This window comes from Zea mays, chromosome 2, assembly GCF_902167145.1.
Source record: "Zea mays cultivar B73 chromosome 2, Zm-B73-REFERENCE-NAM-5.0, whole genome shotgun sequence".
NCBI lineage: Eukaryota > Viridiplantae > Streptophyta > Magnoliopsida > Poales > Poaceae > Zea > Zea mays.
Window position 1 is genome coordinate 235,489,876 of NC_050097.1, and position 72,089 is coordinate 235,561,964.

The window sequence follows — 72,089 nt, forward strand, 5'->3', positions numbered from 1 at the left end:
TGAGAGATTTTATGCTTAAAACTTAAGGTTTTTACGCTCCAACCTGGAGATGCGTTCACCAGTGAACAACATGGTAGATTTTTTTACGCAGTGTACCGAATTGCATAAATAACTACACTGTGTAGTATAATTAGTATAAGTATAAATCATAAACTAGTTCTAATGTATTTAGTTGCATGGTTGTTGGAGAGATACTATATTTATGAAGCAAATTAAACATTAAATACGATTTTTTTTCTATGCATGCAATTCATTTCCTTTCATTGCACATTATTTTCATCATAAATTCGTGCGCACGCAGCTGGTAACAGATTTTTACGCAGTATACCGAATTGCATAATTATCTACACAGTGTAGCATATTTAGTCTCAATATATATCATAAAATGGTCCTTACGTGTCTAGCTGCATGGCTGTTGCAGCGATCCTAAATTTATGGAGCAAATAAAGCATTTAAAAATAGAAACCACCACACATTTTTTTCCTAAATTTACGCGCATGCATTGGATCGTGTTTGACTCATGCATGCATTCTTTTTTTTTGCGCTAACAGACGTGGGGCAGGTGGCGCACCCGACAGGCTGGTTGGGCGCGCTGGGTTGTATATATATATATATATATATATATATATATATATATATATATATATATATATATATATATATATATATATATATATATATATATATATATATATATATATATATATATATATATATATATATATATATAAAGGCTATTGCGAGCCCTGGGCTTTCATAGCATACAGGAAGCCCCAACCAGCCAGCCATGCACCACCGTAGCGTGCCTGTCAGCCCACCTCCCGCATGGTCCATTCCTTACATGCGCGCAGTTTGTTTCCAATTGCATGCGCAGGAAATTAGAAAGTGTATTCGTTAACTGCTGCATGTATGAGATCTCAATAAATATCAATAACAATCATGCAGCTAGACCCATTGGAAATATTTTATAAAATATACTGCTACTAACTACGCTACATAGTGTAGTTATTTATGCAATGCGGTACACTGCGTAAAAAATTAGTTTCCTGCTGCATGTGCACAAATTTAGGATGACAATAATATGCGTTGAGAGGGAAATAGATTGACATGCATGGAAACAAAAAATCTTATTTTAATGCTTTATTTTGTCCATAAAAATATGATCTCTACAATAGCAATGATGTTAGGCTCATTGGAACCAATTTATGACGTATACTAATACTAATTATGCTACACTGTGTAGATATTTATGCAGTGTGATACACCACGTAAAAATATGTTTCCTACTGCATGCGCACAAATTTAGGATGACAAGAATGCGGGTTGAAAGGAAATAGATTGGTATACATGGAAACAAAAAATTTGATTTAAATATTTTATTTCGTCTATAAAAGTAAGATCTTGACAACAGCCATGCAGATAACATCGTTGGAACCGGTTTATGATATATACTGACACTAATTATGCTACACGATATAGATATTTATGCACTGCGGTACAACACAAAAAGATCTGTTTCCTACTGCATGCGCACAAATTTAGGATGACAACAATGTGTCTTGAAAGAAAATAGATTGACATGCATGGAAACAAAAAATCTGAATGAAATGCTTAATTTCCTCCATAAATATAGGATAGATCTCTCCAACAGCCATGCATCTAGGCTCGTTAGGACCAGTTTATGATATACGCTGAGACTAATTATTCTACACGTCGAAGGTATTTATGCAATGCGGTACACTGTGTACAAAATCTGTTTACTATTGCATGCACACAAATTTAGGATGACAAGAATGTGAGTTGAAAAGAAATGGATTGACATGCATAGAAATAAAAATCTGATTTTCAATGTTTTATTTCGTCCATAAATACATGATCTCTCCAACAACCATGCAGTTAGGCTCGTGAGAACCAGTTTAGGATATATACTGATATTAATTATGCTACATGTCGAAGGTATTTATGCATTACGGTACACTACGTAAAAATCAACAAACTTTTACATAAAATATGAATAGAAGTATCATAAAAACCTATTGACGTTGACATAAATATGTATACAAAATAGCATAAAAATAGGACCATCGATCCACCACCGCTCGCCGCCTAGGGAAGTTCGTCGTCGTCGCTCGCGCCTAGGGATTTGCCGCCGTGTGCGCTCCTCCAAGTTCCGCTGCCGCTGCTGCCGAAGCCTACCGCGCCTCGCGCAACCACCGTCACCGCTGGGCCTAGGGTGCATCGCCGCCGCTCGTTCGGTTCGGGAGCGCCGTCGGTGCTTGCCCGCCCACCATAGGAGTGTCGCCACCGGTCGCCTGCCTCGGCGCGCCACAACCGCTAGCTCTCGGGATCGCCGCCGCTTGCACGCTCGAGGAAACCGCCGTCGCCGTCGCTCGTCCGGTTCAGGAGCGCCGTCGGTGCTTGCCCGTCTGCCATAGGAGCATCGCCGCCGGTCGCCCGCCTCGGCGTGCCACAGCTGCTAGCCCCCGGGATCGCCGTCGCTCGCTCGCCAAAGAAACCACCGCCACCGCTCGCTCGCCCGAGGAAACCGCCACCCCGTTAAAACTTGATCTCTAACGGCCTGGAGGTCTTTTTATAGTCGTCTGCACTTGGTGTGGCTAAACCGGATGACACCGTTGGACCAAGACTTCCTCTAGTTACTAAAAGTATATATATATATATATTTGGATCCTAAGCTTTTCTAAATTATAGAAAGCCCTGACCACTCCACCCCGTCTACCGATTTGGTTCGAATCGCTTTTAGCTCAGCCAATATAAGAAGATCAGACGGCCAAACCCTGGACGGTCTAGCTAGTTCCACGCGACCCATCCCATCGTCCGCCGAGCCACCGATGCGACGCCAGGTCTTCGCGCGAGGCGCGAGCGTGACTAGCCTCCGAGTTCTGTCGCCCCGGGCTACGCCAATTTCCATCAGTTGGGGCGTGGGCTGGCGGCGAGCGGCGGCGTCGAGGCTCGCCTGGGCCTCCGTGCACTAGGGGCGGTTGGACGCAGTTCTCCACACGGCGGCCCGACGCGGCTTGGCCGCTCGTGCGGGTGGCCACCCGACGACCACAGGGGAGGTGGGGAAGGGGTGTCCTAGGCTCGCGCGGTGGGGGATTGCAACGGCTCGAGACCTCTCAGCCACATACGCATGCGGATTGCTCGACGATGGCGATGCATCTGAGGCATCAGCGCGTGGAGGGGTATTTACAATATCGGACGGGAATTTCCGAAATTTCCTTGATTTCGGTGGGGTCCGAAAAATATATGTTTTCGAAATCAACATTTTTTAATATAAATTATATCAATTTTTGTTTTTAAAGATAAATCTATTTGATTTTTGAACTAGAATTTCCGAAATTTTGGAAATTTTCTGCTTTTCGCTGGGTGCTGAATTTTTTCTATTATAAAACTGTAAACCCTTTATCCGCTGTTTGGTTGGCTTCTCTCGGTAGCCCGACTGCATGAGCCAGGCCGGCAGGAGCCTTGCTCTAGAGATGCGATCAATTTGCTCGCGCCTGGAGAGTCTGACCCAGAGTGCTTTAAGTATCATGCGAGTCTGACTCCACATCTGCACGTAGGTAACCAAACACACATCTCGCACGCGTAGAGCCTGGTTGACAACAACCAAACATCAGCTCATTACATCCCACGACACAAGCACAACAAATACAGGCAACCAAACACATGGTATATACAACCACCGTATTCCAGATCTGCAGATGCAAAAAGGTCTTCGTGAGGCCAGGTTGATGTCGCGCCGCCAGCACTTCTTGGTTAGCGAACGTTGTCCTCCCCTTCGTACTTGATTGGCAGTAATGTCTTCCAAGCTGATCCCATTGTGCCATTTGCTGATTTTATGCTAGTTTAGAACCTATGAGTCGTACGAACAATATTATATTGTACCGCTGTTCACGTATTGTATGTTTGGGCATTGCCCTCATCTAGAAACCTCATTGTATGCACTTTTTGCAGTATGCACTACCGGAATCGCGTTCTTTGTCGAGTGTCTAAGATACTCGGTAAAGGCTATTTTACACTCGGCAAAGAACACTCGTCAAAGATTTCATCGGAGTGCTTTTTTTCGGACACTCGGCAAAGACTTTGCCGAGTGTCAAAAAGCACTCGGCAAAGAAAAACACTCGGCAAATTAAGAATCGAAAAAATTTAAAAAAACAGCAAAACATTTTTTAAATTCTAGGAACAACTCTCCAACCCTACCCTAAATTACCTTACCCGTTGCCCTATCATTTTTCACTATTATTTTGAATCAAACTTATATGTTTTGTAAATGGTGAGATTCGAACTCGCAACCTCTCTCTCGCGCATACCCTCCTATACCACTACACTACTACACCAATTATGTTTATATTACGTTTTCATTCCCCATATACTATAACAAATCGAGAGTAATTTGATTATTTAAGGCACTAAATGAGTTCATTTGAAAATGTGACCAACTATAAAGTTGCATAACTTTTTGAGATCTAAAATTTTTATTTTAATAGTTTCTACATCCGAGACCGTTTATAAAATTTGAATTTTAAATTTAAAAACTTCACACGAAATTTTCAATGATAAGATGATTCCAAATCAAAAAGTTGTCAACTACAAAGTTTCATTACATTTCAAGACCTACAACTTTTATTTTGGTGGTTTTTCCATCCGAGACAGTTTGAAAAATTCAAATTTCAAAATTCAAACATAGTTTTGCATAACAAGATGATTTTAAACTAAAACATTGTCAACTACAAAGTTTCATAACTCTTCAATACCTACAACTTTCATGTTGGTGGTTTTTCCTTTCGAAGTCGTTTTCAAAATTCAAATTTTAAATTTTTTAAATTCAGACTTAGTTTTCGTTGACAATATGACTTTAAATGAAAAAGTTGTCAACTATAAACTTCTATAACTTCTCAAGATCTACAAAGTTTATTTTGGTTGTTTGGTAATTTGTTTATCTCAGATGATGGTTCTAACAATATGCATAAATTCTATACGTCTCTCTCGTAATTTCATAAACTACGAGAGAGATATAGGTTTTATGAACAAATTTATTTTTATTTTGTCATATGAAGAAATGTTCAATATATAAATTGTACATCATGATGAGTTATACAAATTTGTAGTTGAAAACTTTTTCATTTGAATTAATTTACTACTTTAAAATGTGATTTTTAAATTGTCTTTGCTAGTGTTGGAGAAAAACACTCGGCAAAGAGCTCTTTGCCGAGTGTCAAAAAAGACACTCGACAAAGAAACTCTTTGCCGAGTGTCAAAAATAAAACACTCGGCAAAGAGCTTCTTCGCCGAGTGTTTTCTTTTACCGAGGGTTTTTTGCGTGGTACTCGGCAAGTCCGAAATAAAACACTCGGCAAAGAATTTGGCACTCGATAAAGAGCCAAATTCCGGTAGTGATGTTCTAGCCTGATTTTGCTTATTAACCGCTGAATAAAAGCTACCCTAATTTTGTTTACTAACTGCTCAATTAATGAAAGCTATGACGAGTCTTGAAAATTATATTAGCATGTCAGACTTGGAAGATGTTGTGGCATTAACGAGAATATGTTTCATCTGAGCAATGAGCATCTTTCTACTATATGTTTTGCTTTTGATCTGTCACTGGTTTCTTGTATTAAACACAAATGTTTTTGCTTACCTCGTTTATTGGAGCCTTTCGGCACATTTGATACTAATTGGCAATTGTCTCATGATGCTTTACATATCATTGCGTGAGTTTGCATTACATTTAGAAGCTTTATGTTGCCTGCATCCACTGTCGACCAAGTGTTGAGCAGTTAGCTGCTCCAACGTCATAATTACAGTTATTCTCTTATGATTCCCAAAGTCTCGGATGATTTTGTATTTATATCCATGTGTGCCATATATCGAACTGCATTATACAAAATGAAACCATGATTATCACTGTTATTTTCCAAAATTTCAAGTATTTATTAATTGAGTCTCATAGCACTGATTATCCTATATGTGGCAGCTTGAGACAAAATAAATCTCCTTGTGCATGTCTTCAATTTTATGGCTATTTCTACTCAAGCTGGATCATGGGAGGAAAAGAACCTCAACTCATGGACCAACGGTAGGAAAAGAACTTCAATTCATGGGAGGAAAAGATCATTTTTACGCACTAAATAGAAGCATTTTATGCTAGTTTAGACATAATGTCTAAGCCTCCTTTAGATGGTTAGACTTATATTTTGGCATAATGTGAACTAAACAAGTGCCTCTATTATAATCGTGATTTATGCATTTTCAAATAAAATTTATGATACTTATTTTTGTGTTTTAAGCTTCTACTAAAAAGCACATCATGCGCATCTGTAACGACACTGCCAATTGGCGAAAAAACTTGCATAGATTATCGTGATTTATGCATATCCAATAGCTAATTTATCTTGTTGCATTTTACTATGTTTTATAACACTATTTATGTTCAATCCCAAAGATTTTTGTTATAATGAATACAACTCATCAGAGTTACCAATGTCTCATTTTGGCTCGGTATTTACGTTCAAAACTGAGGATTTTTACACACAAAACTGAAGGTTTTTATGCTCGAACCTTAGATGTGTCCACCATTGTACTACATGCCGGATTTTTATGTTTACCATAATTTTCAGACCTAAAACAAATGAACAAAATGTACCTGCATAAAACCATCCCTGACATAAAATCAGCTCCCGCATGAGCGCCTGATCAAAGCACCCCTAATTTTTGCCACAAAATCGTGCGTGCCATAAAACCGCCCATTTTTTGCAGGGCTATTGGGTGGGCTCATATTAGAACTTTTTCATCGATTATGACGCACGGTGTAGGTATTTATGCAACTTTCTGTAAGGATTTATACTTTGCGGGATACCAACCATCCAATTTTTGCGCGCATACAATGGAAACGAAAACAAATATCATCCAAAAGTTGTGCACATGCAATGGAAAGTCCTAGGATCTGCCATAACTATTGGATCTACCATAAAACTAGGAACTGCATGCATGCGAATGGCGTGGAACGTGGTCCAGTGGCCGCCTGGGGTTTTATGCTATCTTTATGAACTAGTTACGCTATTTCTATTAACTATTTACGTAAAAAATCAGAACCACAATTTATGGCGTGCATATCACGCGCACGGGGGGGGGGGGGGATGTTGGACGAGGGCTTGGACTGATGCAAGATGGGAGATTTGACCTAGTGCACTGATCGACTAGGGCTTCTTGTAACTATTTGGAAGCACATGGAACCTACGGGCCCTCGGGGTCCGAGGAAGATGACGAGCCCGACTTCTGTTGGGATTTCTCCGGACTTGGTAACCCCAGTGCCATGCGGGACTTCATAACCGCATGCGACTACTGCCTTTCCGACTGTTCTGACGGTAGCCGCAGCCTCGGCGACGAGGACTGCGGCCCAAGTCGTGAATGTTTCCACGTCGATCTAAGGGGTCCCTCCGAAGGCAACCATCTTGGTATGCCGGAGAACGGTGATCTCCCTAGGCCTGTGCCTCGCGTTGACATCCTACGGGAGCTAGCTGTGGTCCCCGTTCCGGCGGGGGGTCATGACCCACAGCTCGAGCAAATCCGCGGGGTGCAGGCCAGGCTCGACGAGGTAGCAGGAACACTTGAGCCGATCCGCCGGGACGTCGGGCAGGAATGGGCGGGCCAACCTCCGGCCGGAGAAGTGCGTCATCTACCCCAGGGTATCCAGCACCGCATTGTCGGCGATGTCAGGGTGAGGCCGCCACCCACTTCCAGTGGAGTCGGCCAGAACCTGGCTGCAGCGGCAATGCTTCTCCGCGTGATGCCGGAGCCGTCAACCACCGAGGGGCGGCGAATTCAGGGAGATCTCAAGAATCTCCTGGAGGACGCCGCGGTCCGACGGGTCGAAAGCTCCGCCTCCCGAAGGCAGGGGTACCCCTCGGAACACCGCGCCGCGACTTCCCGATTCATGCGGGAAGCCTCGGTCCACACCGGGCGCACGCGCAACACAGCGCCTGCGGCCCCCGGCTCGCCTCGGCAATGAGCACCATCACCGCGACCGTCGGGCCCACCTCGACGAGAGGGTGCACCGAGGCTACCACCCCAGGCGTGGGGGACGCTACGACAACGGGGAAGATCGGAGTCCCTCGCCCGAACCACCCGGTCCACAGGCTTTCAGCCGCGCCATACGACGGGCGCCGTTCCCGACCCGGTTTCGAACCCCGACTACTATCACAAAGTACTCGGGGGAGACGAGACCGGAACTGTGGCTCGCAGACTACCGGCTGGCCTGCCAACTGGGTGGAACGGACGATGACAACCTCATCATCCGTAACCTCCCCCTGTTCCTCTCCGACACCGCTCGCGCCTGGTTGGAGCACCTGCCTCCGGGGCAGATCTCCAACTGGGACGACCTGGTCCAAGCCTTCGTGGGCAATTTCCAGGGCACGTACGTGCGCCCTAGAAACTCCTGGGACCTCCGAAGCTGCCGACAGCAGCCGGGAGAGTCTCTCCGGGACTACATCCGGCGATTCTCGAAGTAGCGCACCGAGCTGCCCAACATCACCGATTCAGATGTCATCGGCGCGTTCCTCGCCGGCTCCACTTGCCGCGACCTGGTGAGCAAGCTGGGTCGCAAGACCCCCACCAGGGCGAGTGAGCTGATGGACATCGCCACCAAGTCCGCCTCTGGCCAGGAGGCGGTTGGGGCTATCTTCCGGAAGGACAAGCAGCCCCAGGGCCGCCCACCGGAAGATGCCCCCGAGGCGTCAACTCAGCGCGGCACCAAGAAGAAAGGCAAGAAGAAGTCGCAAGCGAAACGCGACGCTGCCGACGCGGACCTTGTCGCCGCCGCCGAGTACAAGAACCCTCGGAAACCTCCCGGAGGTGCCAACCTCTTCGACAAGATGCTCAAGGAGCCGTGCCCCTATCATCAGGGGCCCGTCAAGCACACCCTTGAGGAGTGCGCCATGCTTCGGCGCCACTTTCACAAGGCCAGGCCACCCGCGGAGGGTGGCAGGGCTCGCGACGACGATAAGAAGGAAGATCACCAGGCAGGAAAGTTCCCCGAGGTCCGCGACTGCTTCATGATCTACGGTGGGCAAGCGGCGAACACCTCGGCTCGGCACTGCAAGCAAGGGCGTCGGGAGGTCTGTTCGGTAAAGGTGGCGGCGCCAGTCTACCTAGACTGGTCCGACAAGCCCATCACCTTCGACCAAGCCGACCACCCCGACCGCGTGCCGAGCCCAGGGAAATACCCGCTCGTTGTCGACCCCGTCATCGACGACGTCAGGCTCACCAAGGTCCTCATGGACGGAGGCAGTAGCCTCAACATCATCTACGCCGAGACCCTCGGGCTCCTGCGCGTCGATCTGTCCTCGGTCCGGGCAGGCGCTGCGCCTTTCCACGGGATCATCCCCGGGAAGCGCGTCCAGCCCCTCGGACAACTCGATCTACCCGTCTGCTTTGGGACACCCTCCAACTTCCAAAGGGAGACCCTCACGTTCGAGGTGGTCGGGTTCCGAGGAACCTACCACGCAGTACTTTGGAGGCCATGCTACGCGAAGTTCATGGCCGTCCCCAACTACACCTACCTCAAGCTCAAGATGTCGGGCCCCAACAGGGTCATCACCGTCAGCCCCACGTACCGACACGCGTTCGAATGCGACGTGGAGTGCGTGGAGTACGCCGAGGCCCTCGCCGAATCCGAGGCCCTCATCGCCGACCTGGAGAGCCTCTCTAAGGAGGTGCCATACATGAAGCGCCACGCCGGCAACTTCGAGCCAGCGGAGACGGTTAAGTCCATCCCCCTGGACACAAGCAGCGACGCTTCCAAGCAGATCCGGATCGGCTCCGAGCTCGATCCCAAATAGGAAGCAGTGCTCGTCGACTTTCTCCGCGCGAACGCAGACGTTTTCGCGTGGAGTCCCTCGGACATGCCCGGCATACCGAGGGATGTTGCCGAGCACTCGCTGGATATCCGAGCCGGAGCCCGACCCGTCAAGCAGCCTCTGCGCCGATTCGACGAAGAAAAGCGCAGAGCCATAGGCGAGGAGATCCACAAGCTAATGGCGGCAGGGTTCATCAAAGAGGTATTCCATCCCGAATGGCTTGCCAACCCTGTGCTTGTGAGAAAGAAAGGAGGGAAATGACGGATGTGTGTAGACTACACCGGTCTAAACAAAGCATGTCCGAAGGTTCCCTACCCTCTGCCTCGCATCGACCAAATCGTGGATTCCACTGCTGGGTGCGAAACCCTGTCTTTCCTCGATGCCTACTCGGGGTATCACCAAATCAGGATGAAAGAGTCCGACCAGCTCGCAACCTCTTTCATCACACCCTTCGGCATGTACTGCTATGTCACCATGCCGTTCGGCTTGAGGAATGCGGGTGCGACGTACCAGCGGTGCATGAACCATGTGTTCGGCGAACACATTGGCCAGACGGTCGAGGCCTACGTCGATGACATTGTAGTCAAGACGAGGAAAGCCTCCGACCTCCTTTCCGACCTTGAAGTGACATTCTGATGTCTCAAGGCGAAAGGGATGAAGCTTAATCCCGAGAAGTGTGTCTTCGGGGTTCCTCGAGGCATGCTCTTGGGGTTCATCGTCTCCGAGCGGGGCATCGAGGCCAACCCGGAGAAGATCGCGGCCATCACCAGCATGGGGCCCATCAAGGACTTGAAAGGCGTACAGAGAGTCATGGGATGCCTTGCGCCTCTGAGCCGCTTCATCTCACGCCTCGGCGAAAGAGGCCTGGCTCTGTACCGCCTCTTAAGGAAGGCCGAGTGCTTCACTTGGATCCCTGAGGCCGAGGAAGCCCTCGGGAACCTGAAGGCGCTCCTTACAAACGCGCCCATCTTGGTGCCCCCCGCTGCCGGAGAAGCCCTCTTGATCTACGTCGCCTCAACCACTCAGGTAGTTAGCGCCGCGATTGTGGTTGAGAGACGTGAAGAGGGGCATGCATTGCTCGTCCAGAGGCCAGTCTACTTCATCAGCGAGGTACTGTCCGAAACCAAGATCCGCTACCCACAAATTCAGAAGCTGCTGTACGCGGTGATCCTAACGCGACGGAAGTTGCGACACTACTTCGAGTCTCATCCGGTAACTGTGGTCTCATCCTTCCTCCTGGGGGAGATCATCCAGTGCCGAGAGGCCTCAGGTAGAATTGCAAAGTGGGCGGTGGAAATCATGGGCGAAGCGATCTCGTTCGCCCCTCGGAAGGCCATCAAGTCCTAGGTCTTGGCGGACTTCGTGGCTGAATGGGTCGACACCCAGCTCCCCACGGCTCCGATCCAACCGGAACTTTGCACCATGTTCTTCGACAGGTCGCTGATGAAGACAGGAGCCGGCGCAGGCCTGCTCTTCATCTCGCCCCTCGGAAAGCACCTACGCTACGTGCTACGCCTTCACTTCCCGGCGTCCAACAATGTGGATGAGTACGAGGCTCTGGTCAACGGGTTGCGCATCGCCATCGAGCTAGGGGTCCGATGCCTCGACGCTCGCGGTGACTCGCAACTCGTCATCGACCAAGTCATGAAGAACTCCCACTGCCGCGACCCGAAGATGGAAGCCTACTGCGATGAGGTTCGGCGCCTGGAAGACAAGTTCTACGGGCTCGAGCTCAACCACATTGCCCGACGCTACAACGAGACTGCGGACGAGCTGGCTAAAATAGCCTCGGGGCGAACAACGGTTCCCCCGGACGTCTTTTCCCGAGACCTGCATCAACCCTCCGTCAAGACCGACGACACGCCCGAGCACGAGAAGGCCTCGGCCGAGCCTGAGGCACCCTCGGCTCAGTCCGAGGCACCCTCGGCCCAGCCCGAGGCACCCTCGGTTCGGCCCGAGGTACCCTCGGCCCCCGAGGGCGAGACACTGCGCATCGAGGAGGAGCGAAGCGGGGTCACGCCTAATCGAAACTGGCAGACCCCGTACCTGCAATATCTCCACCGAGGAGAGCTACCCCTCGACCGAGCCGAAGCTCGGCGGTTGGCGCGGCACGCCAAGTCGTTCGTCTTGCTGGGAGATGGGAAGGAGCTCTACCACCGCAGCCCCTCAGGCATCCTCCAGCGATGCATTTCCATCGCCGAAGGTCAGGAGCTCCTATAAGAGATACACTCGGGGCTTGCGGCCATCACGCAGCACCTCGAGCCCTTGTTGGAAACGCCTTCCGGCAAGGTTTCTACTGGCCGACGGCGGTGGCCGACGCCACTAGAAATGTCCGCACCTGCGAAGGGTGTCAGTTCTACGCAAGACAGACCCACCTGCCCGCTCAGGCCCTGCAGACGATACCCATCACCTGGCCTTTTGCTGTGTGGGGTCTAGACCTTGTCGGCCCCTTGCAAAAGGCACCTGGGGGCTATACGCACCTGTTGGTCGCTATCGATAAATTCTCCAAGTGGATCGAGGTTCGACCCCTAAACAGCATCAGGTCCGAACAGGCGGTGGCGTTCTTCACCAACATCATCCATCGCTTTGGGGTTCCGAACTGCATCATCACCGACAACGGCACCCAGTTCACCGGCAGAAAGTTCCTGGACTTCTGCGAGGATCACCACATCCAGGTGGACTGGGCCGCCGTGGCTCACTCCATGACGAATGGGCAAGTAGAGCGTGCCAACGACATGATTCTACAAGGACTCAAGCCTCGGATCTACAACGACCTCAACAAGTTCGGCAAGCGATGGATGAAGGAACTCCCCTCGGTGATCTGGAGTCTGAGGACAACGCCGAGCCGAGCCACGGGCTTCACGCCGTTCTTTCTAGTCTATGGGGCCGAGGCCGTCTTGCCCACAGACTTAGGGTGTGTTTGGCATGGCTCTGCTCCACCCCAGAGCAGCTCTACTCTAAAACTCTGGGTGGAGCAGCTCTGCTCCAGAGTTTAGATTGTTTCTCATAACCAGTGGCAATGGCGGGTAAATAACTCAAAACTCCATTACTAGGTTGCTTTTTTGGAGTTTTCAGAGCAGCAAAAGAGGTACTCCAAAAAATTGTACCGCAGCTCCAAAAACTCCATAGAGTTTACAACTCTGGAGTTAGGGTGTTTGGTATGCTCTGACCAGCTCCTCCTTGGAGTTTTGCTCTGGAGCCATGCCAAACAGGCCCTTAGAATGCGGTTCCCCGAGGACGAGGGCCTACGCCGACCGAAGCAACCAAGCTAATCGAGAAGACTCGCTGGACCAGCTGGAAGAGGCTCGGGACACGGCCTTACTGCACTCGGCGCGGTACAAGCAGTCCCTACGACGCTACCACGCCCGAGGGGTCCGGTCCCGAGACCTCCAGGTGGGCGACCTGGTGCTTCGGCTACGACAAGACGCCCGAGGGCGACACAAGCTCACACCTCCCTAGGAAGGGCCGTTCGTCATCGCCAAAGTTCTGAAGCCCAGAACGTACAAGCTGGCCAACAGTCAAGGCGAGGTCTACAGCAACGCTTGGAACATCCAACAGCTACGTCGCTTCTACCCTTAAGATGCTTTCAAGTTGTTCATATATCTCGTTCCCACGCAAAGTTTAGTCATCAAGGAAGGGTCAGCCTTGCCTCGGCAAAGCTCGACCCTCCCTCGGGGGCTAAAAGGGGGAACCCCCTCTGCGTCGAAATTTTTCTCGAAAAAAGATCCTTTCTGCCAGAATGTCTTTCGTGCTTTTCGACTACTTCAAAAGTGGATCCTGAAAACGGCGGAGTACGCGTAAGCAGCCAAGGCTGATCGAGCCGAGGGACTCCTACGCCTCCGGGATACGGATACCTCACTCATCACCTTCTACGATAAGTAACTCGCGTTCGGATAAGTGATTCCGCGGACCGAACAAGTCTTCACGCTCGAAAGCTCCTCTGCCGAAGCGATTCTTCGGGCCTTCTCGACTGTGTCGGTGACAGAACCTTATGGACGGGCAAGAGTGCGCGTAAGCAGCAAGGCCGACCGAGCCGAGGAATTCCTACGCCTCCGAGATACGGATACCTCACTCATCACCTTCCGTGAAAAGCAACTCTCGCTCGCACAGACAATTCTGTTACCGACGGAAAAGTCCAGATACTCGAAACAAGAGGAAAAGAAGCGCAACTTTACAACACGACGATGGTGTGTTTGGGCCTCGGCGGCCGCAGAAAACACACGCTACAAGACAATCCGATCCTGCAGGCTCGGATCTCGATAGTTGAAGGGAGCAGCAGCACCCTCGGCGTCGACTACACCTTCGGCGAGGTCCGACCTAGCCTCAGACGGCGACGTGGTCCGAGGATCTCCACTCTGAAGGACGACGTCATCATCACGCCTGGGCCATCGCCGCTAGGGTCTTCTCCAAGAATCCGGCTCGAGCAGGCGGCTCGGCTGGTCACCTCGAGGCCTCGGCCAGCTGTCCCCCGAAGACATCAGCCCGGCCCGAGGCCTCGGCAGATCAACTTCGGCGTCAGTCCCGCTAACGGACGACCCAGCCAGGCTCCGGCCGACCAAGTCTTCTTTTCGAGCCAACTCTGCCTCTGTCCGTGCTGACACCGCTACCCCTGGCTTCGGCTCATCGAAGAGCGGCCAAGGGGTTCCTTTAACTAAGCAAGAGAAGCCTCGGACAGCAAGGCCGATCGAGCCGAGGGACTCCTACGCCTCCGGGATACGGATACCTCACTCGTCACCTTTGCACGGGGTGACTCACGCTTGGTGAAGCGGTTCAAATAACCAACAGGCGAGTCTTAGTGCTCGAAAATGAGGAAAAAACACGGCTCCGCGCCAAAAATACATACACGTTCAGGCCCCGACAGCCACAATGAACAAAAGACCGGCATTCAAGGTGCCATTACAAACGGAACTCCGGTTCCACCTCCGCAGGTACGAACAACCCCACACGATTGGGGGGCCTGCGGAGCAACAGAAGACCGACGAACGGCTCGCCGTCGCCCGCTCTAGCAGCGGCGACGACGACTTCTGCTCTGGGGGGCCGAACAGCAGCAGCGATGACCTCAGGGCGGATGCTGCTGCCATGAGGCCCTCGCCCGTGCCCTCACTCGTGAGGCAAGGACGGGCAGAAGGCCGTAGAGTTGGAGGTCGGTCCATGGGCGGTTCCGGCTATATCGTCGGCGGAAGAACCTCTTCCAGCTGCCGTGGCGGAAGGCGGCGCCGAGAGCGGCTCCGAAGCCACTCGGGTCAGAGAGCCAGGCACGCGGCAGCTGCCAGCGCCACGAATGGCGAACGCCCTTCCCCCCGATCACTGGGGGAAGGAGCGGGCCACCGCCCGCGCAGGGGCCGACCCCAACTCGACACACTCCCCTCCCCAGCACTGATGATGAAAATCCTTGAGGCTGAGGGAGGGGCAGAGGCCGCAGCCCGGCTTGCTTTCCCTCGCCATCGAACTGGAGGTCACCGTCTTGGGTGACCGCCGGCGGAGGGGTGCAGCCGGGCTGCATGATGAAAATCCTTGAAGCCGAACGATGGCTGAAAGGTACCAACTCCCACAGAGTTGCGTCCCTCCAACGACAAGGCGGAAGGATTGCGGGTGTCCCCCATCCGGGGGCTCGGAAGGTGGAAAGTCACGATGCATAAGGGAGCGCGAAGACATGGTCGCCTTTCAAGGGGGTCACCCTCCTTTTAAAGGCGACTCTCCCTACTTGCGTCCCCAGCCGTCGTGGGCTGAGTCTTCTCCAACACGCTCCAAGTTCCTCCCCCTATGGCGCGGGGGCTGGGTCCCACGCGTCATGCAAGCTGGCCCAGAGCAGAAGAAGCCAAACCGCCGCGCGTGGTGCATGCAACCGCCCAGCGGTTACGAGCATTCCTCCACTTTCGCCTAGACCAGCGGGCGAAAGGGCGGGCAGTCATGCAGGCGGCATGCAACCGCGCCAAGTGGGCACGCCCCTCCGACTTCCAACGCACCCAGCATGGGGGCCCACGCCCACGCGTCATGCAACCGGCGCGCCGGTCGCTACGTGCAAGCAACTGCACCGCCACTCGCACCACTACCACGCCTCCTCGACTGTGGAACCAGTACCGCGACTCGAGGCGACCCTGCGTACGACCCAGCAGTGCCAGCCTGGCGCGACGGTCAATACGACCAAAAATTGGCCGGCAGTAATGGCGGTGGCAGGCGGGCAGGAGCAGCGGTCACGTCGTCAGCCAAGCTTACGTCCCATCCAGGGACAGTGAGAGGAACCTCTCTCACGGCGTGAAGAAGGCGCGCCCGTGTTCCGTTCCTCGAACGGCTCGCGCACGCGCAACGGCCGCCCCGCGAACCACTCGCCCCGTCGCATTAACTCCGCGGCGGGACAGGCGGTGCCTCTGGCAGGGGAAGCGAGCGACGCTTCGCCTTCTCCATAATGACCGCGTCAAAAAAGGTACGCCACGTCATTCGATTTCGTATCCTTTTCCTTTTCCTCTTTCTCTCTCTTACAACAGGGACCGGGAAAGGGGGATACCCCGAAAAGGATCCTTCTCCGTGAAGGAAACAGGCTCCGAGCCTCCCTACTGATAAGAGGTTCAAAGGCTGGCCCCTCGGAGGGGTTTAACAGCCGCCTCAGAGCGCGTGGGCTCCACACCCACTACTGGTCAGAGGTTCGAAGGCCGGCCCCTCGGAAGGGTTCGACGGCTGCCTCAGGCCACTCGGGCTCCGCGCCCACTACTAATCAGGGGTTCATAGGCTGGCCCTCGAAGGGTTCACAGCCGCCTCAGACATAGAGCGAGGGATGACCCTGGGTACGTTGGATACATAACCAAGGCTCGGGCTACGCTCCCGAGGTACCCTAGGACATTTCCGAGACCAGCGGGAACGATCTTGTAACGGAATCCCATCAGAGGGAGGCATCGAGCCCTCGAACCCCGTCGACAGGGGACCGGGTCCGGCAGATCACCCGCAGGTACTTTTGAGCGCGCCTCCGGGCCTCTAGCTGACCCCTAACAAATGGGGCACGGGCGCCCACTCGGATTACCCGCCAGCAGCTCACCGGAGACACCATGTTCGTCGCCCTCCGAGGGCAACATGGCGCTTTCCCCCCTCCTCCTTGCGGAAAGGCGACGCAGGGGCGTATGTAAAAAAGTCGAGTCTGTCCTTGACCGTCCTCTCGCCCTGTGCAGAGGCTCGGGGGCTGCTCTCGCAAACCCGGCTCTGGCCAAACCGTTGACAGCGTCAACATACCAGCCCGAGAACTTGGGACCCGACTGTGCACCCGGGCTACGGCCAGCTCGCATGAGGGAACGACCAGACCAGCTGAAGCATTGCGCGAGGCATTAAGACCTCGGAGGAGTCAAACCACCCCTCCAAGGCCTCGGGGGCTACACCCGGCGGGTGCACTCGCGCGCACCCACCGGAACAAAACGCAACCGAGAAAGGCTGGTCCCCTTGCAAAAAAGTGCGACAAAAGCCTCCAAGCGAGTGTTAACACTCCCTTCGAGGCTCGGGGGCTACTGTCGGGGACCATAATTAGGGGTACCCTCAAGACTCCTAATTCTCAGCTGGTAACCCCCATCAGCACAAAGTTGCAAAGGCCTGATGGGTGCGACTAAGTCAGGGATCGGTCCATTCGAGGGACTCAATCACGCCTTGCCCGAGCCCAGCCTCGGGCAAGGGCAGCCGACCCCGGAGGATCTACGTCTCGCCCGAGGCCCCCCTCCAGCGACGAACATACTTCCGGCTCGCCCGAGGCCCAGTCTTCGCCAAGAAGCAACCCTGGCCAAATCACCACGCCAACCGACCAAATCACAGGGGCATTTAATGCAAAGGTGGCCTGACACCTTTATCCTGACACACGTCCTCCAGTCGACAGAGCCGAAGTGACCGCAGTCACTTCGCCGCTCCACTGACCGACCTGACAGAAGGACAACGCCGCCTACGCCGCTCCGACTGCTGTGCCACTCGACAGAGTGAGGCTGACAGGCAGCCAGGCCCGGCCTCAGGCACCATAGGAAACTCCGCTTCGCCCGACCCAGGGCTCGGACTCGGGCTCAGCCTCGGAAGACGGCGAACTCCGCTCCGCCCGACCCAGGGCTCGGACTCGGGCTCAGCCCTGGAAGACGGCAAACTCCGCTCCGCCCGACCCAGGGCTCGGACTCGGGCTCAGCCCCGGAAGACGGCGAACTCCGCTCCGCCCGACCCAGGGCTCGAACTCGGGCTCAGCCCCGGAAGAAGGCGAACTCCGCTCCGCCCGACCCAGGGCTCGGACTCGGGCTTAGCCCCGGAAGACGGCGAACTCCGCTCCGCCCGACCCAGGGCTCGGACTCGGGCTCAGCCCTGGAAGATGACGAACTCCGTTCCGCCCGACCCCAGGGCTCGAACTCAGCCCTGGCCTCAGTCGATGGTCTCCGCCTCGCCCGACCCAGGGGCTCGGACTCGACCTCGGCCTCAGAAGACAGACTCGACCTCGACCTCGGGGGAGCCTCCACATCGCTCAACCTAGGGCACCACGGACCGACCACGTCAACAGGAGGCGCGATCATTACCCTACCCCAAGCTGACTCAGGCTACGGGGAACAAGACCGGCGTCCCATCTGGCTCGCTCCGCCAGACAAGTAATGATGGCGCCCCGCACGCTCTATGACGACGGCGGCTCTCAGCCCCCTTACGGAAGCAAGAGGACGTCAGCAAGGACTCGACCGCCCCGACAACTGTCCTTCCGCCAGGCTCCAGCGCTCCTCCGACGGCCACGACACCACACGAACCGGGTGCCAAGACCTCTCCGGCTGCCACGATGGCATGTACTTAGGGAGCTAGCTCTCCTTCGCTAGACACGTTAGCACACTGCTACACCCCCATTGTACACCTGGATCCTCTCCTTGCGCCTATAAAAGGAAGGACCAGGGCCCTCTTATAGAAGGTTGGCTGCGCGGGGAAGAGGACGGGACAGGCGCTCGCGTGAGGCCGCTCGCTCCCTCCCGCGTGGACGCTTGCAACCCCCTACTGCAAGCGCACCCGACCTGGGCACGGGACAAACACGAAGGCCGCGGGATTTCCACCTCTCACGCCCGTCTCCTCCCCCCTTCGCGCTCCGTCTCGCGCCGACCCATCTGGGCTGGGGCACGCGGCGACATTTCACTCGTCGGTCCAGGGACCCCCCGGTCTCGAAACGCCGACAATATTTAAAAAAATGTAATTAAGGTAGTCAAATAACAAATAAATAAATACAAAAATTGCATTTCATGTGGAAGTTATTGTATTGTTGCACTTTTTAAAAATAGAAATAGAAAAGAAAAGAGAAGAAAAGGAAAAGAATATATACTATAAAAAATAATATATATATATATATATATATATAAATAATAGGCGGAATCTTCATCTTAGGATTTTTTATGGATAACTTAAGTTCAAACAAAATTTAAATTTGAAATTGGGACCAAATTGAATATTGGAAATGAAATAAGAAAAATAAAGAAGAATATGGGGCTCCTAACCGCGCTTGGGCCGAATCTCACGGCCAGGCCCAAAACCCCACTCCACCTGCCAGTCGGCCCATAGCGCCATCCCTCACACGCCACTAACACGTAGGGCCGCGTCGTCAGCTCTTTCCTCTTCTCTCGCGCGCTTGCCTCCTATCACCGCCAGGCGGGCCCCACTTTCCGGGGTCACCCAGCTTCGGACCGTGGACTGGCGCTCCTGCGACGACGACTGACTGATGGGACCCGCGACCCGCTCGCCCCTGCCTCCGCAGACTGGTGGGAATCACGCTGACGACTGGGGCCCATCTATCATTGTCTCGCGGGCACTGCTCATCTTCTCCAACAGCCGTCTGCAGCGTTGCTCCGGGATTGGCTCAACGAATCCCCGCCGGAACCCGAGATCCGCGCTGTTCTTGCCCCTAGCTGGGATATAAATGTGGAAGCCGCAACCTGCCTTCATCCACTAAACCAAAGCCAGCGTAGCCTGGGGGGATGTTCAAGACCCGCGACAAACCTTGTCGACCCTCATCGAACACCGCCAGTGCCGTGGACTGAGGATTTGTGCTAGGGATAGCCATTGAGAGATGCTCTAGAATGTTCGCCTGGCTGTCACACCTGGTTTTGGAAGGCAAACCGAATGGGAGCCATGTACGTGACAGGATCAGAAATTCACGTACACAATGATTACATAAATGACTCATCATAGCACAATGCTTCGAATAATAATAAAAAGTAAGTATTAATATGAAAGACTAGAGTCATTTACATAATATAATCAAAGTACACAGAATAGAAACGTAGCCAACGTAAATTAACCCACCACAGGCAGCTAACTGGGGGAGGTCGCTAGCCTAATTCTCGAACTCGTCGAAGTCCTGAAACTCCTGGAGATCCACCTCGACGTCTTTCTCCTTCTTTTTTACCTGAGCATAGATTGCACCAAAGGCAACCTGGTGTTTTGTGAAAGCAAGGGTGAGTACACATCAACGTACTCAGCAAATGTCCCGTTTGGCTGAAGTGGACTAGCTTTATGTGGGGTTAAGCTCAAGCAGTTGCTTTTAGTTGGTCAGATATTTATTATTAGTGGAAGCCAAGTTTTAGTAATAGCCAACCCATGAACCATTTCCTCATCGAGGAAACATCATTATTATCGTCGTACCAAAACCATTAATAGAACCATTGTAACTCAGATCATCTGTATCTCTAATCAAAGAGGATCCCAAGGTCGCTCATGATATATCAGTTTCATTCCCTCTGCAGAGGTCGCACACTTTACCCACGAGTCATGATTCCCTTTTTGCCCGGAGAGAGCTACTCTCCATTGACCACTACCTAGGTGGCCTAGCAGGGTATCACTACGTAGCCTTTACAAAGACTCCCCTGGTGCATAGCTGCTCGTTAGGTTTCGCCAGTCGTACAAACGCAGTACACCTCCCCAAGGTGGGTGACTAACAAAACCAAATCGAATGAACCTCTGCACCCCCCTTGGCAGAGCGAGCACTACGCCCCGACCCCCATTGACGGCCCTCCGGCAAAGCCAACTACACCACAGGTTCATCTAATTAATCAGCTAAGGGCGTCCCATTCCACCCTCATGGCTGCACTGTTATCCCGGGTGGTCACTCCACGAACAGGTCCTTACGGAGAGGTACTCAGGAAAAGGCCTGAGCCCCCTAAGGTATCACAAGATTATCCACATAATCAGGATAACAGTATCGTATCATAAATGTTCACATCATGTTTATTGATTAAGTTAAGGCAATAGCAACATGCTAACCATGATAACCCAAAAGGTAAACAAGGGTAAGGTAAATACAGACTAGTCAATCCTTAGGTTTCATAAAGTAATGCGGGACAGTGAATCATAAAGTATGTAGGACATAATAGGTTAGAGGACACTTGCCTTCACCAAACAGATGCTTAGGATCTTCGATCTTGTGGAACCCGAAGAGCTAGATCACTTGGTCGCCAACACTTGATCTTTGATTCCTCGAAGCTTGGAAACGAATCACGATCTATTCGCGACGCAAAGCGAATACAAACAGGAACAAACAAACATATATATACACATAAGAACATTACACCATACAAGATAAAATGTTATAAAAACACGCAGGATAAAAAGGAGCTCGCTTCTACGGTCACGCGAGGGAAAGAAACGCGTCGGTCGGACGGTCGACAAGTCATCGCGTTTACTCTAAAAATATTAGTTAGAACATTTGATTCGATGTTATAAAATATAAATTATATCTAATATTTAGTTTCGCTTAACCTGTTACACTAGCAGTTGTTAGTTAAACTAGTAATTTAATTAAAGCGAGAGATTATAGGCGATGCGAATTTACAACACATGAAACAACACGACAGCGTGCAGAACGACGCACGGACACGCACGACCACACACGATTTAGCGCACGGACGACGCCTGAAACAGTGCGTGCGACCAGCGTGAATATCGTGCGAATCAGCACGCGACCACGTGCGGAACAGCACGCGCGACAGGCGAGAAAATACTAAATAGAGAACGTGCTTATACTAGACAAATGTTAAATAAATAGAAAGTAGTTAGTTAATATTAGCCAAGCAAACCTTAAGTTAACTATCTAAAATATGCGACCGGACGAATTAATGTTATTAACATGAATGTCTATAAGCGAAAGCAATTTATTATCACGCGCCGACGGCTCGCGACACACATGATTGTCACACGACGACGCACGCACATAACGTGCGACAACGCGTGGGAATGGCACGCGCGACATCCACAAAACAACGTGCACGACCGTGCGCGACACGCACGAGTCAACGTGACTATGCGCGCGAACAGCACGTTGAATACCATCCATCTTCGTTGAATAGGCCCTCGTGATGAAACTCCCTGTGCTGGGGCCTTCGGTCTTGTTCATCTTGAGCAAGATGACGCATTTCTTTAGTAGTTTCGTCGATCTTCCTTTGAAGATCAGCGAACCGAGCCATCTTCTCTTTCTTCCTTTGCACTTGTTGATGGATGATTTCCATGTCCCTGATCTCTTGGTCCAACTCCTCCTCCTGGAATGTTGGACTGGTGGCTTTCCTCTTCTGGCTTCGAGCCTCTCAGAGAGAGAGAATCTCCTGATTTGGGTCCAGTGGCTGCAGTGCAGCAGCCCCTGGCGCGGTTGTCTTCTTCGGCGGCATGATGAAGGTCAATGCTTGCCAAAGGTGGTCGAATGAGTTCACCGGAGGTGGGCGCCAATATTGGGGACTTATTCTCAAATGCTATGAATTAAGAACAAGGCAACACAAAAGGGGTTAAAGGTTAATGCTCTTCGTCCTTCGAAGCATTATTTCCCCTAAGGATATAACGATCTTCGGACGAAGGTCATGAAGGGCATACCTTCATCATCACAACATGTATTAATGAAAGACGAAACATATAAAAATGAGAAATAACATAGATAATTATATGACATCATCAATATCTATTTTATTATATAATCATTAATGAATAAGAACAACATTGAATTACATTTGTACCTTCGGCTTGACAAAAGGCAAAGGTACAAGCGTGATGCACGAGCGAGTACAAGTCAGCGTGAACAGTACAGGGGTACTGTTCATCTATTTATAGGCACAGGGTGCAGCCTGTGTAAAATTACATTCATGCCCTTTATATTTACTATTGACTTATGGACAACCCAACGAGGACTAGATAGCCTTTTCCCCTTTAAGTCGGTTCCTTTTTCCGCCATCGAGCCGAAGCTCCTTTGTGCGTAGATTCGGAGCAATATCAGCCTTCGTCTTGACCTTGCTTTTCACATCAAGTACGGTTTTAACCCAAGTCCGAAGGTACCTGTTCATATGTCACACTTGGAAGACATTGTTAAATCATGTTTTTGAGGACCTTCGGAAGACAAAGGCCCCCAATAGTAGCCCCTCGCAGTATTAATTTGTTAGGATAACGAATTCAGACTGCGATATGGACGAAGGTCTTAAGCCGAAGGTCCGAAAAACACCTTCCCTTTGCTAGAATAGCAACAGTCAATGACGGACGGCCCCCCCAATTTGGATCGTGCTGAGCGTATAAATAAGAACTCACACCAGCTATATGTGGTACGCTGCTTGTGCCTTGCTTTATTTTCTCAATTTCATAGCTCTTGCTCACTAGCGCTTGCTAGTTTTTCAAGCTCTCTAAGCTTTGGTTTTAAAAAACGCATTTTTGTCATTTTTGAAGAAGAAATGTCTCAAGACAAGAAGGTTGCTGCTGATACGAAGCTGACTGAAGAGGAAAAGGCTTTTGAGGAGAAGAAGACTGTGGATTCTTATATTGCTGGATTTGTTGAGTCGATGGCAAGAACAAATACGGAGAAGATTACTAAAGAGATACTGGAGGGCTTGTCCGAAGATACTGATGACAGTGATAGCTATGACGTAGAAAGTGGGGACGAAGATTCTAAGGATCATCCCTGAAGGCCAAGTCATTCAATCTTCGGAAAATCGACCATCAAATAGAGTCACCTCGAAAACATGAGGGGAAGGTACTTTCGGGATATATCTATTATGAGAGCTGGCAGAGACAACAACGTTCCTGCCCCTGAGGAGAACGAAGTTGTGATCTTTCGAAGCTTCCTCAAGGCTAGGGTTCGGTTCCCTTTGAGTAAGTTTGTAGTTGAAGTGCTGATGATGTTCCAAATCTTTCTTCATCAGATCACCCCCGAAGCCATAATAAGGATGGGGATTTTTGTTTGGGCAGTAAGGAGCCAAGGGTTAGAACCAAGCGCAAAGTGCTTCTGCAATATACATGAATTGCTATATGAGACGAAGGCCATGGTAAAGAACAATACCACAATAACTTCGGTTGTTATGGATTTATCGCCCGTTCCAACGCATGCCACCCTATACCAACCTTTCGGAAGAGGTGGCCCGGAGCTTGGATGGAAGAATGGTTTTATGTGAAAAATGATCTGAAAGCAAGGGAAGATATTGAGGAAGTCATTATGCGTCCCATTTGGTCCTGCTTCGGCCTCCGAAAGCCGAAGGTAGAAATTGATGATGCCGCCGAAGCGTGTCAGAAGGCCTACAATACAGTCCGCTCCTTCATTGGTACAAGAGATTTAATTCAAGAGCATATAACATTCAGAGTATGGCCGCTTGTAGAAAGCTGGGAAATGCCGAAGGAAACCATCACCAAGTCTAGCGAAGGTGACCTGGTCCGGCTGAAGTATACATTTAGGTTTGGGGATAAGTTCGATGGACCAAACAACGACTGGCTGAAATGTATCGAAGCTACAAGTGATGAACTGCTTGGAGCTTATACCAAGACATAAGATAATGGGTTATCTGCAGCCTTCGGAGGTCGGGGAAAAAAATGAATGAACAGAGTTTTTGACGCCATAGGCTTCGTCTACCCCGATTACCGCTACCCGCTGCGGGGACAGGGGAAGAAGAGAAAAGCTGCTGCTTTGGCCGCCCTAGCTGAACCTGTTCCGAAGGCTGTGGGCAAAAAGATGAAGGTTCTTACCCACCGACCACGTTATATTGAACCGGCCGTGGTGCTTGAGTTTAGCGGGGAGGCCTCTTCAGTTGCTGAAACAAGAGTGACTGCTCCAATTGCGCAGAGCACTGAAGAGCCAGTTGTAATGCCGAAGTTATCTTCTGTTAAGTTGGTTGAGACGAAGACTGATAAGGATAAGGCTGAAGGGTTGAAAGTTGAAAAAATGCCAGAGATTTTGAGCCCGTCAACAGAGATAACAGTGCCGAAAGCACAAAATGGTTCTGCCGCCACTCCTAAGAGGAGAAGAATGGCAAATGTGTTAGATGTTGTGCTAGAAACAACAAAATCCTTGAGTCCTGCTCCTTCAGGAAAAATTGCCAAAGCTGAAACGAAGCAAGCAGAAGCCGAAGCTGCAAAAATTCAAGTTGAAACCGAAGCTAGGCCTTCAGAGCCCGCTGAGACAGAGCCCGCCGCAGTTGAAGAAGAAGCGGTAGAACAAATTGCGTCTGAAAAGGTTGAAGCTGATGCTACTGAAGCTTTAAAAGAAAGCATTGATTACGTCATTTGTCATGCTTCGGGGAAGAAACTTTCTCAAGAAGAGAAGCTAGAAGCGCTACACTATGCCCAAAAATTAAAATACCCGAAGGGGGCATTAGTGTTTAATGGCAGCGGGGAAGAAGATTTTTTGTACTGTCTCCCGGATAATAAAGAGATATCTGTCTGCCGGGAGATAGGTAGAAGCATCGGATTCCCGAAGCTAGAGGATGGCCTTTCAATATTATCAAAGGATGACCTTGCTGATAGTTTGGCATAAAATAGCATAAAGGTATGAAAGCTAATTTTGTATTTTGAAACAACATATTTTATTTGTTTATACTTAATTCTATCCTCCTCTTGCAGGGCCTAATTCTTAGCAATGCCCTTAGAGCACAAAAAAACATTGAAGATGAGGGATACACAATGACTCTGAACAACCTTTGTTCAGAGGTAATCGAATTAAGGAACGAAGGCCTTGAAAAAGATAAAATCTTGATTTCATTGGTAAACAAAGTGAAAGAAGATGACACTAGTTTTAAGGCTCAAGCCGAAATCCAAAAGAACGAAATCGAAGATCTTTGGAAGCAGTTGGCCGAAGCCAAAGAAAAATGCGGTCTCGCGGAAGCTAACCGAGATATCAGTGAATATTGGAAAAACTATTTAGAAAAAATAGTTGAAGAACTTCGCACATCCAAAGAAAGATGTTTTGAAAAATCCTTGGGCTGCGTGAAAAAAATAAAGGCTAGCTTCGCCAACGTGAGCGCCTATTCTAACGAAGATAACTTCATACGAGGCGACCCTGAAGGTGTTATCGAATGGATAAGTGGAGAAGCTGAAGCTTTCGAAGAAATTTTAAGTGATTGTGGGGATGTCTACGCGTTTTCCGGCGCAAGAGGAATTTCAGCCATCCTGGAGAAGGCGGGGTGCAACCATGTCAAGACCCTCGCCCAGGCCGAAGCTGCCTTCTCCGTGGATGATACAAAGGATCCTTCAGCTGAAGCAAGTTTAATGGGCAGAAAATTTTACAATGACATCTGGATAAATGGTGGCTGAGAAATGGCTCATGAAATTATGAATAAAAGTGAGAAAGATATTCATGACGCCCGAGTGGAAGCGAAACAATCTGAGGAAGCTGCAGAATGTGAAAGACGTTTAGGTATTGTTTCGTGGCCTTTAGCTTCTGTATTTGTTTTTATGGCTTCGAACTGATTAACTTTTTCTACTGCAGCTGAATTATCTCCGCCACAGGAACCGTTTGATCCCCTGGACGATCTAGAGACGAAGGAAGCACTGGAGATTATTAATATAGCCAAATCTGTTGTTGACGAGGTCGTTAACAAATTGCTAAATGAAGTTGCGGAGAAGGTCCTGAAGGAAGACTAGTAGTTACTGTAAAAACATTTTTATACGATCAATGTAACTTTGCTGTAATAAGACTATAATTTTTTATATGTATAGTTTTGAATCTAATATGTAAATTATTTGTAATTCACTTCTTTGCGATGCATGAAGCTCTTATATACATACCGTTTTTGAGCCTTCGGCGAAAAAACACCTTCCCTTCTTTTCATGCTTCGTAAAGAAAAAGATCCATGCTTTGTGAAAATATCCGTACTTCGTAAGAACATCCAAGCTTCGTGGAAACATCCATGCTTCGTAGAAACATCCATGCTTCGTAAACAAGGGATCCCTTCTTTTGCAATAAAGCTGATGAAATTGTATTTCTTAGCTTACTTTGTTCCTTAGCACATTTTCATTTTTATAAAGAAATCTCCGAAGATCGACTTCGTATTCAATTTGTGTCATTGGTGCGATATAATGTATGATGTGATGCTATCCGGCATGATGTGATGATATGATGCGAAGAATGATGCTAATGCCGAAGACACACACCCACACACCCATACCGAAACACACAATCTCTGCGTCCCCTTAGGAACGATTGGAACCTCTTTGCCATTTATTTTTCGGCTTCACTGCTTATTTTTAGGTGTAAGTTCTGCATCCCCTTAGGAACGTCTTTTGAACTTCTTCGCCTTATATTTCAGCAGTATTTGGCTCTGCATTCCCTTTGGAACGACTTTTGAGCAGAAAACTTACACTGTGCTTCCTTAGGAACGACTTTTTGTAGCTTCGACAAAACTTACATTGCGCTCCCTTAGGAACGACTTTTGAGCTTCGGTAGTTTTTTAGCTTCGTAAGTCTGTGAAGAAGATATATTTCATTCTGATAGGAGCGAAACTGTTACAAGGAATTAAAACTAGATTTATATTGATTGTTCCTTATTGAGAAACAAAATGTCATAGAACATAAAAGTATTTCGGGGGTAGGATATCGCTCAATAAATATACTTTGATTCTGGCACAGTACTGTTGACTATGCGTGCTTCGGATTCCTCCCTGAAGTCCCGCTGTTGTTGGGTGTGTTGGCGCCCTTCTGGCTACTGGCTTCGGGAATAGGTTGGTTGTAGTGGTGGTGGGGGTGGGAGTTGTGGCCAGGAAGCATGTGACTGGCTAGCCGAAGCAACAGAAGCTGCGGGATGATTGCCCACATATTCTGGTATGTAGGGAGAGTGGCACGAAGCAGTGTGCAAGACCTGCTTTGGCTGATTCTGCCGAGCTTCGGCTTCCGCGATTTCCTTCTGCTTTTGAATGGTGATTTGGCACATTCTTGTAGTATGGCCTTTGTCCTCACCGAAGAATAAGCAATAAATCTTCCTAGGCTGATCCCTGTATCTTCCTCCGAAGCCCCTGGCGCCTCTGCCTCTTGGGGCTGGCGGCCTGAAAGAGCTTTGTTGTTGCCCCGAAGATTGTGAGGTGTACTGTGGCCTTTGAAGCTGATTTCCTTTGTCGTCATCTGAGTGGAGTTATGGATTGACCTGACATGCCTCGGGTGGATTCTTCCTCCGAAGCCCCTGGTCATTTCCGAGAATCTGTAAGCTTGCTCCCTTCTTTGGCGGAAATCATTGTCAGCCCGGATGTACTCATCCATCTTCTGAAGCAGCTTCTCCAGAGTTTGTGGGGGTTTCCTGGCAAAGTACTGAGCCATAGGTCCTGGTCGAAGGCCCTTAATCATGGCCTCGATGACAATTTCATTGGGCACTGTGGGCGCTTGTGCCCTCAATCGCAAGAACCTTCAGACATACGTCTAGAGATATTCCTCATGGTCTTGTGTGCATTGAAACAGGGCCTGAGCTATGACTAGCTTCGTCTGAAAGCCTTGGAAACTGGTCATCAGCATGTCCTTGAGCTTCTGCCATGACGTAATTGTCCCTGGCCGAAGGGAAGAATACCATGTCTAGGCCACGTTCCGGACTACCATGACGAAGGATTTAGCCATGACAACTGCATTGCCTCCGTATGAGGATATTATTGCCTCATAGCTCATCAGAAATTGTTTTGGGTCTGAGTGCCCATCATACATTGGTAGCTGAGGTGGCTTGTAAGATTATGGCCATGGGATAGCCTGCAGTTCTGCTGCCAAGGGAGAAGTATCATCAAAAGTAAAGGTATCATGATTAAAATCATCATACCATCCATCTTCGTTGAATAGGCCCTCGTGACGAAACTCCCTGTGCTGGGGCCTCCGGTCTTGTTCATCTTGAGCAAGATGACATACTTCTTCAGTAGTTTCGTCGATCTTCCTTTGAAGATCAGCGAGTCGAGCCATCTTTTCTTTCTTCCTTTGCACTTGTTGATGGATGATTTCTGTCCCTAATCTCTTGGTCCAACTCCTCCTCCTGGAATGTTGGACTAGTGGCTTTCCTCTTCTGGCTTTGAGCCTCTCAAAGAGAGAGAATCTTCTGATTTGGGTCCAGTGGCTGCAGTGCAGCAGCCCCTGGCGCGGTTGTCTTCTTTGGCGACATGATGAAGGTCAATGCTTGCCGAAGGTGGTCGAATGAGTTCACCGGAGGTGGGCGCCAATGTTGGGGACTTGTTCTAAGAAACAGATTAAGGAAATGTTGGAAGGTGGAATTATCCAGCAGAGTTCCAGTCCCTTCGCTTCACCAGTGTTGTTAGTAAAGAAGAAGGATGGAGAGTGGAGGTTATGCATGGACTATAGGAAACTCAATGCTTATATGGTGAAGAATAGGTTTCCCATGCTAGTTTTTGATGAGATTGCAGATGAGCTGAGTGGAGCCACTGTATTCACAAAGTTGGACCATAGGGCTGGTTACCATCAAATCAGGATTAAAGAGGGAGAGGAGTATAAAACAACCTTCCTTACGCATAATGGACACTATGAATATAAGGTCATGTCGTTCGGTCTGACAGGAGCACTGGCTACCTTTCAAGATTTTATGAATCACATCTTATCTCCCCTTTTGAGAAAGTGTGTTGTGGTATTCTTGGATGATATTTTGGTTTATAGTACTACTTTAGAAGATCACGTTGGACATTTGGAACAGGTTTTTGGTATTCTTACCCAGAATCAGTTGAAACTAAAACAGTCCAAGTGTAAGTTTGCCCAAGACAAATTGGAATTTTTGGGCCATGTAATCAGTGCTGCTGGTATTTCTACTGAACCAGCCAAGGTGGAAGTGATAAAAAATTGGCCAATTCCGAAATCTGTCAAGGAGGTGAGAAGTTTTTTGTGTATGGCGGGGTATTACCGACGTTTTGTGGCAGGGTTTGGCATCATAAGTAAACCTCTGACCAACCTGCTGAAGACAGACCAAATGTTTGTTTGGACTGACACCACACAAAAATCTTTTGTGGCATTGAAAGATGCTCTGGTCAAGGCACCAGTTCTGGTAATTCTAGATTTTGCTAAAACCTTTGTGATTGAAACTGATGCTAGTGGGGTACGCATTGGAGCTGTATTACAGCAAGATGGACATCCTATCGCTTATATTAGTAAAGCTCTGGGTCCTAGGAATGCTGCTTTGTCAACATATGAGAAGGAGTGCTTGGCGATACTTTTTGCAGTTGATCATTGGAGACCTTATTTGCAACATGCTCAGTTTCTCATTAAAACCGACCAGCAAAGTTTGACTCACCTGGATGATCAAAGGGTCACAACACCTTGGCAACAAAAGGCTTTGACTAAATTAATGGGCCTTAATTTTCAAATTATCTACAAGAAGGAGGTAGAGAACAAGGTAGCTGATGCCTTATCCAGAAGGGCAGATTTACAATCCGATGACACTACCCTGCAGCTGCATGTCCTGGGTAGTTCCTCTATGATCCCTAGTTGGCTAATTGAGGTCACGAAAGGATATGAAAATGATGAAGTTGCTCAAAAAATTCTTAGTGCTTTATCAACAGGTCATCCATTGGAGCATTACACGTTGGTGGCCGGGGTGATCAAGCATAAAGGCAGGGTGTGACTGGGTCATAACCAAGAATTGCAGTCCAAGGTTATGTCTTCACTGCATGACAGTGCCATAGGGGGACACTCAGGTTTTCCGGTAACGTACAGAAGAATTAAAGCATTATTTAGTTGGCCTAGGATGAAAAATCAGATTCGTGAGTTTGTTGGCACTTGCTCAATCTGTTAGCAGGCCAAGCTGGATAGGAGCAAATATCCTGGACTTATGTTACCCCTACCCATCCCAGATCATGCTTGGCAAGTCGTGACGATGGACTTTATTTCTAGGCTGCCTGTGTCCCACAAGTACAATTGTATCATGGTTGTGGTGGATAAGTTTTCTAAGTATGCACATTTCCTACCACTAGCTCATCCGTTCATAGCTCTAACTATAGCTAAGCTTTATCTGTCAGCCATATATAAGTTGCATGGACTGCCATCGTCGATTGTGTCTGATCGGGATCCCATATTCACTAGCAAGTTATGGCAAGAATTGTTCAGATTGGCTGGGACAAAGCTATGCATGAGTAGTGCCTATCATCCACAGTCTGATAGTCAGACGGAAAGGGTTAATCAATGTTTGGAAGCTTATCTGAGATGCTTCGTTCATTCTTGCCCAAAACAGTGGTACTCTTGGCTCTCGCTGGCTGAATTTTGGTATAGCACTTGCTATCATACCACTCTGGGTAAATCTCCTTTCGAAGTGTTATACGGTCATGCTCCTTCTCAGCTTGGATTAGACACAGTTGATTAGTGTTCGGTTCCTGATTTACAAACTTGGTTGCTTGGTCACCAACAAATGTTGAAGCAAGTCAAGTTCCATCTTCAGCGTGCTCACGACAGAATGAAGAAACAGGCTAATAAGGGTAGAGTGGAATGAACTTTTACTGTGGGCGATCACGTTTTTCTGAAACTTCAGCCCTTCTGTCAACGATCAGTGGCTGACAGACCAGTTTCTAAACTGACATTTCGATTTTTTGGTCCCTTTGAGGTGATTAAGCAGATCAATCCTGTGGCCTATGAACTAGCGTTACCATCTAGGAGTGCTATTCACCCGGTCTTTCATGTATCGCAGTTAAAATCAGCCAACGGCGTGCGGGTTCCTAGCACTGACTCTCTTCCAGATATCTTTACTGGGTTGCAGGTGCTGATGGAAGTTTTGGAGTCCAGGCTTCTTCGTAAAGGGGGTAAGGTGATTCGCAGTTGCTCATTAAGTGGTCCAATTGTCCAGTGTCACTGTCAACCTGGGAGGATGGAGAGTCCATTAAGCAGAAATTTCCACAAGCACCAGCTTGGGTCAAGCTATTGTTAAAGAAGGGGAAATGTCAGCAGAGCAGATCACATGGACCAGCCAGAGGACCGGACTCAAGCAGTGCAACAGAAGGCACAGACAGAGGGAGTCAAGGAAGGCAGTCAGAGCCGGCGCAACCATCGCGTACCAAAGCCAAATACTAAGTACATCGGTGAAGAGTGGCACGTATAGGTATATGGAGTTATACGTATTGATGAGGGCAGGTGTGCTGGGTATAAATAATATTGTAATCGTTTCTAAACTCAGTCTTGGACATGTTATTGCCGAGTCGGCAAGAAAGGAATAGATACTTGAGAATATCCTGGCGTGAACCACGAGTGTTGTTCACACTCCGCCTACCACGACAATCACACGAACCCTGCGTATGCGCTCCAGGCTTCGACTAGGGCGGCAAATTGCGGCAGCGGCGGACGCTCTTTCACGACCCGAACCCTCTCCTCTCGCCTCGGTGCTCAAGTGGTGAACGCGAACGAGGAGGGGGTGCTTGGCTTCTTTTTGTAGTCGAACCAAGACAACTACTCGGTCAGCTGGCGCCCACGAGGATTGCGGCGACTCTATTACGTATTTACGCCAGCCGGAGTTCATCGCGGAAGAGAAGGAAGGTGCACGACTCTAGGTCCACTACTCAGCGAGTGCAGCCGGCGTGTGGGCGGGACCGGGCTAGCGAGTGGGACCACATTGACGGCGCAAGGATCCTACGGCCAGGGCACGCGCAAGGGGAGACCGAGTAGTGGGACCCGCCTGGCGGTGACCCTAGGTGGGCTAGCACGGATGCTACTGAAGGCTGGTTGGGCCGGCTTGAAGCAGAATGGGCCCCGTGCCATGGCGAGGTCTTTTTCATCGTTTTGTAATTTTTGTTTTATTTCTTTCTTTCTCTTTTTTCTTGTCTTTCTTTCTTTGTTTTATTTCTATGGCTTCATCTCTAATTTGAATTCATTTCAAATCCCAATTTCACAAACTCTTGCGCAACAATAAAAATCCAACATGTAATGCATCCCTTTCTTTTAAATAATTGTTAATGATATATCTTGATCCCATTATTTGGATATGCAAGAAGGAGAAAAGAGACAAGTAATCACATGGTCTTTTATATTTCCAAAACTTTATACATTTTATCCCAAAATTTGGGAATTACATTCGCCATCTCTCTGGTGGCCACCTATGTTGAGGCGAGATCGCAGTTGTCACGCTCGCACGTGTAGGCGACCTTGAAGGAAGAGCTCGTCATGATGATCCCATGGGGGCCGGGCATCTTCATCTTTAGGTAGGTGTAGTTGGGGATGGCCATGAACTTGACGTAGAATGGCCTCCTGAGGATGGCATTGCTGGACCCCGGGAAGTCCACCACCTCGAAACACAACCGCTCAGTGTGGAAGTTGGAGGTGTCGCTAAAGGTGACGGGTAGTGTGGTCCATCCAAGGGGTAGGCCTGGTGGCCTGGAATGATGTCGTGGAAGGGCACCAGGCTGGGGCATAGTTCAGAGCACATGATCCCCAGTCGGTTCAAAGTCTCAACATACATGCTGTTGAGGTTGCTTCCCCCGTCCATGAGCACCTTCATAAGACGCTTCGAGCCCAAAATTGGCTTGACGACGAGTGGGTAGGTTCCCAGATGTGGGATTATCTCTAGGTGATCGTGACTATCAAAGACGATTGGAAATTCTAACCATCGAAGATACTTACGAACGGCGGGGTCCACCGCGTGCACCTCACAGTGCATTATCTTGAGACAGTGTTTGTCGCTATAGGCTTCGGGTCCACCGAACATCATGAGGCATCATGTGGTTTCAGGAAATTGTCCTTCGGTGGCATCCTATTCCGCTGATTTTACTGCTTCATCAGGCTTTGCCTTCTTGCTTGGAGGCTTGGTGATGTAGCACTTCAAGAGCTCACACTCTCGGAGCTTGTGACAGATGATTCTATCATGGGGTGTCCATTAGCTTTTGGAAATGTTCGCCACCGTTCTTCGCCGGTGGCATGGGTCCGCGATCGGCGGTGGCAACCTTGTTGTCATCACGCCGGGGGCGGTTGTCCCTCCGCCGTTTGTCGGGGTGCTCCCGATGGTCTTTCTTCACGCTGCTTGTGTTGCCGGTGTTGTGCGGGGCCTTCCCTTTGTGGAAAATGTCCTCCACCACGTTTTCTATGTCAGCGAACTTGGTCGTAATGTCGAGAAGTTTGGCGCTGGTCCATGGTATCCCGCGCCCATGCTCATGGACGAGCGCCTCGTTTGTGGAGCCACTCTACTATGTCTGATCTACTATCGCTGCTATTTTGAATTCAGCCCTACCATTGGTTTATTGCTTTGTCACTACTTGCTGCTGTCACTTGAGTCGTTAACTTCTCTGTGTTCTGGAATCTGGACTGTTTTCTGTTAACGTGAGTTACATGCTAGCTGCTTTCTGATTAATTAGCGAGATCAAACAGAAAACATATGGGACTATTTTCTATGTGCTGCTTTCTGCTATAAAATATCTTGTTACCCATGTGTGTTGTAATCTAGTAACGTGAGTTATTAAATCATTAGTACAATTTATCTATACCACTATATAACCTACTAGTTTAAACTTTGCAAAACCCACCCAACAAAATCACCCCCACATCCATAACCTCTACTAAATCCACCAAACAAATTGCATCCAAACTTAACACACCATTAAAATAAACGGTTCAGATCGCTAGATAACCCCCTTACCCTTACTTCACTCAAATCTAATAGACAATATTATTAAGATCATCCCTTATCCCTCATTTCTCTCCATCCCCTCCCCTGCGACCACACCGCCCCTAGCCTCCCCCACAGTATTCCCGCTGCTGCTGCTGCTGCCATAAAACCTCCCCTCGCACCACTACCGCCATTGCCATCGACCCCACCGCTCTACGGGATTGTAGCTTTAGCACGAGCTATATACTAGTATGAATAAAGAATCTTTTAGCCATAAATTTTGTGGGGGTTAAAACTCTAGCAACGAGCTACATTTCCGGTCTTATTTTGTGCTAGTATTTGCACTTCTAAGCCCAGATAGTCCATATTTCAGTGTTCAATTTAATTTTGTCATATGTGTGAACTAGTTCATTAGGACTTGCGTAGTAAGTTTGGGATAATCACAAGGAAAATGACTCGACAAGAGGTTAACGGTTCTAGTTTGTGGTTACTAAATTCTCAATAATTTTCTTGTAGATGGTTTGTCGTAGATTTAAGGACAAATCCAGATGCATCTCAAATGTGTGCTAGGATCAAGTATCATACATATGATGACTCATGGTACAGAAATCAATGTCACCTCTTTATTATATAATAGAAGTTCTATACAAAATAACTATATAAATACGTCATAAAACGACTACGATCCTCCACAACCACAGCTGACTAGGAGACGACGACCTAAACCCCTCCGAACTCATCGTAGCATCCTTCATACTCATCATCTTGTGGTACCTGTTCTTGACATGGTGTGATTATAGCAAGGGTGAGCTCTCATATGGTCATCACTCAGCAAGTGTGGGGAAAAGTACACTGTAAGGCTTACCAAGGAAAATGATTAAGGCTGAGCATTGCTTTTAATTTTGTTGGTCAAAATTTTATTAGCAAATACTAAGTATAAGTGAATACCAACCCAATTAAATAATTGATCAGAAATAAATACCCAAAGTACATGGAGTTGTATTTTGAGAAAATCATGGAGATATGATTACCTTCTTGCACTATTAGTATATCACATTGCAGATGTATGTATTTTATTTTTTTATCTAGATCTTTCCATGTGAAGGGCAAGCCTGGTGCGTTGGTGACAGCTGTCCCACTTAGTCGCCAAGTTGTAAGTTATTGACCATTTCCTTATTTATTATTAGGGTCTCAGATTTATTTGTTCTTAAACCGTAAACCGGTAATCGCTGTCTATTTTAGTTGTCCCACTTCATTTTTATTTTTATCCAAGTGAGGGGCGGCACATGTCAGCGTCAACCAGTAATTGCTGTCTATTTCAAGGTGGCTCGATGGTAGGTCATCCACCAATGAATAATGTTAGCTAGCGACAACACTAGGAGAGTGGAGGTAACCAATTTTGGGTTGCCCGGTGACTCTGCTACCTCGGGCAGGTACTGACTGATCTCATTACTCGCATGTCTGGACGATATCCGATGACTCTAGCTAAAAATATACAAACGTTTGCATGTCTGCCACACTACACTTAAATCTCTGGTCTCCCGGCAAAAACGAAGATCAAACTAGCAATTAGAAATTGTGCGTTCACAACCATTAAAATCACCCGTAGCCCGTGAAGTTCTCTTCTCCCCATAGTTTATTTACTTGTCTTCTATATATAAAGGGCTAATGAAAAGTTGAGCAAAGTCATCTCGTGCCATTCTAAATAGAAGCACTACTGATGGCCCAAAACAAGATGATTGTGGTGGTTCTCCTCCTTGCCACCTTTCTTGTGGTGGCAAGATCGTTGTGGGTTCCAGAAGAACCCTCAAATGCGGATGACATAAGAGGTGCTTGCATCGAGGAGTGCACCAAAGAAAATAAGGCTCCTGGCGACAAGAAGACATGCGAAGTGTTGTGCACCAAGCTCACAAAAAAGCCTAGCGAAGAAGGCAAACATGATTGATGAAGTAGCACTCCGATAATATATACCCTAGTGGATCAGTGGTCATCTTTGTAGCCATGTCTGCCACACGATGGCCTTGACTATATTGTCTTATTGTTTTGTTTTTGGTTTCCACTAGTATCCTAATTCCTTGTTCATATAACCTAATTTCACTCAAAGCATTTTATATGCTTCACTTAATTAAATAAATACAAAGGCAATGGCATGTTCTGTTTTGATCTAATTGGAATATCATAGGGCAAACCGATCTATAAAAAGAATGGTAATGAATCTTATATATAGATATGTTCAATGTGCAAGTATGATCAAATACTGAAAAAGTTGATACGAATAATAGTTGTTGTTGAGCCTCTCACAACATTTTGAGTAAATCTCTTGAAAAGCAAAACGTGAACGATATGGTAGAACCCCACCATTATATATCATGGTGCATCAATGGTCTTTATGTAGCCATGTCTATCACAAAATGGCCTTGATTAAATTATCTTATTGTTTGTGTTTTGGTTCCACAAGTATCCTAACTTCTTATTCATGTACCCTAATGTCACTCAATGCATTTTCTATGACTTACTTAACTAAATAAATACGAAGGCAATGGCCTGATTTTTATGATCTAATTGAAATATCGTAGGTTGGTATACATCCCAAAATTTCTAATTTTATGTTGCAAATATAAAACAATAAAAAAACAATTTTAATCTTTGTATACAACTTTTCAAGATTAGATTATAGGTGCACATGTTTAGGTATAATAAACTATTTTTTTGTTTCAAACGATAATAACATGTAAAAACATGATAATAGCATGAAAACTGCGAATGATGCATTATGTCCATCATAGTAGCCTCTCCGTAGCTCCGTGTTTTTCCAATGTTAATGATCATCCACACGCTCACTTATATGTTGTTGTAATCCACCTTGATGAGCAATGTGATACTGTCACACTCGGATTTAAGGACAAATCCAAATGCATCTCAAATGTGTGCTAGGATCAAGTATCATACATATGATGACTAATGGTTCAGAAATCAATGTCACATCTTTATTATATAATAGAAGTTCTATACAAAATAACTATATAAATACATCATAAGACGACGACGATCTTCCACAACTATAGCTGACTAGGAGACGACGACCTAGACCTCTCCGAACTCATCTTAGCATCCTTCATGCTCCTCATCTTGCGGTATATGTTCTTGACCTGGTGTGATTATAGCAAGGGTGAGCTCCCATATGGTCATTACACAACAAGTGTGGGGAAAAGTATAGTGTAAGGCTTACCAAGGAAAATGGTTAAGGATGAGCATTGCTTTTAATTTTGTTGGTCCAAATTTTATTAGCAATTACTAAGTATAAGTGAATACCAACCTAATTAAATAATTGATCAGAAATAAATACCCACAATGTATGGCGTTGTATTTTGAGAAGATCATGGAGATATGATTACCTTCTTGCACTACTAGTATATCAAATTGCAGATGTATGTATATTATTTTTGTATCTAGATCTTTCCATGTGAAGGGCAAGCCTAGTGCGTTGGTGACAGCTGTCCCACTTAGTCGCCAAGTTGTAACTTATTGACCATTTCCTTATTTAATATTATGGTCTTAGATTTATTTGTTCTTAAGTTGTATTTGTTTCAAGCCTTGAACTAGTCACATCCATTGTAACCTCAAGTTTATAACACCGTTAATTTACAAGACATATGGATAATATTATGCAAGTTGTTGCTTCTCCAGCAAGTCTGATGCGTGTGGCTTTGGCATGTTGCTGATTTAGTTTCCATATTTAGCAATTTAGGGACTAAAGTGGAATAAAATGGACGGACTAAAAATTAGTCCCTAGAAACCAAACACCCCCTAAGTTATCTGGTTTATCATGAATGTAGCGCCAAAAACTACTAAACTTCATTTTTTTTATCTAAGTGAGGGGCAGCACATGTCAGCGTCAACCGGTAATCACTGTCTATTTCAAGGTGGCTCGATGGTAGATCATCCACCAATGAATAATGTTAGCTAACGACAACACTAGGAGAGTGGAGGTGACCAATTTTGGGTTGCCCGGTGACTCTGCTAACTCGGGCAGGTACTGACTGGTCTCATTACTCGCATGTCTGGACGATATCCGATGACTCTAGCTAAAAATATACAAACGTTTGCATGTCTTCCACACGACACTTAAATCTCTGGTCTCCCGGCAAAAATGAAGATCAAACTAGCAATTAGAAATTGTACGTTCACAACAATTAACATCACCCGTAGCCCGTGAAGTTCTCTTCTCCCCATAGTTTATTTACTTGTCTTCTATATAAAGGGCTATAAAAAGTTGAGCAAAGTCATCCCGTGCCATTCTAACTAGAAGCAATACTGATGGCCCAAAACAAGATGATTGTGATGGTTCTCCTCCTTTCCACCTTTCTTGTGGTGGCAAGATCGTTGTGGGTTCCAGAAGAACCCTCAAATGCGGATGACATAAGAGGTGCTTGCATCGAGGAGTGCACCAAAGAAAATAAGGCTCCTGGCGACAAGAAGACATGCGAAGTGTTGTGCACCAAGCTCACAAAAAAGCCTAGCGAAGAAGGCAAACATGATTGATGAAGTAGAACTCCGATAATATATACACTAGTGGATCAGTGGTCATCTTTGTAGCCATGTCTACCACACGATGGCCTTGATTATATTGTCTTATTGTTTTGTTTTTGGTTTCCAATAGTATCCTAATTCCTTGTTCATGTAACCTAATGTCACTCAAAGCATTTTATATGCCTCACTTAATTAAATAAATACAAAGGCAAAGGCATGTTATGTTTTGATCTAATTGGAATATCATAGGTCAAACCGATCTATAAAAAGAATGGCAAAGAATCTTATATATAGATATGTTCAATGTGCAAATATGATCAAATACTGAAAAAGTTGATACCAATATTAGTTGTTGTTGAGTTTCTCACAACATTTTGAGTAAATCTCTTGAAAAGCAAAACGTGAACGATATGGTAGAACCCCACCGTAATATATCGTGGTGTATCAATGGTCTTTATGTAGCCATGTCTATCACAAAATGGCCTTGATTAAATTATCTTATTGTTTGTGTTTTGGTTCCACAAGTATCCTAACTTCTTATTCATGTACCCTAATGTCACTCAATGCATTTTCTATGACTTACTTAACTAAATAAATACGAAGGCAATGGCCTAATTTTTACGATATAATTGAAATATCATAGGTTGGTATACATCCCAAAATTTCTAATTTTATGTTGCAAATATAAAACAATAAAAACAATTTTAATCTTTTTATACAACTTTTCAAGATTAGATTATAGGTGCACATGTTTAGGTATAATAAACTATTTTTTTGTTTCAAACGATAATAACATGTAAAAACGTGATAATAGTACGAAAACTGCGAATGGTGCATTTTGACCATCATAGTAGCCTCTCTGTAGCTCTGTGTTTTTCCAATGTTAATGATCATGCACACACCCACTTATATGTTGGTTGTTATCCACCTAGATGAGCAATGTGATACTGTCACACTCGGATTTAAGGACAAATCCAGATGCATCTCAAATGTGTGCTAGGATCAAGTACCATACATATGATGACTCATGGTACATAAATCAATGTCACATCTTTATTATATAATAGAAGTTCTATACAAAATAACTATATAAATACATCATAAGATGACTAAGATCTTCCACAACTATAGCTGATTGGGAGACGATGACCTGGACCCCTCCGAACTCATCTTAGCATCTTTCGGGCTCCTCATCTTGTGGTACCTGTTCTTGACCTGGTGTGATTATAGCAAGGGTGAGCTCCATATGGTCATCACATAGCAAGTGTGGGGAAAAGTATAGTGTAAGGCTTACCAAAGAAAATGGTTAAGGATGAGCATTGCTTTTAATTTTGTTGGTCCAAATTTTATTAGCAATTACTAAGTATAAGTGAATACCAACCCAATTAAATAATTGATAAGAAATAAATACCCACAATGCATGGAGTTGTATTTTGAGAAAACCAAGGAGATATGATTACCTTCTTGCACTACTAGTATATCAAATTGCAGATGTATGTATATTATTTTTGTATCTAGATCTTTCCATGTGAAGGGCAAGCCTAGTGCGTTGGTGACAGCTGTCCCACTTAGTCGCCAAGTTGTAAGTTATTGACCATTTCCTTATTTAATATTATGATCTTAGATTTATTTGTTCTTAAACTGTATTTGTTTCAAGCCTTGAACTGGTCACATCCATTGTAACCTCAAGTTTATAACACCGTTAATTTACAAGACATATGGATAATATTATGCAAGTTGTTGCTTCTCCAGCAAGTCTGATGCGTGTGGCTTTGGCATGTTGCTGATTTAGTTTCCATATTTAGCAATTTAGGGACTAAAGTGGAATAAAATGGACGGACTAAAAATTAGTCCCTAGAAACCAAACACCCCCTAAGTTATCTGGTTTATCATGAATGTAGCGCCAAAAACTACTAAACTTCATTTTTTATCTAAGTGAGGGGCAGCACATGTCAGCGTCAACCGGTAATCACTGTCTATTTCAAGGTGGCTCGATGGTAGATCATCCACCAATGAATAATGTTAGCTAGCGACAACACTAGGAGAGTGGAGGTGACCAATTTTGGGTTGCCCGGTGACTCTGCTAACTCGGGCAGGTACTGACTGGTCTCATTACTCGCATGTCTGGACGATATCCGATGACTCTAGCTAAAAATATACAAATGTTTGCATGTCTGCCACACGACACTTAAATCTCTGGTCTCCCGGCAAAAAATGAAGATCAAACTAGCAATTAGAAATTGTACGTTCACAACAATTAACATCACCCGTAGCCCGTGAAGTTCTCTTCTCCCCATAGTTTATTTACTTGTCTTCTATATAAAGGGCTATAAAAAGTTGAGCAAAGTCATCCCGTGCCATTCTAACTAGAAGCAATACTGATGGCCCAAAACAAGATGATTGTGATGGTTCTCCTCCTTTCCACCTTTCTTGTGGTGGCAAGATCGTTGTGGGTTCCAGAAGAACCCTCAAATGCGGATGACATAAGAGGTGCTTGCATCGAGGAGTGCACCAAAGAAAATAAGGCTCCTGGCGACAAGAAGACATGCGAAGTGTTGTGCACCAAGCTCACAAAAAAGCCTAGCGAAGAAGGCAAACATGATTGATGAAGTAGAACTCCGATAATATATACACTAGTGGATCAGTGGTCATCTTTGTAGCCATGTCTACCACACGATGGCCTTGATTATATTGTCTTATTGTTTTGTTTTTGGTTTCCAATAGTATCCTAATTCCTTGTTCATGTAACCTAATGTCACTCAAAGCATTTTATATGCCTCACTTAATTAAATAAATACAAAGGCAAAGGCATGTTCTGTTTTGATCTAATTGGAATATCATAGGTCAAACCGATCTATAAAAAGAATGGCAAAGAATCTTATATATAGATATGTTCAATGTGCAAATATGATCAAATACTGAAAAAGTTGATACCAATATTAGTTATTGTTGAGTTTCTCACAACATTTTGAGTAAATCTCTTGAAAAGCAAAACGTGAACGATATGGTAGAACCCCACCGTTATATATCGTGGTGTATCAATGGTCTTTATGTAGCCATGTCTATCACAAAATGGCCTTGATTAAATTATCTTATTGTTTTTGTTTTGGTTCCACAAGTATCCTAACTTCTTATTCATGTACCCTAATGTCACTCATTGCATTTTCTATGACTTACTTAACTAAATAAATACGAAGGCAATGGCCTAATTTTTACGATATAATTGAAATATCATAGGTTGGTATACATCCCAAAATTTCTAATTTTGTGTTGCAAATATAAAACAATAAAAACAATTTTAATCTTTTTATACAACTTTTCAAGATTAGATTATAGGTGCACATGTTTAGGTATAATAAACTATTTTTTTTTGTTTCAAACGATAATAACATGTAAAAACGTGATAATAGCACGAAAACTGCGAACAGTGCATTATGTCCATCATAGTAGCCTCTCTGTAGCTCCGTGTTTTTCCAATGTTAATGATCATGCACATGCCCACTTATATGTTGGTTGTAATCCACCTATATGAGCATTGTGATACTGTCACACTCGGATTTAAGGACAAATTCAGATGCATCTCAAATGTGTGCTTGGATCAAGTATCATACATATGATGACTAATAGTACAGAAATCAATGTCACATCTTTATTATATAATAGAAGTTCTATACAAAATAACTATATAAATACATCATAAGACGACTACGATCTTCCACAACTATAGTTGACTGGGAGACGATAACCTAGACCCCTCTGAACTCATCTTAGCATCCTTCATGCTCTTCAGTTTGCGATACCTGTTCTTGACCTGGTGTGGTTATAGCAAGGGTGAGCTCCCATATGGTCATCACACAACAAGTGTGGGGAAAAGTATAATGTAAGGCTTACCAAGGAAAATGGTTAAGGATGAGCATTGCTTTTAATTTTGTAGGTCCAAATTTTATTAGCAATTTCAAATATAAGTGAATACCAACCCAATTAAATAATTGATCAGAAATAAATACCCACAATGCATGGAGTTGTATTTTGAGAAAATCATGGAGATATGATTACCTTCTTGCACTACTAGTATATCAAATTGCAGATGTATGTATATTATTTTTGTATCGAGATCTTTCCATGTGAAGGGCAAGCCTAGTGCGTTGGTGACAGCTGTCCCACTTAGTCGCCAAGTTGTAATTTATTGACCATTTCCATATTTAATATTATGGTCTTAGATTTATTTGTTCTTAAACTGTATTTGTTTCAAGCCTTGAACTGGTCACATCCATTGTAACCTCAAGTTCATAACACAATTAATTTACAAGACATATGGATAATATTATGCAAGTTGTTGCTTCTCCATCAAGTCTGATTCGTGTGGCTTTGGCATGTTGCTGATTTAGTTTCCATATTTAGCAATTTAGGGACTAAAGTGGAATAAAATGGAGGGACTAAAAATTAGTCTCTAGGATCCAAACACCCCATAAGTTATCTGGTTTATCATGAATGTAGCGCCAAAAAGTACTAAACTTCATTTTTATTTTTATCTAGGTGAGGGGCAGCGCATGTCAGCATCAACAGGTAATCGCTGTCTATTTCAAGGTGGTTTGATGGTAGATCATCCACCAATGAATAATGTTAGCTAGCGGCAACTCTAGGAGAACGGAGGTGACCAATTTTGGGTTGCCCGGTGACTCTGCTACCTCAGGCAGGTACTGACTGGTCTCATTACTCGCATGTCTGGACGATATCCGATGACTCTAGCTAAAAATATACAAATGTTTGCATGTGTGCCACACGACACTCAAATCTCTGGTCTCCCGGCAAAAACGAAGATCAAACTAGCAATTAGAAATTGTACGTTCACAACAATTAACATCACCCGTAGCCCGTGAAGTTCTCTTCTCCCCATAGTTTATTTACTTTTCTTCTATGTAAAGGGCTAATGAAAAGTTGAGCAAAGTCATCCCATGACATTCTAAATAGAAGCACTACTGATGGCCCAAAACAAGATGATTGTGGTGGTTCTCCTCCTTGCCACCTTTCTTGTGGTGGCAAGATCGTTGTGGGTTCCAGAAGAACCCTCAAATGCGGATGACATAAGAGGTGCTTGCATCGAGGAGTGCACCAAAGAAAATAAGGCTCCTGGCGACAAGAAGACATGCGAAGTGTTGTGCACCAAGCTCACAAAAAAGCCTAGCGAAGAAGGCAAACATGATTGATGAAGTAGCACTCCGATAATATATACCCTAGTGGATGAGTGGTCATCTTTGTAGCCATGTCTGCCACACGATGGCCTTGATTATATTGTCTTATTGTTTTGTTTTTGGTTTCCACTAGTATCCTAATTCCTTGTTCATGTAACCTAATGTCACTCAAAGCATTTTATATGCTTCACTTAATTAAATAAATACAAAGGCAAAGGCATGTTCTGTTTTGGTCTAATTGGAATATCATAGGTCAAACCGATCTATAAAAAGAATGGTAAATATTCTTATATATAGATATGTTCAATGTGCGAATATGATCAAATACTGAAAAAGTTGATACCAATAATAGTTGTTGTTTAGCCTCTCACAACATTTTGAGTAAATCTCTTGAAAAGCAAAACGTGAACGATATGGTAGAACCCCGCTGTTATATATCGTGGTGCATCAATGGTCTTTATGTAGCCATGTCTATCACGAAATGGCCTTGATTAAATCATCTTATTGTTTGTGTTTTGGTTCCACAAGTATCCTAACTTCTTATTCATGTACCCTAATGTCACTCAATGCAATTTCTATGATTTACTTAACTAAATAAATACGAAGGCAATGGCCTGATTTTTACGATCTAATTGAAATATCGTAGGTTGGTATACATCTCAAAATTTATATTTCTGTTTTGCGAATAGAAAACAATAAAAAATAATTTTAATATTTGTATAAAACTTTTCAAGATTAGATTATAGGTGCACATGTTTAGGTATAATAAACTATTTTTTTTGTTTCAAACGATAATAACATGTAAAAACGTGATAATAGCACGAAAACTGCGAATGGTGCATTATGTCCATCATAGTAGCCTCTCCGTAGCTCTGTGTTTTGCAATATTAATGATCATGCACACGCCCACTTATATGTTGGTTCTAATGTACCAAGATGAGCAATGTGATACTGTCACACGCGGATTTAAGGACAAATCCAGATGCATCTCAAATGTGTGATACGATAAAGTATCACACATATGATGGCTCATGGTACAGAAATCAATGTCACATCTTTATTATATAATATAAGTTCTATACAAAATAACTATATAAATACATCATAAGATGACTCTGCTCCTCCACAACCATAGTTGACTGGGAGACGACGGCCTAGACCCCTCCAAACTCATCGTAGCATCGTTCATGCTCCTCTTCTTGCGTACTTGTTCTTGACCTGGTGTGATTATAGCAAGGGTGAGCTCCCATATGGCCATCACTAAGAAAGTGTGGGGAAAAGTGTAGTGTAAGACTTACCAAGGAAAATGTTTAGGGTTGGGCATTGATTTTAATTTTGTTGGTCAAAATTTTATTAGCAATTACTAAGTATAAGTGAATACCAACCCAATTAAATAGTTGATTTGAAACAAAAACCCACAATGCAATGCAATGCATGTGAAGTTAAGTTTAGTTCCCTAATTTACTCATGTGAGGGTCCGAGCAGCTCAAGACCAAGAGCATAGCTGATATATCAATTTTACACTCTGCAGAGGTGGCACATCTTTACCCACAACTCGTGTAAAAGTTCAGAGAACTTTGCACCCACCATGCATATGCCGACCAAGCATAATACCACACTACTGAGGTGCGATTGCAAAGCGACGCTACGAGGCCTTTACAAAATTCCACTTGCATGCGAGAACCCGCTATGATTTTAGGCAGGAGGGGCGATATAGGAATCCCTTGTCCAAAAAGCCATCGCTGGATGATCAACCCGAGAACCTCCCTATACCGGCAGCTCCTCACTCTTCGCTTTGCTCTTTCAGGAATAGATTATCTCACACTTGCTTTCGTAATTAATTGTCCAAGTCCATAGCCATATAGTCCTTGTTGTTGCACTATTGTCTCGGGTGGTCGCTCCAGCTTCCAATTAAACAATGTGATCTTATCATGCATAATAATAAAGCCAACAATAATAAATCATAATGGAACATGGTCATGAATAATAAATATCTTTAACCTAAAACTAGGTAGAGCACTAGCAAGACTACTCATTTATTCATTTGTATGTAAGGTGTGGGGTAAACAAAACTAGGTAACCTATTAGGTCCCATCAATTTAACCTAACAGTGCAGCAGTGAGAACATAATCATAAATATTATTAGGTCAAAGACACAACTTGCCTTTTACTTGCGAATCCAACTGTCCAGGTGCTTTTCTAAAAGTTGGGATTCAAATTCTTCGTGACCATGCTTCTACACACAGTAATACATACAGATAGACAAGGAATAGATAAAAATAACATTACACCAAAGATTGAAACAAACCACACAAAAATATTCATGTGTCGCTATGAAATTGTAGGTTCGAGAACCACTAAAATCAGATCTAAAATGTAAAAGATATGGATTTTCTAAGTTCACTGATTTATTTTCTACTTAAAATCAATTTCTACATTTATTCTTTTATTCCACATATTAATTGGTCTACGACTTTATTTCTAGGAAAGCCAGGGGCTAGGCGGCAAGATTTGCGACCTGTCCGCAGTTATTTTTAACCTACCCTGGACTGCGGGTTCACTCCTTGAAACCACAGGGGTTCTTACAAAAATTCTACGACGAAGGGTACAAGCTCATCTCAACCGCCCAATCAGATCCTGATTGTTAGGATTAGATCCCCATCGACAATGCTTTGTCGACCGTGAGATCCTGGATCAATGGCCCAAGTTGAGCCACGTCTTGAATATGATCTCGACCTCTCATCCCGTGATTGACGGTTTTGAGCGAACCGGTATCGATGCACTGATCCCCGCCAACCACCCCTAGATCAATGGCTCCGGTGCTGTCGCCTACCCCGGATTTCGCCTACATGGCTATCCCGACCCCCATAGCTAGTCTAGATCCGCGCACAGAGATGTGGGGCCCCTCTTGAACTCCATGATGGTGATTTCGCCAGGGAGTTTTCCATCGTGCACTAGGTTTGTACCCCCACGATGATGGGTCACAACATCGCACGATGGGATGACGCGATGGGCCCTCATCTTCTATTCCGGTCAGCGATACACGATGTAGGGATGAGATTGAATGGTGGAGACGGATTATTAATGGCTGCGATGACAAGGAGATGGCGGCCCACGATGACAAGTGGATCGGAGACACCGTGCAACACCAACGAGAAATTCCCCCGAGCCTGCGACCCCTTCGCTGCTAAAAATCCTCACGCGTGCTCCCCGTGTGCGGGCGAATACCCGAGATCCCTTCTTGGGCACTAGACGACGACGGACGTGGGTATTGTGTGTGCTGGTGCTCTCTCTCTCTCTCATGCGACCCTCACCCACCGATGATGAATCGCGCGAAGTCGGTTGGAGGTAGTTGGGAGAAGATCTATAGGGGTGCGCTTGTGTCCGAGGACCTACAAATTAGTGGCTCGAGGCGCCATCGGCTCCAACAGCGCTGGCGCAATGGCCCCACAGGGAAGCAACACGAGCAGTGAGGGTGCAGATAATATGTCTTACGAGCGGGCCCCGCATGTCGGCGCCCCAAGGCACGCACGCAACTAGAGACTGGCGGGCATGGCCCGCAGGTCGGCACCAGCTCCTACGTGGGCTTGGTCTTCTGAGATGGCTGGGCCCGGTTTGGTAAGAAGTGGCCTAAGGCGCGATTTCTCTTTTCCCCCTTTGTTATTTTTATTTCCTCTTTCATTTCTATTTTCAAATTCCAAATTCAAGCAAGATTCATATTTTAGATTTAAATATACTTCTTACACTAATTATTTCCTTGCTTTATTTAGGCAAATGTTTCAGATATGCAATACACATAAATAATTTTGAATGTGAGATGGAAGTTAAAAGTTTAATTCAAATAAATTGTTAGTCACTTGTTCTCAAATGCTATGAATCAAGAACAAGACAACACAATCGTTAAAAGATTAAGGATCTTCGTCTTCTGAAGCATTATCTCCACATGACGATAATACTCATCAGACGAAGATCAAGAGAGACATGTCCTTATTATTTAATACATGAATACGAATATGAAAGAATAAAAATGAAGACTAGAACTTATTAATTCATTTATATTCATATTCTATAAAATATAAATGAATATTCAACAGTATTAATATTACATTGATACCTTCGGCTAGCTCGAAGGTGTGAATGTGGGAGAATGATTACAATTCACAACAGGAATTCTAAAGATTCTGGTCGGCTAAAATAACTCCCGTCAGCCAGGGCAAAGGCCGACGGGAATAAGTTAATTCCCGTCGGCTACCTAACAGCCGACGAGAATAAGTTAACTCCTGTTGGCCTGTGTCAGGGCCGACAGGGATTACGTTATTAACGTCGGCCCCGTACTCTGGCCGACGGGGATCGACCTTTTATGAGCCAGCCGCCCCGCACGCGCGGGCTCATTTCGTTTCTTCCCTTCCACACGCCGCCGCCGGCCCGGAGGATGCCGCCGCCGCCGCCCCCAAGCGCCGTCGCCCCCAGCCGCCGCCACCAGCCCACCGTTCCCAGCCTGCCGCCCCAACCGCTGCTGCCCCCAACAAGCCGCCGCCCCCAACAAGCCACCACCCCCAACCAACCGCCGCTGTCCCCAGCTCGCTGCCATCCCAGCCCGCCGTCGTCCGCCGTCCCCACCACTCTGTCGTCGGTCGGTGCCCCGACGCGCCGGTCAACCACAGCCACCGAGGGGCTCGCCATCCGGTCCGCGTTCGAGTCGTCGAGGTGTAATCCTATACCTAAATGTAAATGAATATGTGATTAATTAGAGCTGCTAAATAATTATATTAAGACTTTTTATTTTCGTCGGTTTTTTTGGTCGACGGGAGTTAACTTTTATGTTATTAGAGTTAGTTTAAATTTGTTAATCGATGGTGTTATTAGTCTTCATATGACTTATACATTGTAGTTTCTATTTTTAATTTTATGTTGCAAATATAAACTGTGAAATTACATGGTTGACAGATTCATTGATCATGCAGTAATCACAATTTTTGAATCACTTATAGATACACACTCTTCAACGAATTCATTGACTCGTCGTCGGTGAGATCCCAGAGGACGGGTTCGTCTTCCCGTAGCTCGTGCTCTCGTCGACCGAACGAGCAGGGGTTGGAGATTATAAGGATACGTGAGGAGATGAGACAGCAACGAGAATTTATGGAGGCTTGCAATGCACATAACCAAGTGATATATCAAGTGATTATACATAATCCGAACTCTAAATTATTATATTTCAATACAACATCTTCAATAGTAACACATATGTTTAATAGTTAATCCAGCAATAGGGCATGACACCAAATATTCCACCGCCACCACAATGGATCCAGTTTGCATCCACACCAGCTCCGGTACGTTAATCTTAGCAAATTCGGTTAATAACAATGTCTAATCTTAGTGTAGTAGCAAAACATGAACCGTATACTTAACTTGTTGAATATTTATTAAATAGGGATTGGGGACTCAACAGTTCAACACCCCTCCGACACATATACTTGCACCTGGAGATAGGGTACGTTTGATAACTCTCGATGAATTTATACACTTGTATACTTGTTGATATTTGCATTTAACGTGTTGATATTTGCATTACACATGTTGATATTTGCTAACTTGCATAGGTTACGCCCGACGAAGCGGGTGGTAGTGGGTCTGATCCCACAGCAGGTACTGGATTTGTTGAGTCCCTCTTCGTGTTCCCTCCTCCTGCTGGCGGCAGCGATCAAAGCTCTAACCATGTTGGTGATGTGTGAATTGATTATCAATGTATGTGTTTGTAATGTGTCAGTTCTGTATGATGACCTATATATATGTTATGTGTGTTGTTGTGTGCAATTGTGGAGAAATAATGACCATTTGGTGTTGTTTTTGCAGCAGTATAGGTTAATCCCCGTCGGCTTGACCATAGCCGACAAGAATTAACAGTTAATTCCCGTCGGCCCAGTAACTCCCGTGGGTCCTACCTAGCCGATGGGAATAATTCGAATAATTCCCGTCGGACAGATAGGGTCGACGGGAGTTACTGGGCCAATGGGAATTAACTGTTAATTCCCGTCGGCCAGCCGTAGCCAATGGGGATAATCTAATTCTCATCAGCTTGTATGCAGCCGATGAGAATTACTAATTGCCGTCAATGCCCGACGGGAATTACTAATTCCCGTCAACGCCCGACGGGAGTTAGCTCATCCCTGACATGTAATTCCCGTCGGCTTAGGGCCGACGGGAATAAGTAATCCCCATTGGTTTGGTGCTTATTCCCGTCGGTTCTGAGCCGACGGGAATTAATTGGATTCTTGTAGTGATTCAGTGTGAACAGTACAGTGGTACTGTTCAACTATTTGTAGGCACGGGACACGGCCCGAGTGAAATTACATATATGTCCTTGTCATCCATCTATAATCATAACACAAAACATTAAGGACTAAGTAGTCTTTGTCCTTTTTTAGTCATCATTATACTTGGTCTTCGTCATCACATCAAGCCGAAGTTATGTGGCTATAGCTTCGTAGTCCATTTTTATCACCTTCCGGTTACATCTTTACCCTTGTCACGAGAGAAGATCTTCATTCCTAAGCTGAAGCCTCCTGCAATAATCCCTGTCATACTGAAAACATATAGTCAGTCACGTTTTTGAGGACCTTCGGAAGAAGAAGGCCCCCAACAATAGACCCTCGCAGTATTGATTTGTTTCTTTGTAACAAATTTAGACTGCAACGTGAACGAAGGCCTTTAGCCGAAGGTCCGAAAAAACACCTTCCCTTCACTAGAATAGCAAATTACACTGTTCTGCGGAACCCACCAAACTCTGGGGCTCTGAACATATAAATAAGAGCCTGCATTGTGAGTATTTTTCGTGCTATTTCAGTTGCTTACATTGTGTTTGTTATTTTAACCTTTCTTGCTTCGTCGAGTTCAATTGGATTTTGAGCTTCGGCATTCTAGCAACCATCGACTAAATGGCTGATGAGAAGAAGATTGTTGATCCAGCGCTGGCCGGATTTTAGAAGCTATGGAGAAAACCAACACAGAGAAGATTGCAAATGAGATGTTGGCTGGAATATCTAAAAACTCCAGCGATAGTGAGAGTTTCGATGTAGAAAGTGGAAATGAAGATACCGAAGATCGGCCCTGGAGACCAAGCCTTGTTGTCTTTGGAAAATCAACTATTAAACAAGGGCAGATCGAAGCAATGAGAGGGATATACTTTCGTGATATTTCAATTGTGAGAGCCGGAGGGGAGAACAATGTTCCTCTTCCCGAAGCTGACGAAGTGGTGGTTTTCAGAAGCTTCATGAAAGCCGGGCTTCGGTTCCCCCTAGACAAATTGTTGGTCGAAGTTCTGAAAACCTTTGAAATTTACCTTCATCAACTTACTCCCAAAGCTATCATTAAAGTGAGGATCTTTATGTGGGCCATGAGGAGCTAAGGACTGGAATCAGATGCAAGATGCTTTTGCAACATTCATGAGTTGGCTTATGAGACGAAGGCTAGCGAAAAGGAGCAGTATCACAACAACTTTAGTTGTTACAGCTTCGTGCCTCGATCTGAGGCAAGCTACCCAGTGCCTACGTTTCAGAAGAGGTGGTCGAGCTCCTGGATGCAGGAATGGTTTTACGTAAAGAATGACCTAAGTTAGAGGGAGGATGTGATAGGGATTATTCAACGCCCTATATGGTCTCGCTTCGGGATTAGGAGGCCAGCCACTGCACTTGGGAATGATGTGCAAGCATGTCAGACAGCTTTCAACACAGTGTGCACCTACATTGGCTCAAGAGACTTAGTTCAAGAGCACATTGCTTACAGAGTGTGGCCACTTGCAAATGGGTGGGAAATGCTGAAGGAGGCTGCTGCTGGCTCTAGCCAAGGTGGTTTAGTCTACCTGAAGTATACCTTCAGGTACACGAGGCAATTTGATGAACTGAATGATGACTGGCTAAATGCCATAGAAGCGACTAGTGACGAGCTTCTTGGAGCATATTCAAAGGCCGAAGATGAAGCCATGACAACTGCCTTCGGTGCTCATGGCAAAAATAGATTAAATAGAGTGTTCGATGTTATCGGGTTTGTGTACCCGGACTACTGTTATCCGTCGTGAAAACAAGGGAAAAAGAGGAAAGCTGCTACCTCGGCGACTTCTAGTGCGTTGGAGTCAAAAAAGGCTAAAGTTTTGACATGTCGGCCTAGGCGCATTGAAACGACCGACATGACGAAGTTAATTGAGGGGGGCGCTCCTATTGCAGAGCCAAGTCGCTCTGTGTTAGTCGAAGCTAGGACAAAACTGGCTGAAGAGCCAAAAGTGGAGGAGGTAGCTGTTGTTTACTTGTTCTCAAAAGCTATTAATCAAGAACAAGGCAACACAATTGTTAATGGTTAAATACATTCGTCCTTTCAAACATTATTTCCTCTCGGATATAATGATCTTCAGACGAAGGTCAAGAAGGACACACCTTCATCATTTTACAACATAACATGAATATAAGTGTCACATCTTTATTATTTAATAGAAATTATATACAAAATAACTATGTAAATACATCATATGACGACTATGATCCTCGACAACCATAGTTGACATGGAGACGACAGGCTAGACCCCTATGAACTCATCGTAGCATCCTTCATACTCCTCATCTTGTGGTACCTGTTCTTGTCCTGGTGTGATTATAGCAAAGGTGAGCTCCCATATAGTCATCGCTCAGCAAGTGTGGGAAAAGTGTAGTGTAACGCATACCAAGGAAAATGGTAAAGGCTGAGCATTGCTTTTAATTTTATTGGTCAAAATTTTATTATCAATTACTAAGTATAAGTGAATACCAACCCAATTAAATAATTGATCATAAATAAATAAAGACCCACAATGCAATGCAATGCATGTCAAGTTAAGTTTAGTTCCATAATTTACTCATGTGAGGGTTCGAGCCGCTCATCACTGTGAGCACGACTGATATATCAGTTTTACACTCTGCAGAGTGGCACATCTTTACCCACAAGTCACATAAAAGTTTAGATAACTTTGCACCCAACCATGCATATGCCAGCCAAGCATAACACCACACTATTGAGGTGTGGTTGCGTAGGGACGCTGCGAGGCCTTTATAAAGTACCACTAACATGAGAGAACTCGCTACGGTTTCAGGCAGGAGGAGCGATATAGGAATCCCTCATTCGAAAAGCCATCACAGCATGATCGACCCAAGAACCTCCCTATACTGTCAGCTCCTCCCTCCCCGCTTGACTCTTTTGAAAAGGATTATCTCACACTAGCTTTCCTAATTAATTGGCCAAGACCAGAGCCATATAGTCTGTAACACCCAAATAGTGAGAGTAATAGGATGTACAAAAAAAGAGAAATATAAAAGGTTCATTTGACCATTGGTTTTGTTATTTTGATTTTTGCATATTTCAAATCATGGGATTAACCCTGACTACAAATAAATATACTAAATAAAAGAATGTGCATCATGTTGGAGTTTAGTTGTTTGTGCATTTAATAAAACAGTAATATTGATAAAAATATAATAATGAGTTGAGAATTTGGATTTAACCCCAAAAGTGCAAATTGGGGAAAATTGGAAATAATATAGAAAGAGAGAAATACTATACAAAACAAAATAAAAATTATAAATAAATACATAATTACCATACTATGTTCGAATTGAACATATAAATGTGAAGATGAATTTGCCACACACTTTGAATTTAAATTGGAATTGGAAATTGAATTTGGAAAGAAAGGGAAGAAAATAGAAAAAGAAAAAGAAAAAGAAAGAGATCTAACCTAATTGGGTTGAATCCTCACACGGCCGGCCCCGCTCGCCAGCCTTTGTCCGCCCTGCGCGCTCGCATCGCGCACTTCCGTCGTGCCGCTGACAGGTGGGGCCCTGCGCCCGGACGGATTCTTGCGTGCGCTTCGCTGCAGGTGGGTCCGGGATGGCAGATGGTCCTTACCTACTCCACGTGAATGGTGTTGTAGCTCAACTACCGCGCCGAACTCCCCGGGGCCGTTCCAGCCATCTAGCCCCATCCCGCTAGCATATGTTCACCAGTTGCGCCTCTCTTGCCTCCTCGTTTCATCGCGCCTCAGACAGAACCGTGTGCCAACACCATTGCGAGGGAGGGGCTGTGAACAGAAAGGATTCGCCAACGCCGCCCTCAGCCTCAACTGGCGTTCAGGGGTTCCACGGGGGCCTAGGAGCTTCGCTGCCTTGTGTGGAGTGCACTCGTGGCCGGGGAAGGAAGGGTCGGTCGACCATTAGGGCAGCCGGAATTTTGTCACCGGGCACGAGATTCACCACGTGCCGCGAGTGGAGTTCATAGCTTCTTGAATCATTGTGAGTAGCCCTCGACGAAACCATGTCGTGATTCGCTTCATGTTACCGTGTTTGGATCGAAGTTCGGGCGGGAATTTTGGGCTTGAGGGGACCCCGGCCATGGCGCCGTCGCGGTGCTTTCCTCCGTCGTACCACCGCTCGGTTGGGGAGGAAGAAAGGTTCGCGCCGTCGAATGGGTTTTGGACGGTTTGAATTAGATCTTGATACCGATTCGGCCGCGTTCATCCGTGATCGTTGATCGCGGATCGTAGGGATTACGTGGTGGCCGTGCTTCATAAAATCCGACCCGTCGTATCGGATCCAACGGCTAAAATCAAAGAATACCCCTTCGTCGTGCTCATCTTCTAAAAGAGTCCCCTAGGAATTAGAAAATCAACCCGCAGTACATCTCTGGGTTGTCTGAGTCTGGGGTATTTTGTGATTTAAACCCTGAGTTCCTCTGTATTAGTGCGCGCAGTCCTGAGGGTAATAAAAATAGAGAAATACTTAGGGAAATTGATTTTTAATATGAAAATAATTCCAGAAAATTGTATAAATCATATTAAATTCATTTTAGCTCCAAATTGATTCATTCTAGAGACATTAATTTTGTTTTAATACTGTCTATCACCTAGTACCTCTGTTTAGCCATGAAACTTGAATTAAAATCATGCACTTGAATTATGCTATTCTAGGTCATAAATAATTTTGGAAATTCATAACTTAATAACTGTAGATCCGAATTTAGTGATTCTTGTTTCTACGATCTCGTTATACAGCGTAGAATATTATTATGCAATCTTTTCTGTTGTTTGGTGTGATGTTAATTTTGCTATACCGTGTGTGTTTGTATTGTTGTGAGTAGACGAGCAATCCATAGAGGATCCAGGGGTTCAGCAGGTGGAGACTGCTGAGCAGGAGCTCGTTGAAGGCAAGTTGTGCCCTTGATCACTTCTTTTTACCCAGTCATGTTCTTAATAATCATAATGACCTGCATAGGTTAGTTTTGATGGGACCCTTTAGGTTACCCTAGCTTCATTATCTTTATACCTTGATTCCATTGAACTTTTTGGGTAGTACTTGCTATTGCTTTATGTGGTTTTGGGTATGGAGATACACATTATTCATGATCACACTTTTATTATCAGTTTATTATTTACTGTTCATGATAAGATCATTATGTTAAATGGAACATGGAGTGACCACCCGGGAAAATAGTGCTACCACAAGGGTGGTATGGGACGCCCTTGGCTGACTAACTAGGAAAGCTAGTGGAGGACTACCTTACCCGAAAGGGGCAAGGGCAGTAGGGGAGTGGTCAGTGTAGAGAGGTCCTTCTGTTGATTTTGCTGCGATGGCGGTCAGGCGAGGGATCCCTGCATTGGAGCTTCCTAGAAACTGTCACAGGTTTTCTTAAGCTAGTGGAACTTTGTAAAGGCCTCGTAGTGTTACCCTACCTCGTTTCCTTGGTAGAGGTGTATGGGATTCATGACCCCTTGGCAGGTGGGTAACATGACTTGTGGGTAAAGATGCGCAACCTCTGCAGAGTGTAAAACTGGTATACTAGCCGTGCTCACGGTCATGAGCAGCTCGGACCCTCACATGATTAACTTATGGAATTAAATTCAATTTGTCATTTGCATCACAATGGGATTATTTTTTATTACTTTTATTTATTATTACTATGGTTTGGTATTTACTTACACTTAGTAACTGCTAATAAAATTTTGACCAACTTATAAAAGCAATGCTCAGCTTCAACCTTTATTTTGTTGATCAGCCTTACACTTCACATGAACTCCCACCTTTGGTGAGTTCATGCACATTATTCCCCATAACTTGTTGAGCTATGATCTTTTGTGAGTTCACTCTTGCGATATATAAACCCCCCCCACAGGTGAAGAGCAGGTGGTCAAAGAGGAGCCACACAAAGAGCAGTTCGACTTGATCTAGGTGGTGTCTCCCAGTCAGCTTTGTGGTGCTAGGGAAATAATATTTAGTTCGTTTTATATTTATCATTTATTTCGTAAGACTTCCGCTATGTAATGAGTACATTTATGATATTTATGACTTTTATCTCTATGCACTCTGTTATTATATGTGTTGTTCTTCCTTTGCGCACATATGAGATGCACCCGACTTTATCCCTTAAATCCGGGTGTGACAGAAGTGGTATCAGAGGAAATGTTGGCTGTAGGACGAAACCTAGATAGAAATGGACTAAACCCTTACCTACTTACCTTACTCTGATTCTTTCTATACTTATCTTGATCCTGTCTCACCTTCTACTGTTCTACTCTGATTATTCTTACGTTTTTTATTCTAAGAGAAGGAGGATTTCACACTTTGGAATCCTACATCCATGACCCTCTAAAGAGATACGAGACCCAAGACAAATTAAAAAAAATATTTTCTCTATTTAAAATGTTGGTTGATTGTTTTGATGATAAATGTCTGATTTGCTTCTTTGATTGAATGAAATAGTATAGCTAGGCATCTTAGCATGTACCACCATAAGGTAATGTATTAGCTTTAGTAGGTGACACACTAATCTACTTAGCTAATAAAACCCCCCAAAGTAACATGTCTCGTAATTACTCGCCATGCCTACAACTCTTTCTTTTTTACCATGCGTTTCTAACTCAGATGGTCAATACCAGGAAGGGAGGAGGAATTTTGATCTACCCCCCAATAAACAAAATCGGAGGGTACTTAGACAACGACAACAACAAGAAGAAGAAGAGATGAATCCTCCAAATCCTCCCCAGTCGGTGCTGATCCAGCTGTTGCAGCCCAGATGCGGATAATGCAACATATGGCAGATGCTATGGCGGGTATGCATGCGCAGATGCGTCAGGAATGACAAGAGATGCACCAAGAGAGAGAGAGGAGATGCGTCAGGAGAGGAGGGGGCAACAACAGCAAGTCCCATTGCCACCACCGCCACCGCCACTTCCACCACGGGATAAGCACCGGGAATTTATGAGCCACAAGCCGCCTACCTTGGTGAGCTCACCAGATCCACTGCATGCTGATGATTGGCTGAAGTCAGTTGACAAGATTCTAAACATCGCCCAATGCTTTGACCGAGAGAAGGTTCTCTACGCTTTTGGTCGTCTGACTGGTCCTGGTGCTGACTGGTGGGATTCTTATGTTGCTGCCCATGATGCTGCTGACACTATTACATGGGCGGAATTCACAACTCAGTTTAGAAATTACCACATTCTTGCTGGACTGATGAAGATTAAAAAGAAGGAATTTCTGTCATTGAAGCAAGACAACATGTCTGTCAGCGAGTATCGTGACAAATTCATTCAGCTATCAAGATATGCTCCTGATGAGGTGGCTGATGATGAAAGAAAGCAAGAGCACTTCACAGAAGGACTCAATGGGCCACTATAGTATGCATTGGTCGCTCATACCTTCCCATCATTTCAGAGGCTGCTTGATAAAGCTCTAGCTATTGAACACAAACATGTTCAACTAGGAGACTTAAAGAGGAAGGCCATTGCCCAGGGGCAGGGTAGTAGAAGTATTTGCCCTCGCTACGTGCCGCCCCAGGGTACACCAGCTCGTCTAGGAGGAGGACCACGCCCAGCTCAATACGCTCCACAGGGGACTCCACAAACGCCCCCACTGGCACCCCGGTGAGGCCCATAGGACAGAAGACCGGCCCTACATGCTTCAAGTGCAGTCAGATTGGGCACTATAATAATGCTTGTCCAGTGGGGATTTTCAGTGCACCAGCTCAGAACAAGCAACAGACTCCTGGCAAGGGATTCTCTATTGCCAGGGTTAATCAAGTCAGCACTGATGCTACTGCTGAAGGGGCTGACATCGCACTTGGTATGTTTTATATTAATGCAATTCCTGCAACAATATTATTTGATTCTGGTGCTACACATTCATTTATGTCTGCTCGATATGCCAACACAAATGAGTTACCACTGCAAAATATGAAACACCAATGGTAGTAATTACACCTAAAGGGCATGTTGAGGCAAATTATATGACACATAGATTGACATTGACAATTATGGGAAGAGAATTCTGGGCTAACCCTATAATATTAGAAGAAAGCAGTATAGATCTGATCCTTGGTATGTCATGGTTAAGAAAGGCAAAGGTCGTTATACAATGTGGTAGGGGTACCATAAAACTCGCCAGCCCTAAAGGAGAAAGATTTGAAGTTGAAATTACAGTAACTACCTCTACCAGACGTGCGTATTCTTATTAGATGGGAAGTTTGTTGGTGACAACATCCGTGTGGTTAGGGATTTTCCAGATGTCTTTCCGGAGGAGTTACCAGGGATGCCACCAGATAGGGACGTTGAGTTTGTCATTGACCTCTTACCTGGGACAGCTCCTATTTCTAAACGCCCATACATGATGTCCGTAGAAGAGTTAAAAGAACTTAAGAGGCAACTAACTAAGTTACAGGAGGCTGGGTACATTCGTCCGAGTTCCTCACCTTGGGGAGCACCGGTACTGTTTGTACAGAAGAAGGATGGTTCGCAACAGATGTGTGTGGACTAAAGATCACTTAATGATGTCACCATTAAGAACAAGTACCTGTTACCTCGTATTGACGACTTATTTGATCAGATGAGAGGTGCTAGGGTGTTTTCTAAGATTGACCTCAGGTCGGGTTACCATCAAATGAAGATTAGGCCATCTAATATTCCCAAGACGGCTTTCTCAACCCGATACAGTTTATATGAATTCACAGTCATGTCATTTGGTTAATCTTAACCAATGCACCAGCCTACTTCATGAACTTGATGAACAAGGTGTTCATGGAATATCTCGATAAATTCGTCGTGGTATTCATCGATGACATTGTTATTTATTCCAAGAATGATAGTGATCATGAGGAACATTTACGGATGGTGCTACAGACGTGATGGGATAATCAGCTCTACGCCAAATTTACCAAGTGTGAGTTCTGGCTTGATGAAGTACATTTCCTCGGGCATATCATCTCCAAAGGAGGAATTTCTGTGGATCTGGCTAAAGTAACAACGATAGTTGATTGGAAGATACCAAGTACAGTCTCGGAGGTCCGGAGTTTCCTGGGACTCGCAGGCTATTATCGGTGATTCATTGAAGGGTTCTCCAAGATTGCTAAGCCTATGACCTCATTCTTAGAGAAGGGCAAGGAGTTTAAGTGGACTGGGGGAATGCCAAGAGAGTTTCAATCAATTGAGGTTTTAAATTGATGGCAGCCCCAGTGCTGATTATGTCAGATCTACAGAAGAATTTCGATATATATTGTGATGCAAGTCGCTAAGGCCTGGGATGTGTGCTTATGCAAGAAGTACATGTCACCGCCTACGCGTCTCGCCAGTTGCGGAAACATGAGTTGAATTACCCCACTCATGACTTAGAACTGGCAGCCGTTGTGCATGCTCTCAAGATTTGGAGACACTATATTATGGGAACCAAGTGCCAAGTCTACACCGATCACAAGATATTAAAATACATCTTCACTCAGAAGGATCTCAACCTTCGGCAACGTCGATGGTTGGAGCTCATCAAGGATTATGACTTGGAAATTCACTATCATCTGGGCAAGGCGAATCTGGTTGCGGATGCCTTGAGTCGGAAGGAGCATGTCCATGCAGCTATTGTCACCCAATTACCCGATGAGTTAGCAGAAGATTTTGAGAGGCTCAATCTAGGAATAGTTGCTCATACTGAAGGAATTACCATAGAAGTGGAACCTACCTTAGAGCAAGAAATACGAAAGGGTCATATCGGTGATGCCAAAATTCAAGAGATCAAGGATCTGATAACGAAAGGTAGAGGCCCAGATTTCACGGAGGATGAGTAGGGCACGATATGGTTCAAGAACCGGATTTGTGTTCCTGAGATTGACAGTCTTCGTGAAACCATATTGAAGGAGGCACATGACTCAGTTTATTCCATCCGCCCTGGTAGTACCAAGATGTACCAGGACTTGAAGCAGAAGTATTGGTGGTATGGACAAAAGAAGGATGTTGCTTCACATGTAGCACTATATGATATTTGCCAGAGGGTGAAAGCGGAACATCAAATACCTGATGGTTTGCTACACCCGCTTAAGATACCTGAGTGGAAATTGGAAGAGATTGGCATGTACTTCATTGTGGGTCTACCCCGCACATCTGCTGGGTATGACTCTATATGGGTGATTGTGGACAGGCTAACTAAAGTAGCCCACTTTATTCCAGTGAAGACCACGTATTCAGGAGCCAAACTAGCAGAGTTGTACATGGCACGGATTGTGGTGTGCCTAAGAAGATTGTGTCAGACCGGGGATCACAGTTTACTTCTCGGTATTGGCAGAAGTTGCACGAGTGCTTGGATATAAGATTGAATTTTAGTTCGGCCTACCATCCTCAAACTGGTGGGCAAACCGAGAGGACCAACCAAGTACTAAAGGATATGTTGAGAGCTTGTGCTCTTAATCATGGTGGTAGTTGGGATAAGAGTTTGCCCTATGCAGAGTTCTCTTACAATAATAGCTACTAGGCCAGTTTGAAGATGTCACCGCTTGAGGCTTTATATGGCAGAAAATGCAGGACTCCACTGTATTGGGATCAAACTAGTGAAAGACAGTTCTTTGGGCCTGAAATTATACAAGAGGCAGAAGAACAAGTCCATCAAATAAGGGAGAATTTGAGAACTGCACGGTCAAGGCAGAAAAGCTATGCGGATACCTAGAGAAGACTGCTAGAATTTAAGGAGGGTGATCACGTGTATTTGAAGGTGTCACCGATCCGGGGTATGAGAAGATTTAAAGTCAAAGCCAAGTTGTCCCCTCGCTTTATTGGACCCTTCTTGATCCTGAAGCGAGTGGGAGAGGTTGCCTATCAACTAGAATTACCCGATCATCTTGCAGATGTACATGATGTCTTTCATGTGTCTCAACTAAAAAAGTGCCTCAAGGTACCCGAAGAGCAGCTACCTATGGAGGATCTTAGTGTTCAAGATGACCTCACATATACGGAATACCCTATCAAGATTCCTGATACTTTGACTCATGTTACAAGGAGTAAAGTGATAAAGATGTGCAAAGTGAAATGGAGTCACCATGGCGAAGATGAGGCTACATGGGAAAGAGAAGATGAGCTACGCGTAGATTTTCGTCACCTCTTTCCTAGTCCTTCCTAAATCTCGAGGATGAGATTCTTTGTAAGGGGGGTTGGATTTGCAATACCCAAATAGTGAGATTAATAAGATGTACAAGAACAGAGAAATAGAAAAGGTTCATTTGACCACTGGTGTTGTTATTTTCATTTTTTGCGTATTTCAAATCATGGGATTAACCCTAACTACCAATAAATATACTAAATAAAAGAATGTGCATCATGCTGGAGTTTAGTTGTTTGTGCATTTAATAAAATAGTAATACAGATAAAAAGATAATAATGAGTTGAGAATTTGGATTTAACCCCAAAAGTGCAAATTGGGGAAAATTGGAAATAATATAGAAAGAGAGAAATACTATACAAAACAACATAAAAATTATAAATAAATAAATAATTACCATACTATGTTCAAATTGAACATATAAATGTGAAGATGAATTTGCCACACACTTTGAATTTAAATTGGAATTGGAGATTGAATTTGGAAAGAAAGGGAAGAAAATAAAAAAATAAAAAGGAAAAGAAAGAGATCTAACCTAATTGGGCTGAATCCTCACACGGCCGGCCCATCTCACCTTATTCACCCTCGCACGCGTCAGCCCACTCAGAAATATGGCGCCGACACGCGGGCCCCGCTCGCCAGCCTCTGTCCGCGCTGCGCGCTCGCATGGCACACTTCCACCGTGCCGCTGACAGATGGGGGCCCTGCGCCCGGATGGATTCTCGTGTGCGCTTCGCTGAAGGTGGGTCCGGGATAGCAGATGGTGCTTACCTGCTCCACGTGAATGGCTTCGTAGCTCAACTACCGCGCCGAACTCGCCGGGGCCGTTCCAGCCATCTAGCCCCGTCCCGCTAGCATATGTTCACCACCCGCGACTCTCCTGCCTCCTCGTTTCATCGCGCCTGGGCTAGAACCGTGCGCCAACACCATTGCGAGGGAGGGGCTGTGAACAGAAAGGATTCTCCAACGCCGCCCTCCGCCTCAACTGGTGTTCAGGGGTTCCACGGGGGCTTGGCAGCTTCGCTGCGTTGCGTGGAGTGCGCTCGTGGATGGGGAAGGAAGCGCCGTCGGATGGGTTTTGGACGGTTTGGATTAGATCTTGATACCGATTCGGCCGCGTTCATCAGTGACCGTTGATCGCGGATCGTAGGGATTACGTGGTGGCCGCGCTTTATTAAATCTGACCCGTCGAATCGGATCCAACGGCTAAAATCAAAGAATACCCCTTCGCTGTACTCATCTTCTAAAAGAGTCCCCTAGGAATTAGAAAATCAACCCGCAATAAATCTCTGGGTTGTCTGAGTCTAGGGTATTTTGCGATTTAAACCCTGAGTTCCTCTGTATTAGTGAGCGCAGTCCCGAGGGTAATAAAAATAGAGAATTACATAGGGAAATTGATTTTTAATACGAAAATAATTCCAGAAACTTGTATAAATCATATTAAATTCATTTTAGCTCCAAAATGATTCATTCCAGAGACATTAATTTTGTTTTAATATTTTATATCACCTAGTACCTCTATTTATCCATGAAACTTGAATTAAAATCATGCACTTGAATTATGTTATTCTAGGTCTTAAATAACTTCGGAAATTCATAACTTAATAATCGTAGATCCGAATTTAGTGATTCTTGTTTCTACGATCTCGTTATGCAGCGTAGAATATTATTATGCATTCTTTTCTATTGTTTGGTGTGATGTTAATTATGCTATACCATATGTGTTTGTATTGTTGTGAGTAGACGAGCAAGCCAGAGAGGATTGAGGGGTTCAGCAGATGGAGACTGCTAAGCAGGAGCTCGTTGAAGGCAAGTTGTACCCTTGATCACTTCTTTTTACCCAATCATGTTCTTATTAATCATAATGATCTGCATAGGTTAATTTTGATAGAACCCTTTAGGTTACCCTAGTTTGACTATCTTTATACCTTGATTCCACTGAACTTTTTGGGTAGTACTTGCTATTGCTTTATGTGGTTTTGGGTATGGAGATACACATTATTCATGATCACACTTTTATTATCTGTTTATTATTTACTGTTCATGATAAGATCATTATGTTAATTGGAACATGGAGCGACCACCCGGGAAAACAGTGCTACCACAAGGGTGGTATGGGACGCCCTTGGATGACTAACTAGGAAAGCTAGTGGAGGACTACCTTACCCGAAAGGGGCAAGGGCAGTAGGGGAGTGGTCAGTGTAGGGAGGTCCTTGGGTTGATTTTGCTGCGATGGCGGTCAGGCGAGAGATCCCTGCATTGGAGCTTCCTAGAAACTGTAGCAGGTTTTCTGAAGCTAGTGGAACTTTGTAAAGGCCTCGTAGTGTTACCCTGCCTCGCTTCCTTGGTAGAGGTGTATGGGATTCATGACCCCTTGGCAGGTGGGTAACATGACTTGTGGGTAAAGATGTGCAACCTCTGCAGAGTGTAAAACTTGTATACTAGTCGTGCTCACGGTCATGAGCAGCTCAGACCCTCACATGATTAACTTATGGATTTAAATTCAATTTGTTATTTGCATCGCATTGGGATTATTTTATTATTACTTTTATTTATTATTACTATAGTTTGGTATTTACTTACACTTAGTAACTGCTAATAAAATTTTGACCAACTTATAAAAGCAATGCTCAGCTTCAACCTTTATTTTGTTGATCAGCCTTACACTTCACATGAACTCCCACCTTTGGTGAGTTCATATACATTATTCCCCACAGCTTGTTGAGCTATGATATTTTGTGAGCTCACTCTTGTGATATATAAACCCCCCATAGGTGAAGTGCAGGTGGTCGAAGAGGAGCCGCACAACGAGGAGTTCGACTTGATCTAGGTGGCGTCTCCCAGTCAACTTTGTGGCGCCAGGGAAATAATATTTAGTTTGTTTTATATTTATCATTTATTTTGTAAGACTTCCGCTATGTAATAAGTACATTTATAATATTTATGACATTTATCTCTATGCACTCTGTTATTATATGTGTTGTTCTTCCTTGGCGCACATATGAGATGCACCTGACTTTATCCCTTAAATCCGGGTGTGACATAGTCCTTGTGGTTGCACCGTTGTCTCGGGTGGTCACTGTAACGCCCTGAATTTGGGGGTAGAATTTTTTCTTCTTTTCTCTCACCAAATTCAGGCGTTACCCTTTTCTTTTCTCGTTCCCTCGCTAAACCTTGATCTTTTCCAAAGTTATAGCGGGATTTGGTTTGGATTTCCCGTGTAAAGAAAAACCCTAAATTACTTTATGTTGTTTGATGCACCATACCGAACCATGCATTCTTTGATTGCTTAGAAATGTAAGTGCATTCATCTAGAAAGGTCGGATTTCGAAAAGGAGAAAAACCTTTTTTTCTTTTCCTTTTTCTTTCTCTCTCCTCTTTTTTCTCTCTCCCGCGCCGTGGGCCGCCCCCGGCCGGCCCAGCCGCCCCCCCCCCCTGCGCGCCCCTTTGGGTCCATTGGCCCAGCCGCCCCCTCCCTTTCTCCCCAATCCCTCTCCCTCCCTCTCATTCTCTCTCTTCCCCACCCTAGCCGCCGCCCCCTGCCCTAGCCGCCGCCCCCTGCAGCTCGGCCGCCCGTCCCCAGTGAGGTCCCCCTCCCCCTCTCCTCCCTCCCCCATCTCCCCTCCCCTCCCCTCCCTCTCCCCGGTCAGGCCGCCGCCCGGCCCAACCGCCCCTGCCCGCCCGGCTCGGCCGCCCCTGTGGCCGCCCGGCCTCGGCCGCCCCTGTGGCCGCCCGGCCTCGGCCGCCCCGGCCCCGGCCCAACCGCCCGCCCGCCCCAGCTCGGCTGCCGGCTCGGCCGCCGCCTCGGCCGGCCCAGCCCCCCCCCCCCCCCCGCCGGTTCGGCCGCCCCTGCCCAGCCGCCCCTGCGCGCCGCCGGCTCGGCCGCCCCTGCCCCAGGCCGGTTCAACCGCCCCCCCTTTTTTATTTTTTTTATTTTATTTTCTTTCATTACTGTTACTTATTTTATTTTAGGTAGGTTAATCATTGTTCATGTTATTGAAATAGGAAACTTAATTTAGAATTTCGTTACACTAGTTAATTCATATAATCAAGTGTTTATCCAGTTCAATGTTGATCAACTAAAAATGACTAGGCTTCCATTAGTGCATATAACTAAATTCTTTTGTTAGAACCAATTGTAACCAATCATTAGTGCATAAGCTTTAACCCCCCCCCCCCCCCCGCGAGACCTTCCCCCGTTTCTTTCTAACCATAATGAATGCGATATCGAATGTCATACTTGATGCATATTCACTTTCTTTGTTCCCTTGTATGATGTACTGTTTGTTTCCCAATTTGAATGGATGAATGTATGTATGCTTGCAATCACATAGAGAACGATCCGGTCGAAGAGCCCGAGGAACTCGCAGGAGAAGCCCCTGAGCAGCAGTCGGTTGGTGGAGGCAAGTGTCCCTTGACCTATCTCTGTCCTATTCATTCTTTAATTCACCTCCCGCATTACACATCTATGCCTAAGGATTGACTAGCTTTTGTGATCCATGTCCTTGTTCACCTATTTGGGTTGGATTATTACTGTTTAGCTTTATGCTATTGCTCAACTATAATCAATGAACATGATGAGATTATCTATGATACGCTGTTTTCCCTTCTCTTATTATGATGTTATACTTGTGGTCATCAAGGGGGCTCGAGCGGTTTCTCGAGTGCCTCTCCGTAAGGACCTGTTCTATGGATGACCGCCCGGGAAAACAGTGCAACCATGAGGGTGGAATGGGATGCCCTTAGCTGAATAATTAGAGGATCCGGGGTGTAGTTCACTTAGCCGTCGTGCCGTCAATGGGGCTCGGTGTATGCGGCTCGCTCTGCCAAGTTTGGGTTCGCCCCTTGGGGAGGAGTGCGGTGCATTTAGGAAACCTAACGGGTGGCTACAGCCCCGGGGAATCTTTGTAAAGGCTACGTAGTGATGCCCTGCTAGGCCACCTAGGTAGTGGTCAATGGGGAGTAGCTCTCTCCGGGCAGAATGGGAATCACGGCTTGTGGGTAAAGTGCACAACCTCTGCAGAGTGTTTGAAAACTGATATATCAGCCGTGCTCGCGGTTATGAGCGGCCAAGGGAGCTCCAGTGATTAGTGGTACTTGATCAGAGATACTTTGGTACAGGTGGTTATGAGACTGATGGTGTTGGTTATGACTATGGTGCTGGTAAGTGGTATTCTTTCCGTTTGGAAAGGGTACATCGGGTTAATAACTTGGGTTAATGCTAAAACTTGGCTTTCTACTAGTAAGTAATAATCTAACCAACTAAAAGCAACTGCTTGACTTATCCCCACATACAGGTAGTCCACTACAGCCAAACAGGATACTTGTTGAGTATGTTGATGTGTACTCACCCTTGCTCTACACACCAAACCCCCCCCCCATCCCCAGGTTGTCAGCATTGCAACCACTGCTCAGGCGAAGATGAAGCTGTGGAAGGAGACTTCCAGGAGTTCCAAGACTACGACGAGTTCTAGGTGTGGGTTAGCGGCAACCCCCAGTCGGCTGCCTGTGAAGGCCGCGGTTATCTACGTTTCTTTTCCGCACTTTGATTTATTGTAAGGACTATATGGCCGTCTCAGACGTATGATGTAATCGACTATTTCCCTTATTAATACTATTTTGAGCACTGTGTGATGATGTCCATGTTATGTAACTGCTGTGTACGTGAATAACTGATCCTGGCACGTACATGGTTCGCATTCGGTTTGCCTTCTAAAACCGGGTGTGACATAAGTGGTATCAGAGCCGTGCTGATTGTAGGACCGCTAACCTAGAGTAGAATGGTCGTTCTAAGGACTATAGACCTCTGTCCCTGCCTTGACTTTGATATCTCTTCAAAAGTTGGTCATACCGACCAAACCTATGTTCTACTATATATTATACCTTGCTGAAAATCATGTTTTATCCTAATCCTTCATTTACTTATGATTCATTATTTGCTGGTCATATTAATTCTGTTCTCACCCTTTTGCTTGCGATGTCTTTTGTAGATGGCTCGACTTAGACACACTACACGAAAGTCAGTCATCCCCTTCTTACCCTCCCGCCTTGCTGAGCGTCCGCTTCGCCGTCCCGTGGCCGGACAGTCCAGCCACTTGGAGAGACTGCACCACCGCCTGCATGAGGAGCAGGAACGTCGACGACAGGAGCAGCAGGGCTCTTCCTTCTCGCTCCAACAGGAGATAGAGTCTATGAGGAGCTGCTCCCCTGTGCTCCCTCTGGAGGCGCCCCCTGGACCACCACTGGGCGTCCCAGCCTCTGGAGTAGCTGCTGGAGGAGACCCAGACGACGGAGGTGGCGACGACAGCTCGAGCCACGACACCGACTTCTCTGCTAACCTTGAGCCGGAAGGATGGGTTGCTCGACCCATCACTCGCGACGCTGCTCACGGGTGTCACTTCCACGATGCGCTCGACACCCTGCTACGTCGGGCATTTAACCGGCATACTTGGTCCGTCGAGTATCGCTGTGTGGTCTACCAGCACAGTCGCGGGGTCTACCCGGACCGCTGGGAGGCAACCTGTTTGGTGCGCTGCCCGGAGAACAGTCTCCAGGGTGCGGAGGCCTGCTCAGAGCACTATTCTATCTCTGAGCGGGACTCAGCTGAGGCAGCCATGCAAGATGCTGCACGGCGTGCGCTTTCGCACTACTGCTCGGTTTTCGGTGGGGCAGCTGACGGTCTTGACCTGAAGTATTACCCTCGCCGTCCATCTGGCAGCACAGGAGGCGTGATTGTCTCACCTGTCGGTGAGGGCAATCCTAGGTTGAGCAGCACAGTCAACCTAGCCGCCGTGCTAAACACGGAGCTGGACCATGCATTAGACGAGCTGAGTAGGGCTCGTGCTGAGATCGCCCTGCTGCGGGCTGAGCGCGCGGAACGTCGTCACTTGGATGGTGGTTCCCCCGCTCCCGTCGGGACTCAGCACCCGTACCGCTCACCTCAGAGTGGACACCAGCCTTATGGCAATCCCGACTGCAAGACCAAGATAACTCTAGAACCATAGATCGTTAGAGTCGGATCTTGTAATTAATACGAAATATACATACATAGAAGCTACAGTCTTAGCGTTAGTCTCGCTTTAGTTAGTCTTAGTTAGACAGGGTAGTTTGCTATATCCTGTGCATTTATGTTTGTCATGATGAACTATGTTTGGTTTGGATCTTTGTAATGACTGTCACCAGAGTGTGGGTATCCCCCGCATTTTGGTTTACCTATTATGTTAATGGAGTTAGTTATATAGTTGGGAAACCTTTTATTCCACTTTCCTCTTTATCTGAGAAGCTGGGTGGTCTGTGTTGGAGATCAGTGAAGATGCTCATCTGTTCAATGCTGTTGAAGAATTCTATACTCTTTTCTTATGCTGCAAGATTTGCCAGATCAGTTCTGATGTGTGATTGCATTCTGCAGATGTCAGAGAACAGGCGCAGAGGAGGAAGGCGTGCTCAACAGGAGCGAGCCGCTCAGCAGGATGAGGTGCCCCAGCAGCAGCACCTGCCACCCCCGCCCCCGATGTCCATCGAGCAGATGTTTCTGATGCAGACTCAGGCAGTTCAAGCCATCGGTCAGACTTTGGCCGCCATTCAGCAGTAGCAGCAGTAACAGCAGCAGGCACCACCTCAGCCTCAGATGCCCCAGATGCCCAGAGACAAGCGTGCTGAATTCATGAGAGGCCATCCACCAACGTTTGCTCACTCTTCTGACCCCATGGATGCTGAAGACTGGCTGCGCACTGTGGAGCGGGAGTTGCATACCGCTCAGTGCGATGATAGGGAGAAAGTCCTGTATGGTCCCCGTCTGTTGAGAGGGGCAGCTCAGTCATGGTGGGAGACTTACCTCGCCACCCATGCCCACCCTGACGCCATCACCTGGGAAGAGTTCAGAGGAAGCTTTCGTCAGTACCATGTCCCTGCAGGTCTGATGACTGTGAAGAAGGAGGAGTTCCTGGCCCTCAAGCAAGGGCCATTGTCTGTCAGTGAGTACCGGGACAGGTTTCTGCAGTTGTCTCGCTATGCTCCTGAAGATGTCAACACCGATGCCAAGCGGCAGTACCGTTTTCTGAGAGGCTTGGTTGACCCTCTGCAGTACCAACTGATGAATCACACCTTCCCGACATTCCAGCACCTGATTGACAGAGCAATCATGAAAGAGAGGAAGCGTAAGGAGATGGAAGATCGTAAGCGCAAGATCAGTGGACCCCAGCCTGGAAGCAGCAATCGTCCTTGTTTCTCAGGCAATCAACCTCAGCAGTTCAGGCAGAACGAGCGTCCACCTCAGCAGAATCAGCAGTTCCAAAGGCAGTATCCTCAGCACCAGTACCAGAACCGTCAGAGCAATCAGTCAGGAGGTCAGTTTTAGAGGCAGAATCAGCAGGCACCTCGTCTTCCTGCCCCAGCAAATCAGCAGAACAATCAGACAGCACCAGCTCAGGTTGGAAACAGAGCATGTTTCCACTGTGGAGAGCAAGGCCACTGGGTGATGCAATGTCCGAAGAAGGCAGCCCAGCAGCAGTCAGGCCCCAATGCCCCAGCAAAGCAGAATGTGCCTCAGCCTGGAGCAGGCAATCGCTCTCAGTCGCGCTATAATCATGGGAGACTGAACCACTTGGAGGCTGAAGCAGTTCAGGAGACCCCCGGCATGATAGTAGGTATGTTCCCAGTCGACTCCCATATTGCAGAAGTGTTATTTGATACTAGAGCAACACATTCTTTCATTACTGCATCATGGGTAGAAGCACATAATCTTCCAATTACTACCATGTCAACCCCCATTCAAATTGACTCAGCCGGTGGTAGAATTCGAGCCGATAGCATTTGTTTGAATATAAGTGTGGAAATAAGGGGGATAGCGTTTCCCGCCAACCTTATAGTAATGGGTACTCAGGGAATAGATGTCATCCTAGGGATGAATTGGCTAGATAAGTATCAGGCAGTTATCAGTTGTGATAAAAGGACCATCAAGTTGGTGTCCCCACTAGGAGAGGAAGTGGTGACCGAGTTAGTCCCGCCTGAGCCGAGAAAAAGAAGTTGTTATCAGATGGCTGTGGATAGCAGTGAAGCAGACCCAATTGAGAGTATCAGGGTTGTGTCCGAGTTCCCAGATGTGTTTCCAAAGGACTTACCGGGTATGCCACCAGAGCGAAAAGTTGAGTTTGCTATAGAGCTTCTTCCTGGAACCGCCCCTATCTTTAAGAGAGCTTACAGAATATATGGACCAGAGTTGGTTGAACTTAAGGAGCAGATTGATGAGTTGTCAGAGAAAGGTTACATTCGGCCAAGCACCTCGCCTTGGGTCGCCCCTGTCCTATTTGTGGAGAAGAAAGATGGCACCAAGAGGATGTGTATTGATTATCGAGCTTTGAATGAGGTCACGATCAAGAACAAGTATCCTTTGCCCAGAATAGAAGATCTGTTCGACCAGTTGAGAGGAGCCAATGTGTTCTCCAAGATTGATCTGAGGTCAGGTTATCATCAGCTCAGGATCCGACCTTCGGACATTCCGAAGACGGCATTCATTTCCAAGTATGGTTTGTATGAGTTCACAGTGATGTCTTTTGGTTTGACCAATGCGCCAGCGTTCTTCATGAACTTGATGAACAGTGTATTCATGGATTACCTTGATAAGTTTGTGGTGGTATTCATTGATGACATTCTAGTTTATTCTCAAAGCGAAGAAGAGCATGCAGATCATTTGAGGATGGTATTGCAGAGATTGCGAGAGCACCAGTTGTATGCAAAGTTGAGCAAGTGTGAGTTCTGGATCAGTGAAGTCCTGTTCTTGGGTCACATAATCAACAAAGAAGGATTGGCTGTGGATCCGAAGAAAGTGGCAGACATTCTGAACTGGAAAGCGCCAACAGATGCTAGAGGAATCAAGAGCTTCATTGGAATGGCCGGATACTATCGGTGATTCATTGAAGGGTTTTCGAAGATTGCGAAACCAATGACAGCGTTGCTAGGCAACAAGGTTGAGTTCAAGTGGACCCAGAAATGTCAAGAGGCCTTTGAAGCGCTGAAAGAAAAGTTGACTACAGCGCCTGTCTTAGTCTTGCCTGATGTGCACAAGCCCTTCTCGGTGTATTGTGATGCTTGTTACACATGTTTGGGATGTGTGTTGATGCAAGAGGGAAGAGTTGTGGCTTACTCATCCCGACAGCTGAAGGTTCATGAGAAGAACTACCCAATCCATGATCTAGAGTTGGCAGCAGTGGTTCACGCACTGAAGACATGGAGGCACTATCTGTATGGACAGAAATGTGATGTTTACACAGACCACAAGAGTCTGAAGTACATATTCACTCAGTCAGAGCTGAATATGAGGCAG

General features: G+C 46.1%; 3 long non-coding RNA genes and 1 other non-coding gene across 4 annotated transcripts; all 4 read left to right on the top strand.

Annotated features, from left to right (window-relative positions):
- Positions 1-5,489: 5,489 nt before the first annotated feature.
- Positions 5,490-5,582, top strand: LOC111591025 (small nucleolar RNA R64/Z200 family). The gene has a single exon (XR_004856789.1). It is a non-coding gene; the product is annotated as a small nucleolar RNA R64/Z200 family (small nucleolar RNA).
- A 30,723-nt stretch (positions 5,583-36,305) lies between these two features.
- Positions 36,306-36,776, top strand: LOC112552142 (uncharacterized). Its single transcript, NR_156749.1, has one exon. It is a non-coding gene; the product is annotated as an uncharacterized lncRNA (long non-coding RNA).
- Positions 36,777-38,902: 2,126 nt separating this feature from the next.
- On the top strand, positions 38,903-39,379 carry LOC100275943 (uncharacterized). The gene has a single exon (NR_156748.1). It is a non-coding gene; the product is annotated as an uncharacterized lncRNA (long non-coding RNA).
- Positions 39,380-41,496: 2,117 nt separating this feature from the next.
- Positions 41,497-41,923, top strand: LOC112552143 (uncharacterized). The gene has a single exon (NR_156750.1). It is a non-coding gene; the product is annotated as an uncharacterized lncRNA (long non-coding RNA).
- The last annotated feature ends 30,166 nt before the right edge of the window (positions 41,924-72,089 follow it).